General features: G+C 46.5%; 1 protein-coding gene across 2 annotated transcripts; it reads right to left on the bottom strand.

Moving 5' to 3' along the window:
• Positions 1-18,021: 18,021 nt before the first annotated feature.
• AVPR1A (arginine vasopressin receptor 1A) lies at positions 18,022-31,380 on the bottom strand. 2 transcript variants are annotated; one of them, XM_039522696.1, is made up of 2 exons: positions 30,271-31,380; positions 18,022-21,032 (listed from the first exon to the last, which is right to left on the bottom strand). In XM_039522696.1, the coding sequence occupies exons 1-2, from the start codon at positions 31,307-31,309 to the stop codon at positions 20,746-20,748; spliced, it is 1,326 nt and encodes a 441-aa protein (XP_039378630.1). In that variant the 5' UTR covers positions 31,310-31,380; the 3' UTR covers positions 18,022-20,745. The 2 variants fall into 2 exon arrangements, with proteins under 2 accessions (XP_039378630.1, XP_039378638.1); XM_039522704.1 differs by lacking the exon at positions 18,022-21,032 and adding an exon at positions 25,447-25,751.
• Between the last annotated feature and the right edge of the window lie 29,568 nt (positions 31,381-60,948).

Raw genomic sequence — 60,948 nt, 5'->3', positions numbered from 1 at the left:
GTCTCAGAGTCCGGGTCAATTAGCTTAGGCTCATGGGGCTCAGGCGGCAGGGGGGGAAACAGCAAGGTCTCAAAGCCTGAGCCAGCAATGCCCCTCTGCCATATACATTGGCCAAACCGGACGGTCTCTACGCAAAAGAATAAATGGACACAAATCTGACATCATAGATTATGTATCATAGATTATTAGGGTTGGAAGGGACCTCAGGAGATCATCTAGTCATAACATTCAAAAACCAGTGGGAGAACACTTTAACCACTCAGTGACAGACTCAAAGATGGCAATTTTACAACCAAAAAAACTTCAAAAACAGACTCCAAAGAGAGACCGCTGAACTTGAATTAATATGCAAATTAGATACAATTAGCTTAGGTTTGAACAGAGACTGGGAATGGTTGGACCATTGCACTAATTTGATCTATTTCCCCATTTTAAGTATCCTCACACCTTCTATGGGTCATCTCGATTATCACTTGAAAAGTTTTTTTTCTCCTGCAGATGATAGCTCATCTCAGTTGATTGGCCTCTTACAGTTGGTATGGCTACTTCCATCTTTCCATGTTCTCTGTATGTATAAATATCTTCTTGCTCTATGTTCCAGTCTATGCATCCGATGAAGTGGGCTGTAGCCCACGAAAGCTTATGCTCAAATAAATTTGTTAGTCTCTAAGGTGCTACAAGTACTCCTGTTCTTTTTGAAGATCTACACTGCAATTTTTAACCCTGCAGCCTCAGCCCCACAAGCCCAAGTCAGCTAACATAGGCCAGCTGCAGCCATGCCACCGGTCTTTTATTGCAGTGTAAACATACTCATAGTTATGTTTTGTAAAAATTAGCTTAAATAGTTTGAGCCGATGTTTCTCAAACTGCGGTCTGTGGACCCTTGGGGGGTCTGCAAGGGTACTCCAGGGGGTCCACAGGCCCCACTAATCAACTCCTCCCCCTCTGTCCCTCAACTCCTTCCCCTCCCTCCCCGTGCCTCCTGCATGCCAGGGAACAGCTGTTCAGCTGAGAGGCACGGGGAAGGAGGCGGAGAAGTGGGGACAGGGTGTGCTCAGGGGAGGGGGCGGAATCATGTCGGGGCCACCAGCCCCACTGATCAACTTCTCCCCCTCCGTCCCAGTGCCTCCTGCATGCTGGGGAACAGCTGTTCTGTGGCATGCAGGAGGTTCTGGGAGGTAGGGGGAGGAGCAGGGATGGGGTGCATTTAGGGGAGGGGACAGGAAGAGGTGGGTAGGGGTGGAGCGGGGGCAGGAAGAGGTGGGGTTGGGCCTTGGGGAAAGGGGCGGAATGAGGGCAGGGCATGGGGCTGAGTGGGGGACATGGGGGTCTGCAGAAATTTTAAAGTAAAAATGGGGGTCCTTGGGTTGCTAACGTTTGAGAACTGCTGGTTTAAGCTATTCCGAGCATCAAATTAGTGACTCTTGGTGATTAACACATATTTTTGTAATACTATATATATATTCTCAAACAAGAATTATTCCGGGCACATACAGTAAGGCTCCTTAGTGTTTTTATCTGGAAGGGAAAAAAAATTGAACACACAGAGGTGTCTATATACAGCTGTTATTCTGCAACAGAACTGCCATTCAGAGATACACATAAAGATCAAGGGCAACATGTGGCTTGTACAATTTCCTGTAGGACCAGAAGAGCTTCTTCATGACTATTCTGGTGTACTGGATAAATGTGTAATTCTGTTTGTTACTGCATGTACCCACTAAGATGGACATGTCCTTAGTCCTGTTATATTTACCAAATGCCTCACCTAAAGTGACACTTCTCAAGGACCATGCAAGTTCTCATTTTACTGGTATCTGTTTGCAAAGGCCCTGTAATTCTTTATATACTTCATTGTTTTTCCAGAACTAAAGCACCCTAGGAGAAAAAGGCATTTCAGTGTCAAGCTGCCAAGGAGTTTTTATAAAGAACAATAAGCAAACAGACAAAACTAAAACTCTGAATAAGGGCTAGTCTACACTTACCAGCCGGGTCGACGCGGTGAGTTCGACTTCTCGGAGTTTGAACTATCGCGTCTAATGTGGACGCGATAGTTCGAACTCCGGAAGCGCCGCGGTCGACTCCGGTACTCCACCACTGCAAACGGTGGTGGCAGAGTCGACCTTGGAGCCGCAGACTTCGATTCCGCGGCGTCTGGACGGGTGAGTAGTTCGAACTAGGGTACTTCGAATTCAGCTACACTATTCACGTAGCTGAATTTGCATACCCTAGTTCGACCCCGCTTCTTAGTGTGGACCAGCCCTAAGACATTAACAATGTCACTTAAAATATGTATTTGTAGCTTCTAGAATATTTTCACCAGTATACCAGAATTCCTCCCTGAAAAGAAGACTGATCTTTTGATTCAGACACTACACTGGGACTTCCGTAGGCAAGACACAAGAACAAATGGATATAAACTGGACACTAGGAAGTTTAGACTTGAAATTAGACGAAGGTTTCTAACCATTAGAGGAGTGAAGTTCTGGAACAGCCTTCCAAGGGGAGTAGTGGGGGCAAAAGACATATCTGGCTTTAAGACTAAGCTTGATAAGTTTATGGAGGGGATGGTATGATGGGATAGCCTAATTTTGGCAATTAATCAAAGATCAATTGCCAAATTATCAGCAGGTAAGTATGCTCAGTGTCTGGGATGGGATGTTAGATGGGATGGGATCTGAGTTACTACAGAGAATTCTTTCCTGGGTGCTGGCTGGTGAGTCTTGCCCACATGCTCAGGATTTAACTGATCACCATATTTGGGGTCAGGAAGGAATTTTCCTCCAGGGCAGATTGGCAGAGGCCCTGGAGGTTTTTTGCCTTCCTCTGCAGCATGGGGCACGGGTCACTTGCTGGAGGATTCTCTGCAGCTTGAGGTCTTCAAACCACAATTTGAGGACTTCAATAACTCAGACATAGGTTAGGGGTTTGTTATAGAAGTGGATGGGTGAGATTGTATGGCCTGCATTGTGCAGGAGGTCAGACTAGATGATCATAATGATCCCTTCTGACCTTAAAGTCTATGAGTCAAGTCACTTGATCTCCCTGTGCCTGGGTTCCCCATCTGTAAATAATACTACTTCCCTATCTCCCTCACAGTGATGATGTGAGGATAAATACACTAATGTCTGAAAGAAAATCAGATACTACATCTGATCTCCTCCTCCATCACACCTATAGCCATTGGGATGCCTTGTGTTTCTTTCATACCCTAGTCATCCCATACGTGCTCTTCTTTTGACCTTGCCCCCCTTAAGATGAGATCATTACAATCATTTTCCTGGGTGATGATGACTGTTTGGAACTCTCTCTAGAAGCTATCATGCCACTGCTGCTCTTTCATTGATGAAAGGGTTCCCTCTTGAGATGGAACCTGTCCTTGACTAATACTAATCACAATGCCAGCTGAAAGCTGTGATGCTGTTTTGTTTTATACCTATTTGGTTTGAAATTGCCTAAATTATATCTGTTTTCAGGTTAATTATGCTAATAAGGGACACTTCTGAGTTGAGATCTTGTGTGTATAAGTTGTCACCAGCCAACTCAGGTAACAAACAGGGGTCATAATAAAAGAACCATCCAGGCATTTTTTCTATATGTGAGTGAATGCTACTATAATAAGTCTCATCTCAGTTTAGTATGTAAGCAGAGTCAGGATGAGCTGACACCTGACACCTGGTGGTGAATTATGGGGAGTGTGGAAAGGAATTTCAGGTATTTGCATTGGCACACCCACCCTGCCTAGCATAGCCCACGGCAGCCTGGGATGGTTATTTTGACAGCTCTGAGATCCCCAATTTCTTTGTTATTGGGGCAGGAGGAATAAAGTGTTGTCACCCTAATTATGTGAATGAGGAACTACGAGACTGCCTTATGACAGAGATGTCTCAACATCAATTAAATAGCACTTGCTAGACAAGGGACTTGGGTGCCAAAACTCCATGAATTGAGAGAGGTTGGGGATTGGGGGGTGTGTGTGTGGGGTATGGGCTGCTTTTGAGGGCCTTGAATGCTAATTGCACATTCTCTTCTCTCCACTGTTGAAGAGCAGAGCTAATTTTGATTCTATTAGGAGTCTATCTAGAAGCTGCTGAGCTGAATTCACGTTGGGCTAATGGTGCACCAGCACCGGGGCTCCCCTACTACGAGCTGAAATCACTAAAAGAGCTAAGCTTACTGAGCTGAGATCACTGAGTGCTGTGTTAACTAGTGGGGGAGCCTGAAGATCTATCACTAAGCGGCTGGCAGAGCGGAGCTGTTTGCAGCATGTTGGAGCAGCCCACGGAACAGTGAGTGGAGCGGTTTGCGGGGACGGCTGGAAGAGCAGCACAGCTGGTGGAGTGGAGCCGGTCGTGGTGAAGGCTGCAGCAGAACTCCATGGAGAGGCGGAGCAGTTGGCCCTGGCCCACGTAAGGTGCCCCTTAACACCCTGTGTGTGCCCCCCCATTTCCACCCAGGCTGGGGGGGGGGGGGGTAAAACTCTGCAGATAAACTTTTGAACTCTGGGGTGGCACTGACCAGAGACTTTTGGGTTGTTGGACTTAAGACCCTAAGGGGGAAAGGACATTGCCAAACGTACTTGGAGGTGGGTTTTTTTTGCTTATGGTTTGTGTTATAATCCTGTTTGTGGTGCTTCTCCAATGTGATGCCGCATTGTTTCCCTCCTTTATTAAAAGGATTTTGCTACATTCAGACTCCGTGCTTGCGAGTGGGGAAGTATTGCCTCCTAGAGGCGCCCGGGGGGGGTGGTGGTATGTAATTGTCCCAGGTCACTGGGTGGGGGCTCAAGCCGGTTTTGCATTGTGTTATTGAAACGGAACCCCTGGATACTGAACCCGGCCCTTGTTGCTGCCAACTCAGAGGGGCAGAAGGGTTACAAGTATAATATTGGCCTAAGATACATGACACCCTAATGTGTATAGACAACTGGGGTGTTGAGAGATTCTCACGCCCACCCACCCACCAAACAGGGATAGCATTAGTAAAGGAAGTACTGAGTTTGGAACAGAAGCTTGTTTGGACAAAATTTTCTGCTCCATAAAGTCATCTCTATCCCATAATTTTCACATCTATTTTAAAAATCCCCAGAATTTGCCTGGGACTTATTGCTGTCAGCCATCTCTGACAGAAGAATGGAGCCTGCACAACTCCACACTACTGTTATGAGCGTTGTAAACACAGGCCACATGATCCTATTTAGTTGGGGATTGGTCCTGCTTTGAGCAGGGGGTTGGACTAGATGACCGCCTGAGGTCCCTTCGAACCCTGATATTCTATGATTCTATGATCCTCTGGTATTTGCAGATACAGAGTCACTAGAAGAGCTGCGGGGAATATGACAATTTTCTGGAAGGAAGATTGCTGTGAGACATAGCAAGAACCAGTTTAAGGTTGTTGGCATTCACGGCACAGCTGCAAATGGTGGAGCACTGCTTCTGGTACTGAGAAACTAGCACTGACTGGTGGGATCACATTGTAATGCAAGCTTGAGATGACTTGCAGTGCCTGCAGAATTTTTGGATGTGCAAGGTCACATTCCTGGATCTGTGCGCCGAACTCACCCCAGCCCTCCAGCACAGGGCACCAAACTGAGAGCTGCACTGACACTGGAGAAGCAAGTGGCAATCACAGTATGGAAACTTGGGATGCCGGATTGCTACTTGTCAGGGGAAATCATTCTGGAGTTGGAAAATCTACAGTGAAGGCTGTTGTCATGCAAGTGTACCGGGCTACTAATTGTCTCCTGCTATGCAGGACTGTGACTCTGGGCAATGTGCAGGCATAGTGGATAGATTTGCAGCAGTGGGGTTCTTGAACTGCGATGGAGCAATATTCAGCACTCATATCCTTACTTTGGTACCAGACCACATTGCCACAGCGTACACCAACAGAAAATGTTTGGATCACTGGGGACACTTCACTGACGTCACTGTTGACTAATCAGAAAAGGTGCATGATGCACGCATCTTTACGAACACAGGACTGTTCAGAAAGCTACAAGCAGGGACTTTCTTTCCCAACTGGCAGATTACCATTGTTCTCTGTGATCTCTGGGTAGTGGAGTTCATAATTGTGACCAGAGCTGTCAATGTTGGGCATTGCAGGACAGCTGCTGGAGGACTTTTAGGGTAAACACAGGTAATGCAATGTCTACGTTCATGATGTGTGACCTGAGTATATGGACCATGGCTCAACACCGCTCTGGAAGGTGGCGTTACTATGTTGGTGTAATGGGGAGTTTACATTAGTGGGACACAAATGTAAGTGTAGACCCAGGCACAACTAGATTGATGCAAGGTATTGTAGAAGAAACAATGAACCCATACTCACCTCCTAGCTCCTGTGGATTTTTTTTTTAAAAGGCTGCTAGTTCCCCTTTAAATCCCCATGGATTATTATTTGCTTGTCTTTTATTTTAGTTCTATGTCATACTCTGAAGTTTAAAATTATTACAATATAATGTTTAATCATATTCTTACCTTCTTCATGGAACTGAAAGATTTTTTTAAATTTTACCAGAGTTCACGCTGTCAAGTGGCCATTCTTTGGTAAGGAAAGGGGGCAGGAACAAACAGATCTGCATCTTAGGAAACAACAGCATGAAACATCTTTCATCATGAGACACCATGACTCCAACCTCACAGCAGGGATTAACTTTATCTAGGGGTAACCCTCAGGTAAATGCATTTCAAATGAGGACTGGACTATAAAGTGAGGGGCCAAAACATTCCCAAGAGATCTTTCCCTACCCATCTCTCTCTCTTTCACCTAAGAAGACAAAAGAAGCAGCCATTTGACTTTGGGAAAGATCCTGCCTGGTCAGCCCTGTTGCTGGGAGCATGTGATAAGAATTTTATCTTGAACCAAGTCTAGCTTGTTAAGCTTTAGCTCTAGAAAGTGTTCCATCTTTATTTCTCTTGTAACCGTTTCAGACTTTAATGCCTTACACTTGTGCTCACTTAGAACATCTCTCTTTGTAGCTAAACAAACTTTATTCATTAATCTTATTGGGATGCTTTTATTCTTTAATAAAAATGAATCCAGTTTTGTGCTTAAACTGAATTGTTTGGATAACTCCAGCTAAAGTAGCAAATTCTTGGCTATTGATCCCTTTGGAGGGGCAATGGACCTAAAGTATCTCAACTGACCAGGAGAGTCAGAACCCATGTTTTGGGGGGAAATTTGGGAAGGAGAGTGTGTTGGGGTCGCCCTGCATGTGGTAACCATGGCTGGTGAAAGCCAGAGTGTGACGGATGTGTGGCTGGCAGGCTGCAGCTATACACAAACACTCAGGGTGTGACCTGCATGCTGAAAGGCTGTTGTGAGTGGCCCAGGTGGGGGCTACAGCAGCAAAGCACTGGGAGACACTCCACATTGCAGGGCCAGGGTGATGCAGCCCCTCACTGGTCAGTATTGCACCCGGAATGTCAGAACATAGGACATACAATAAATTGAGCAAGTGCGAAAGTCAAATTGCTCCAACATTGAAAAGTAAGTGTGCCACAACAGTTAGTTATAGTATTACTCATTACATACATTTCCAACCCATTTAGGATTATGAATCTCTTCTAATTTATTTAAGTAGACAATGCTGACTTGCCTGATTCTCAGTCATTCACAGGGAAACTTATCTTCCATGTCCACAGGTAATAAAACATGTAATTTGTCTCTGTTGTTAAATCTGGAAGTATATGAATGTATATTTTTAAGCATTAAATTGGAAAATTATATAAAAAAGAAAAAATGCTAACATTCTATTGATGTCAGTCTGCTTTGAGAATGTAGCAAAACCAGTTCAAAGTTCCCAGCTTGTATGAAACGCATTTAGTCCACCTTGCAGTTCAGGGCTGTTTCTTAATTTACATTTTCTAGTGTCTTGTCCAGTCTCATTTTATATGTCCTAAGAAATGGGGCTTCTTCCACTTGTCTTGGGAGATTATTCCATATCTTGACAGCTGTCACCGGAGGTTTTTCCTGATTGTCAGTTAATTTCTCCTTCCCATTACTTCTAGCTATACTCTCATCCTAAATAATTCCTCTTCATCCCTGGGGCCAAAGCATGGAGCCCTTATGTAGTTCCTCTCCAGGTTACACTCTCAATAGGAGTTTTACCTGAGTCAGGAGTTTTTACAAACTGCGAGTCTGATTCTTCCATCCTTACTCATATTGAGTAACAGCTCACTCTGCCAGTAGTCCCAAAATCAACTGGACTACTACTGGAGCAAGGCAATCCCACAATGTGGTTAAGGTTGGCAGAGTCAGGCCCTGAGTCAGGATTTCAGGATTTGGCCATTGGTGTTTAGATGTACCTTTCAAATCCGTGAAGTATGAAGGGGATATCAAATATCTGATAAAGATCAAGGGGTTGCTTTCTACTGGGAACATCTGGCAACTTTCACATTAAAAGTCTGTGACATGCGTTATCTCTGTGGGAACCAGAAGAATAGTACCAGGGGAATAAAAAAAAACTTGCAAAACCACAACTATTATATGGGAACTGATGTCTCCCACAATAGAGCTTTGGCAATTCCTGTGTCAAATGTTTCTTTTTCTCAGAAAGAGAGGACCATGTCACTCTAATCGATTTCCATTTGAATTTATTTGGAGTTATGCATTTTGAGCATGAGCTGAAACACATTTTTATTTTCCCCATTCCACCAGAATTCCTCCCTGAAAAGAAGAATGTCTGATTCAGGCACTACATACTAACATGGTACATTCAAACACAAGGAGCATGGCTGGAAGCAGTACATGGCTGGTAGGCCTAATGCTGAGGCAGTTCAGCGCACCACAGAATAGTATCTGGAAGTAGTGTAAACAGTGATTCTAGCCCCCTAATACAAAATGGTGAAAGGACTATCTACATCCCTTTGAGCCTTTAAGATATAGACCCAGTATGATTACTTTTGGAGGCCTCCTTTTCTCTCCTTTCCCTGGAGGCCTGCAATGGGGGAACTCACAGCCAGAACACTCCCTTGGGCCAGGACTACGTGTTGCAGGGGCTATTCTACTCTAGCACCACCTATTGTCTGCCATTCTGGTTCTGCAACAGTCTGCAGCTTCCATGGCCCATCACCCTGGCCAAGTCACCTTTCAAGTTCAGTCTCTTTTGGAGTATCCAAGTCCAGCTCTAACCACTCAGGCCCTAACCTGTTTTTTCCCACATGGCCTCTTCAAAGTCCTCTCACCCAGCCCTGCCTTGATCCACAGCAAGTCTTTCCAAAGTCAAACAGAACTCAATGGAATCACACTCTTCGTTTCAGATTAATGGTCCCAGAGCTTCTCCCTGGGGTCTGTCAGTAAAACTAATATCAAACCAAACAGTGCTGGAGCATCTTTTGCCCTTCTCTGGGCTTGAGCCTCTCATCCCACTAGACCAGGGGTAGGCAACCTATGGCACTGGTGCCGCCTTCAGCACACAAGTTGATTTTCAGTGGTACTTACACTGCTCGGGTCCTGGCCACCAGTCCGGGGGCCTCTGCATTTTAATTTAATTTTAAATGAAGCTTCTTAAACATTTTAAAAACTTTATTTACTTTACATACAACAAGAGTTTAGTTCTATATTATAGACTTATAGAAAGAGACCTTCTAAAAACGTTAAAATGTATCACTGGCATGCGAAACCTTAAATTAGAGTGAATAAATGAAGATTCGGCACAGCACTTCTGAAAGGTTGCCGACCCCTGCTCTAGACTCCTCTTCAGGAACACTGGCCTCAAGGACTGCCACACTGGAGCCTTTCCAGCCACAACTCAGCTCGACTGCTCTCCTCTTCAGGCACCCCTCGCTGCTGGACTTTCCTTCTTTTAAATCCAACACCTGGTTCAGGTGTAGTGGGCAGGGCTAATTGCATAATGCTGGCTAGCCTGAGGCCTCCTGGCTTTGGCCTCTTTGTCTCTCAGCGCCTTCATTTCTGACTATATGAAACCTAGATTCCCTTAATCCTTTGACAGTGACTCCACAGTAGCTCTCTCTTTCAGTGTCCTCTTCTCTTACTATCCACCCCAACCTCTGGACAGTCCCAAGGAACTAGGGTAGGATGACAGGCTTCTCTCCTGCCTGTTCTACTTCCAGCCCCTCCCTCTTCTCCCTTTCCATTCCTTCCCTTCTTTTATATGTGAGATATCTTGAGTTTAGTAAGGCTTCTGACCCAATCCCACATGACATTCTCATTAACAAACTAGAGAAATGTGGTCTAGATGAAATTACTATAGAAGTGGGTACACAACAGGTTGGAAGTCCATACTCACAGAGAAGTTATCAAGGGTTTGCTGTCAAACTGGAAATGAGTCTAATGGGGTCTCACTGGGATCAGTCCTGAACCTGGTACTATTCAATATTTTCATTCATGACTTGCATAATGGAGTAGAGAGTAGGCTTATAAAATGTGTAGGTGACACCAACCTGGGAGGGGTTGCAAGCACTTTGAAAGCCAGGATTAAAATTCAAAATGACCTTACCATATTAGAGAATTGGTCTGAAATCAACAAGATGAAATTCAATAAAGACAAGTACGAATTATTTTACTTAGGAAGGAAAAATCAAATGCACAGCTACAAAATGGGGAATAATTGGCTAGGCAGTCATACTGCTGAAAAGACTCTGGGGGTTATAGTGGAACACAAATTGAGTATGAGTCAACAGTGTGATGCAGTTGTGAAAAAGGCTAATATGCTGGGGTGTCTTAACAAGAGTGTTGTATGTAAGACATAGGAGGTAATGTCCCTGCTCTATTTGGCACTGGTGAGGCCTCAGTGGCATACTGTGTCCGGTTCTCGATGCCATATTTTAGGAAAGATATGGACAAATCAGAGAGAGTCCAGAGGAAAGCAACACAAATGATAAAAGGTTTAGAAAATTAGACCTATGAGGAAAGGTATAAAAAACTAGGCATGTTTAGTCTTGAGAAAAGAAGACTGAGGGAGGACCTAATAACAGTCTTCAAATATGTTATGGGTTATTATAAAGAGGATGGCGATCAATTGTTCTGCATGTCCACTGAAGGCAGGGCAAGAAGTAATGGGCTTAATCTGCAGCAAGGAAGAGTTAGTTAGATATTTTTTCCTAATATTTAACCTATAAAGATTGTTAAACTCTGGATTCATAGATGCCGGCCTACTCTGGGTCTGGGGGGGTGCTCAATCCCCTGCTCCGCCCCAGGCCTTGCCCCCCACCCAACCCCTTCTCCGAGGTCCCCACCCCGCCTCTTCCCCCCTGCCCTGCCTCTTCCCGACCTCTTCCTGCCCAGTTCTGCCCCCTCCCCTGAGCATGCCCCATCCCCACTCCTCCCCCTTCATCCCAGTGCCTCCTGCATGCCGTGAAACAGCTGATTCCGGCAGGCAGTAGGCACTGGGGTGGAGTGGGAGTAGTTGATCGGTGGGAGCCAACAGCAGGCAGCAAGCGCTGGGAGGAAGAGGGGCAGCTGGCTGCCTGTGGGTGTTAAGCACCAGTGGCACCTATGCATGGGCTGAGGCCAACTAGCAGCAGAAGGGGGCCTCAGGGTGGGGCCATGTGGGACTGTTTGAGGAGGCACAGCCTTCCCTAGCCTATTATACACACTGCCTGTGTATGTCTTTCTATTGAAAATGTTTAGAGAACAAAAAAGTAATATATCATCATTAGTTAGAAATATATACTAGAATATCTAGCTCGTTCAACCATGTTAATGAATGATGTGCAGATATATAAATTATATTGAAATGAAATTATCCCACTCAAAAAATGGCTCCTAAAATGTTTTGACCTCAATTCATTAACCCTGGGTGTTCCAAGAAATTTTATTAGAAAAGGACATTACAGGCTGTAATGAAATATAGGTCCTAGGAAAGATCAGAGCTGGAGAATGCCATAAGCCCTGCGTTAACCCTGAGGATATATCCTGCAATAGTCCTAGCCAAAGTTCAAATTGAAGCAGTTGAGAGCCAGATTCCGATTTTTGCTAAAATGATGTAAATCCAACTGGGTGAACTTCAAAGGAGTTTCTTTGAATTTAGGCTCCTGGAACTGCGATCAGAATTAATTCTTGACTGAGTCTTGAATCCTGGCCAAGTCCATCACTGGCAAATATGACATGGAAAGCAGCGGGAAATGAAAGTACTGTATAAGATTGCAACAGTATAGTAACTTGTTGGAACACTGCAAACTCCACTGGAAATTCTGTCAAATATGTTCTATATGAATTTTAGCTCAGGGAAAACAGATATAGCAGGACTGGGATTACATTCTCTTTAACGTTTTTACTTTGATTTTTTTTTTATTGTTGGTGCTGTACTGTTGTCATTATTAAAAGAGCTGGTCAGAAAAAAAATCCTACAGAAAGTTTAGACAAAAGTGAAAAAAAAATTGTTCAAGTTTTCCATGTCAAATGTAGACTTTTTGAGGAATAACTGAAAAGTTTTCAGGTTTTGGCCAAAATGCTTTAGTTGAAAAACCAAAAAGTTGGGGCTTTCAGCTTTCTGATGAAAATGTGAAACTTTTTCTTTTTTGTCATTTCATCAAAAACCCCAATTTTGCATCAAAAATCAGTTTTTGTGGGAACATTTTTGACCAAACATACTATTAAAGTACTTAATGTTCTTATTACCCAGTGGCCTACTCTTCTGAATCGCCAGAAACCAAGCATTGTGAGCATTCTGTGCAAGGTGTTATAAATTGATCTTATTCCCACAATCTTACTGTAGAATTAGATATGTAGGAATGGGTTCTCTAGAGTTTCTGTTTCAAGTGCTGCACATGGCAGATATCTAGAGATTCCAAACATGCCACTCTTGCTTTCTTTGTGCTTTCTTATATCCCCAGACAACATCACAGAGCACTTTAGGTCCAATCCTGAGGTATTTATCAGTACTTATTTGGGAAATCTTTCCTTTGAATCTATGGTATCTCTGTTCTAGATAGTTATATGACCTTCATCACTGTAGCCTCTGAGTACCTACTAGTGTATGGGAGTTTTGCCTCCTAAAGGCTGAAAGTCACAGTCCTGCTCCAAATCCACTTTTAGGCACAGAGGTAATGAAGCTTGTGTAAGTACTGAAAAGATCAACATTCGCAGAAGAGAGAGCAGAGACACATATGCATGGGTTTAGATATGTTCAGAGCATATCTGTTGGATTAGGCCCCACAGGCGAGAGAGCTGTGGGAATCCCTAGTTTGTGAATCTGCTGGGGTTTAGGTGTGAGTTACGCACCAAATTGCTGGGCACTGTCAGAACTGGAGCCGCGGTGCCCATTCGAAATTCAGGCACCTCAGGAACATTAACGGAAGAAACTTAGGTGCTTAGGGACTTTAGCTGCCTCCAAGATTAGGTAGTAGCTGAGCAGGGGGATTGTGAATAACAGTGGTGCCTAAATGTTGGACTTAGGCACTTAGAGTGGCAGCTGGGCACCTGCATCCCTCTTGGTGTCTAATGTGAAATGAGTTGGTAGTCTCATCTCAGTTTCTAACGGACTAAAAAACACCATAAAAATCAGTGCTTTTGATGACAATCACATAAGAAAAGCCAAGGACAAAATGTACTTAAGCACTAACTTATCCTTTCAGACTCCCTGGTGATCCAGACTGAGGCACATTGACAGAGTAATGTGGAAAAACTGCCCGAGCTGTACCTGTTCTGTAGCTAGAGAACTTCATTCTTCATGGCCATTGAGCCAGCACTTTGCATAGTTTTTTGGGAATGTATTAGTTAAAATATTCAAGATTGGAGCTATAACTTGTTAGAGTTTTATCTGTAGTCTTACGTTCTTTTTGCATCTGCATAAGAAACGTTACTAAGTCTGCTTGTTTTTCTGACTTTTAGTTAATTAACAATAACTTATTAATTGATAAGCTTCATGTCTGTTATTTTAAGAAAACACCCATGGGGATATCACAGCACTTCTGGTGCTTGACTCTCTAAAAAAAAAAAAATCTGTTTCCTGGGGAACCACCATTATTAATAAAATACATATCTAAATCCCTTCTTACTTTCTCCTGAAAATCAGGCACAGCTTAGTTTAGAAAATAAGATAAGACTATATATAAAAAAGGCCAATGTACCTGCTCCTTTTCTTTATCTTCTTTTCTCTATACATCTCTGTTTTCCTTCACTGCCATACACATACGCCTTGAAGCAGCAAAGCACTCAAAACATGTAATTGAAGACAATGGGATTGCTCAGGTATCTAGAAAGCTGTGCACATGCTTCAGTGCTTTACTGGATCAGCACCTTAATTCTTCCCTGCACTGATATATACTTTTTGCTTCATTGGCTTTTTGTGATACCTAGGACCCTCTCTTGCACCCACTGAAGTAAATGGAAGTACAATCAGGTGATTATTCTATAATTTTACCCATTATAAGGAGAGAGTTGCTTAAATGCGGCTTACTCCTAATCATTCTGAGTTGATTGTTCTCTTTTTTTGTGATCTTAGACAAATAATGCTTTGGGTGAATCATTAATAGCAATTTTCTTCATAATTCTTCAAACTTGAATTACCAGAAAGACTTAATTTGCTTGTGATTGGGACATAACCTAAACCTTTTACAGATAGTATTGGATGACTCTTCCCTTTTGTAATGTGTTACACTACCTCCAGGTCAATGAGTGCATTTGCTCTTAAATTGCATTAATTCCATGTTTATTCTCTCAAGAGTCTTCTATAGCTAATATTAGTATATCCTGAACGATAAGGGAGCATTTGAATTGCATGCACACAAGTTCCTCACTATAATAATGATTGCTTAAATTTAAAAGGCTGCTGACTCTTTTGGCTCCTTACTTCATCAGCTGCTCCCCGTTGCAACAATGATTATTGCTTCAGAACAGAAGTCTTCCAACACTATTTTTGCCAATGAGAGGGGTGTTAAATCCTGGGATTCGGTCAAATCCAGGCATCTCTCTGGAGAAACACATTAGAATAGAAAAGATTGGCATGCTATTTCCAGGGCATTGAGACATGGGGGTCTTTTTTAAATACAAGGAAAATACCCCATATTTACAAACTGGCAGATTGTACTGAAATCACTCTATGTTAGTGTTATTCTGTTGCTATTAGCCTTTATAATAATGAGCATTTTTTTCTCTTTCCACTTGGTTTAATTTTTCAGTAGATTTAAACTTGGATAAGGTCATGGAGGATAAGTGTATTAATGGCTATTAGCCAAGATGGTCAGGGATGCAACCCTATGCTCCTGGTGTCCCTAGATCTCCAAATGCCAAAAGCTGTGACTAGATGGCAGTAGATGGATCATTCGATAAATTGCCCCATTCTGCTCATTTCCTCTGAGGCATCCAGCACTGGTTGCTGTCAAAGACAGAATACTGGACTAGATGGACCATTGGTCTGACACAGTACGGCTGTTCTTATTTGTAATGAAAACCTTCTAATTTATACCTAACTGTATAAAAAAACTGACTGGGAAGTGCCCTCTTTGCCTGTGCATTTCAGTCAAATGTTGGGTGCTTTAGCAAATTAGGCTATACTATTATGATAGAGAGAAAGCTGAGCCAGAAAAAAAATTGCTTGAGATTGTGATCTGTATTTTGTATCACTGATACTTAACCCTTACACAGCACTTTTAATCCATAGATCTCGCAACAGTGTACAAAAGAAAGTATCACGATCCCAATTTACAGATGGGAAAACTGAGGCACACAGAGCGGTGAAGTGATTTGCTTAAGGTCAAATAGTCATTGTCAGCTGGAAATATAATCCAGGCTTCCTATCTCCCAATCAGAACCCTAGACACGCTGATTTAGATTTCTTTGGGAGGAGGGTTGTGAAACTGTTGTCTGTGTATATGTGCTGTATAGTGTTATAAAGCCTAACCGCCTTCTTGTGTACCAGAATCTGGTGAGGGAGACTCGTACTAATTACTGAGCTGCATTAACTCTCCTTCTGTGTCTTCCAGACTCATTAGAGAGGACAAGCAGGGCAGTCATTAAGTGGAAGACCAGTGAGAACATGGCTCCTGAGACAAACTAATGTTAACATGCTGTCACTCTTTTGTTTACACATATCTGTTGGATGTGTAATGTTTTCTAGATCCATTATGTGGCTCAGCTGTATTGGCTTATTAATTTAGATTGAAAGTTCCTTGGGTCAAAGCCCAGGTCTTCCTTTATGATTTGCTCAGTGCTGAGCAAATAAATAAACCAGCATAAAGACCTAAGTCATGTGCACAGCAATGTACATCACTCGTATCAAAGAGTAACACAGAGTAAAAGGTTCAAGAGAGTTTGGAAAAGAAATGTGCTCTAATAGGTGGTTAAGAGACAAAAGTAGAAGCCAAAATTCCTGGGTTCTTTTTCCCAGCACTGCCAATGTTATCTTGTTTAACCTAAGGTAGAAGTGTTTCAAATAATTTCACAGGACTGAACATCTAAAAAAATTACCAGATAAAGGAGGAGAATGTTATCTTCAATAGCATTGTGTCTTTTTGAAGTATCTGAGCACAATCTATTTAATAAATAACGCTAATAACCCTGCAGCCCTTATTCAGGGAAACTCCTATTGAAGGCAATGTGAGTACTAAATCCTGAGTCCTGCTTATGCACCTGTTAATACTGTTAGCCCCTTACAGCAAGTATTATACTTCCACACCAGCACAATTGATGTGTGGAATGATTTAATGTATGGTGGAAGGAAGGTAAAAGGGCTCTGAATGTGACCTATGAGCAGGTGGTACAGGACTGCTCAGGGGAAGAGTTAGGATTTTTGTGCAGATTACCTCCCCAGTGCCCCTGAAAAACATTCCTCAGACCTTGCCCTTCTCTTCTTTCCCATGCACAGGGAGAGTGAGGCTCCCATATACATCTGCTACTTTGGGGCTGGAAATGGAAGGGCTTATTGAGAGGCTGTTTTCTTCCCTCTCTGAATGCTAGAAAGTAAAATGAGTTAGACCCTATTCCACCCATAGATGACAGCTCCATTACTTGCCTTGGGCTACACTGCCAGTCAGTCTCCGCAGAATACTAATGGACAGGAATGAACCCACCTTCTTATTGGGATGCTGAGGAAAAATTCTGCATGCTCAATACCTCCTCAGCATCATCATTCAGGCCCCTGATGCGGTAGAGGACAAGACTGGTCATCTGACTGCAAAAATCTTACGCAATCACCCTGAAAAAGTGGAAGGAGGCTCCAGGATTTCATTAGTCCTCTCCAGCTGTGAAGCCCAGCCAAGGACAATTCCAGTGAGCTCTCTGCTATGGAAACAAGTAAGGCCAGGATTTGTCTCCGAGTCAGTGCTGCAGGATTGGGTCTAAATTGGATTTTGCATATGTGAGCACTGCAGAATGTAGTCCTCGCTTGGTAGTAAAGAAAAAACATCTTCCAAGTATGTACACTATTTACGCACAAATTAGGAAGTGACTAGTGGGGGATGGGGAAAGAGGGGAGCTTCTTGCCAACATATCTGTTTCTTATCAAGAAATCAGATCCAAGTTCTTGCTGATTCTTGCATCATGCCATAGTCCAGTGGTGCTGTCTAAACTTTTTAAAACTGCTGCAATCCCATTATCACCACATGAACAGTAGAGTGCAGGGACACCAGTCTGGTCTCACTTCAGATTAAAGGCTCCTGCTCCCACTGAAATCAATGGCAAGACTCCAAATAGAGCAGAAGTTAGTGCTATGTCACACTTGAGTGATGATATTTTTAATATTTAATGGCAAGCAAACTGCATATTCTTTGTATTATTATGATATACATCCCACATACATTATACATAATATGAGGTCATTTAAAATATGTTAAGTCCTGAACACCTTATGTACCCGTAACATTAAAAATCAATGCCGAGTTTGCATGACCCTGCAGTCAGAGTTTGCCTGACCCTGACTCTGCAGACCCTGGTATTTATTAATGGTCTTCTATATTTGTTTTTGAAAAAAAAACCCACTATATAATGCTTTTCAAACAAATCCAGAAGTTTATTGGAGCAAGTTTATACATTTTAAATGAGCAATTATTTCATCATTAGTTGAAAACAGGAAGAAGAAGAAATTGTTCATTAGCACATGAAAATCTTACCCTACCATTAACTTCAACCAACTATAAAGAAGCACTTTTGTATCTGTACAGAACACGTTAATTTTCACTTTGAAAAAAAAAATGTATTTAAGCAAAAGAAGAAACTCAAAGTAATAATTACAAAACGTTTGGAATCTCAAATACTGTCCTATGCAGTTTAACCAAATCAGTCACAAGAACTACATAGCACTTATGAAATACAGCTGCATGGGAAATCACCAAAATTTAGGCATAGATTTTGTTGCATACTTGGAAAACAACTAAAAGACTCTAACATTTTGAGCCATAATTTGTTTATATTTCATTGCCCAACTTCTTTCATTAAGATTACTTCAGAATTTTTACTTGTCTTGTCTATTTTAATGTATATTATTATAGAAAAATTCAGGCTAATAACCTTTGATAAAAATACTATAAGCACACCTAGTTGCATAGATGTCATGTACAAAGATAGTAATATTAACAAAAACATAAAATTAGTCAAAGAATAGCATCTTCATATAAGACATGCAACCTAAATATGTATCTGATGCTTATGCAGTATACACTGTGTGTATATACCCATTTTACACACACACAGTCCCCCAATACATACATCTATAGATTTGGACTAAATTTTATCAACAGGTTCACATATATTTACTCATACTTATATGTTTTATGTACATTTGTGTTAAAACTTTGGTCCTTTAGAGTTTTAAATGCACATAAAACCCGCCATAAAAAGTACAGTGTACCATTTTAATGCTCTATGCTTTTTTCCCTGTATTTTTGTTCCTGAAGAAATAGCTATCATTTTCTATGGGGCTAGCAATGCATGAAATCACTCTTTTCTCTGTCAGGACATAGTCTGCCTTCATTCTTTGCACAAAACTATTACTGAAATGGATGGGAGCTCTATTAGTACTATGGAGGCAGAATATAGCCTAATTAGAATGCAGTTCCAATTATTTCTACTATTTCCCCATTGGATTCTTAGAGGGATATTGGGCCCAATATTGCTCTGAATGAAAAGCATATTTATGGTTGACATGCCCAATATTTAACTAGCCAAACAATAACTAGGGTTCCAATCTTGTTAAATCCCAAATCCGCTTTATAGTGACCTACCAACAAGAAACAGAGGGAGTTGTTTCTGATCATAGGTATAAGCATGCATGTGATACAAGTATATTTATAAATATACCACTGCTCTTCCATTCTGCTTGACTTTTCATTCTCAAGAGCATGCTAGACATTCAAATAGGAGTCCTGCATATCACCAGCAAAATTACTGAAAACTTCCATACCTGATGTGCTCAAAAGAATGGAGCAGACAGGTAGAACTGTGTGACAGTGTGATAGGTGTGCCTGCAAAACCAAACTAAAATGATAGGTCTCATTTTAGGCTCACTAGCCTCAATGTTGTCCTTTTAAGAGATTCCTAGGACAGCAAAATTTGTTCAAGGAGCTTCAAAACCAAGCTTTCAGGACAATGTGTACTCAGATGCTGTAGGAATAACACACAGCAAAGCATAAGCTGTAGTGGGATACTGGCACATTTTAAGAGTAGTTATGATTATGAATTATGGTTAGATGTCAGCACACTTCAGTTGGCAACCATGATGCTCTTAAAGTCTATATAGTCACATGAATGCCCCTTCACATCTTTGCATTCAGTGAACAATTCATTTAGGATTGTCAAAAAACTGCAATCCTTGCATGTTCTCAGAACAATTGTAAGATTAGCTCTGAAATTCACATCTTGGAATGCTTGCCCCTGAAGCTGCTAGGCAATAGTGTCATTCCATTGAACTCAGTGCGACTGTTTGCATAAGTAAGGACTAATTGTGGATTGCAAGGATTGGGCCCTAGCTGTCCTACCAAGAAAACAAAACAAGAGCAGTTTCTACTCTTAAACCAGATTTGACTTGTAATGTTTTTGTCATTCTGTCTCTGCTTTTTAATTAAAAGGCAGGTGCTTGATCCAGCATCTAACGAAAAAAATCCATCAATATCTATGGGAGCAGGAGTAAGCCCCAAAAATCCAGTCATGAAGTCCATACCTAGACACCATCAATGGAAGATTTGCCAGCATAAAGACTGCACAACTGGGCCCTCAATGAGAAATGTTGGCCAGGTTCAGTTCATTTCATGGTGGTGTTGAATGGTAAAGCAATAAATGGTTAAATTTCCAATAACTTATGTGCCTGGTTAACCAAGCTATTCAGAATGTTTGCTGCCCAGTAAGACTGGAATTTCTTCTAGCAATTTCCCACTGTGTTTAGGGTCAAATTATGAACTGTTTTACGCCTTGTGATTTTCCAGGAACTTCAATGGAGGATCAGTGCAAAATATAGCCATTGTATTAATAAGCCATGGAGTTACTCTAGTTTACAGTAGGTGAGGATCTCTACTACCAGTCCTCTATTGTTTTGAAGAAGTGTCTCAATTAAAATTACAACCATGCAAACAAAGCTTTAATTATTTTATAAACGAAAAATGAATAAAGTTAACTTTAGAAAAATAATGGTCATTAGTACTCTTTCCAGAGCAACTGCCCACATTCCACTGCTTTGTATGTCATTAATACTTTTCATAAAATAATTTAGAGCAGTGCAAAATAGTTTACTTAGCAATATGGTACATTTCATGATGACTAGTGCCTTGACAAGCTTAAAGTGCCACACTGTGATACTCACAAGTGCTGTTATTGCACTTGAAGAAGACCTGTCTCTTCTGTGTAACTGGCTCAGGTTGGAATGGGGATGAATTTGGTAGACTTTAATGATTTGGGTGAATCCCTCCACGTGTCCAAACTATTTGTTGGGCTTCTGTTGTTGGTAAAAGAAGTCTGTCTTCTGCTAACGCTGTCAGAATCTTCTTTACTCAGCTTTTGTTTTATTTTTTGACAGCAAGGGACGCTCTGTATAAAGTCTTGCAGGAGGTGTCCACTAAAGAACATGTAGATCCAGGGATTGCAACAACTGTTCAGACTGGCCAACAGAGCAGTGACTGTAATGACAGTGTTTTCAGAATCTATTAAAAAAAAGTATACTGTTTTAGTAGCAGAAGTAAAGGAACATTGCCAACATACAGTTAATTTTTTCATTAACCATTTGATTAACCACTGGTCTGGCTGGGCACTCTCTATTGGCAGCCATTCAGATTGTTGTGGGGGAATTCAGCCTCTGGATCCCCAGGTGTTATAAACCCAAGCACTGTCCCAGTCTTGGGGTCCCCAGGCACATTGTTAGAACGAAGACCCTCTGTCTTACACTCTATCTGGAGAGCTGGGATCTCATGACACCCTGCCCAGCCCCTGTAACCAGTATGAACTCCTCAGGCTCCTCCCTCTCTTACACACACCTCTCCCACAATCTCACCAAAGGAGAGAGACTTCTAGTTTACCTCTCCAAGGGGCCATCATGTGGAAAGTATTACATATAACACAGACATACAGTCCAGAGTTCTACAGTGCTGCTGCTCTTCATTTACTCACATGAGAAGGGGGAGGGATAGCTCAGTGGTTTGAGCATTGGCCTGCTAAACCTAGGGTTGTGAGTTCAATCCTTGAGGAGGCCACTTAGGGATCTGGGGCAAAAATTGGTCCTGCTAGTGAAGGCAGGGGGCTGGACTCAATGACCTTTTGAGGTCCCTTCCAGTTCTAGGAGATTGGTATATCTCCTATTACTTAGAAATACACAGATCCATACAAAAATAATAAACTACATGCATTTCCCTTCCTCAGTTTCCTCACCACTCCAGATCATTCTTTGGGCTGGAGTCAGGGACTGTCCAGCATTCTTCTGTTACTTGCATACTGAAACATGGAGTATTCTCCCCTCAACTAGGCCTCTGACCTAGGCTGTCCATGCCCTTCCTTCCTCCCCATAAGTCTTTATTTAAATCCCTAACTGGTCACCTGGCTTCCTTTGCTCTGCACCTGGTAAATTATCAGTTGAATAGGGTCTTTGAGTTCTATGAAACCTCCTCGTACCTGGTCTAGGAGGAAGTGACACAGCACTTCTAGCCCATAGTGGATACAACAAAGCTGATAGAGCGATTTTCATAGTAACCACTTCATATCAACCAGAATTCAGCAATTGTGCAGACAGATCCTCCAAATCATCCTAAGGACACAATCAGGAAGTCCTTAGTCAGGTAAAACTCCAACTGAAGTCAACTGGACTTTTATCTGAGTAAAGATTAAGGACTTCTGGTTTTGAATCTAAGAACCCAATACAGCAAAACACTTCAGCACATGTTAACCTGTAAGTGTCAGCAGTCCCATTGACACTGAGGCTATGCATACCCTACCACTTATGTTGGTAATACTCATGTGGCTCAAGGGTGTGAATTAGCCACCTCCCTGCATAAATTACACTGACCTAAGTGCCGGGATGGGACAGCTTCTCCTGTTGGTATGCCTACTGCTGCTTGTTGGTAGTGGATTAATTCCCATCATTTTAAAGTGAGTACGCTAGAGAGTTTACAGTGGCACAGCTGCAGCTCTCTAGTGTAGCCATAGCCTCAGTGAGCACTTTGCTGGACCAGAGCCTTAAATCCCAAACCTGAAGTCCGAATTCGATTAGGTAAGAGTGAAATTGATGTCAGTGGCAAAACACTAGCTTCAGCAAGGCCAGGATTTCACCCTAAGTTTTTTCTTCCAAAATGTATATAGGCCCTGATCCAAAGCCCATTGAAGTCAATAGAAAGACTTTGAATCAGATCCATAATGCTAGAGATCAAAGAAAGATGCTGTTTTTTTCCTTCAAGTAAACTTTGTTATAGAAAAAGCTTCATCCTCCTACTTCTACTAGTTTAATTAAATTGTCAGACTCTTTCAAGTACTTAGTATGTTCAATTAAAAGTGGCTTCACTTTATGAATATTAAGTCTCCACAGCAATATAATCACTGTGTTGTATAGTTCTACAAGGTTTTTAGAATGTCTCTTCATATTAATCTCTCTGTTTAACACAGTGAAATACCCTGACAGGCTTTTTTCCTGTCTCCTTTTGAAATCAAAATTATATTAGTCTGCCTCAAACCTTCAATTCTATTTTTATTCAATCAACTATGTTATGCATTGTGATTTTGGGCTCAACTCCACATTTCATGAGTAATCAAAGTTCCCACTATTGTCAATGAGAGTTTGAAGTACAAAAGAGTGAAGTACAAAAGTACAATATAGTATCATCATCTAAAGTTTGTGGCTCCCAGCTTTCAACTTTACCTATATATGTATGCGTACTTTATAATGAATGAAAATTACTTCCAGAATTTTATCCATAACAAGGGCAAAATGAATTCACTGGGCTATTTCTGGAATAGACTTTTTAATTTAAAAACAAAACAAAGCACACCTGGAGTTTTGAATTTTGGGGAAACATTTTACTAAAATATGTTTGTTCAAATTAATTCAGCAAATATTTTAATCACAACCATTTACCTTTTATTAAATCAGAAAGCAAATGTGACCGTTTCCTTCCAGAAGAGCTAATTGTTTACAAACAGCAAATTTATAATCTCTAAAAGCTTTTGTAAAACATTTGAGCTTAGCACTTTTTTTAGGCTGATGATACTTGATATTTTCCTTGGTTGTGTACAGAGAGCTGAAGTGTCAGACACACTGTGAAAACCTGGGAAGTGCAAAATTCTCTTCTTTTTCTATGTTTTTTGAAAGGTAGAAGTATTACAAGTCAAACATTTAAGTTATCACAGAACTTTCAAGCAGGCACACAAGATGGTTGGCAGCCTCCCTGGTTACTCTAGGGCAGTGGTTCTCAAACTTTTTGTATTGGTGACCCCTTTCGAACACCAAGCCTCTGAGTGCGACCCCCCTTAGAAATTAAAAACACATTTTTTACATTTAACACTATGTTAAATACTAAATTTTAACCCTATTGTTTAAAATGAATTTAGCATTTCTCACTGCTTTTAAATTAAGACTAAAACACATTTTATCAAAATTAATTATAAGCGGAAAAGTTATTTTTAAGTAAAATTTTATTTTAATACTTGACAGCAATTAATGACCTGAAGCAGCCAAAAAAAAAATCAAAAAAAAAAATCAGTGAGATGGATGATGGTGTTATTTGACACAAAGGGCGCATCTGATGTCGTCCTTCACATCAAGCCTGTTTCGAGATTTCGTCTTTATTGTGAGAAGGCTGGAGAATCCACTCTCGCATTCGTAGGTAGTGGGAAATGGCAGAAGGACTCTCAGGGCCATTTCAGACACCAGTGGGTATTCACTTGCAACTGAGCATCAGAACTGATTTGGAGGCAACTATGTGAATTTTGCTTTCACTTCACCATCATTGATCATGTCAACAAACTATTCCTGAATATCGTCAGTAGGTAACTGCTCAGCTGTCACAATGAAAGAGTTCTTCACCATGGAATGAAGTGCTTCTAATAGCGCTGGGTAGTGTGAAAACTCTTCATGAAGGGCTCTCAAATGTTCACTGATCGCTGACTTGAGAGCACCATCAATGTTAACTTTCTCCTCTCGCTGAATGAGGAAAGTGTCGCAACATGCCATATCTGTCTGTGTCCAGCTTATTGCACCACAGATCCAACTTCATCTGGAAGGCTTTGATTTTATTAGTCAGGTCTATTAATGTTGAATGTTTTCCCTGAAGTGACAGATTGAGATCAGTAAGGCCACCAAAGATATCAACTAGGTATGCCAAGCAGAGAAGCCATTTCTTGTCACTGAACATTTTGTTCAGCTCTTGTTTCTGTTTTCGCAGGAAAAACTCTGCCATCTCTTCACAAAGTATAAAAATGTTCTTTAATGCGCGTCCCCTAGAAAGCCATCAGCTTTGAGTGTGTAAAAGTAGACCTTCATATTCACCACCCATTTCATTGGAGCTCTCGAAAGAGATGACTATTCAGAGCATAAGCTTTAATGTAGTTCACTGCTCGTATAACAACATCTACCACAGCATTAAGGCATATTGGCAATGTCTTTGCAGCTAGGACTTGACGGTGGATTCCACAATGAGTTACAATCACATTAGGTGAGACACACTGTACCTTCTGCTGAAAGCCAGACTGTGCACCCATTATTGTAGGAGCACCATCAGTACAGGTACCATAAAGATTTTTCCACTCAATGCCATTGCTTTCGAAAAAAGCATTCACCTTATTGAAAATGGCCTGTGGTTGTTTCAAGTTGTTCACAGAATAAGAACTCACCCTTAATATCCCCGGCATTAACATCCTGTACAAATGCTATCAGTTGCGCGCAGTGAGTAACATCAGTAGTTTCATCAAGTTGCAGGCTGAACATACTGAAAGCAGAATGTTTAATTTCGTGCACAACTTGTTTTTTGATATCTTCAGTTATCTCACATATTCTGCGTTTCACAGTATCATTAGACATGGAAAGCATATTCCGTTTTTTGGCAGTATCATTGCCAACCATAAGTGCCACAATATCTTTGCATGCTGGCAGAGTAAGCTCCTCACCTACTGTATGCGGCGATTTGGTAGAGGCAATTCGTAGTGACACAACATAAGAGGCCTCCACAGCTGAGGACATTTGCTGTCGGAAACTTCCATCAGCATCAAGCCTGGCTTTCTTTGTTGCTGCTTCTCTGCGTTTGAAAAAACCCGCATTTTGATTTTTATGCTCAGGATGTCTAGTTTCAAGATGTCACTGCAGTTTGCATGGTTTCATTGATTCAGCAGACAAAACTTCACAGCAAACGATCCATTGCGGTTTTTCAATACCAGAAGTGATGATACTGGTAAAACCAAGTTTAATGTAAGACTCGAGAAACTTTTGTTTTTTAGCAGTACACATGGCCATTATTTTCAGGAGAAAGTTTGCACTTGTGTGTCTGACTGTTAATTAATAAAGTACTTGTTCAGCTGCTAAAGAATCAAGCCCTCTAATGTTGTCTCAGTACCAGGGCCAGCCATAGGAAAAATGGCACCCTGGGCAAACTTCTATTTGGTGCCCTTTCTTTGGAGGTGGAGCAGAGCTAGAGGTAGAGTGCAGTTGGTGGTGAAGCTGGGCTGGAAGAGCTTGGGGCTCTGAGGTCCGCATATGGTGGTGATGGTGGCTCACAACCAAGTGCCTGGCCAGGCTCACAGTAGGTGGCGGGGCTTGGGGCTGACAACCCTGTGTGTGGCAGGGCTGGGGGTAAACAACCTTGTGCCCGGCTGAGCTTCCAGCTGATAACCCTCAACATGGCCAGGCCCCGCCAGACAACCCCAGTAGAGGGGTCGGGGCTCACAGCGTCCTGGATGCCCCAGCTCAGGGCTCACAGCCGCTCTCCTGGTTGGGGTTGGGGATCACAACACCACGCCTGGCCGGGGTTGGGGCTTGCAGCCCCACAGCAGGGCCAGATTAATCTTTTGTGGGCCCCCATGGAGGCAATGGAACATGGCGCAGGGAAGTCAGTCCCTGGAGTGAGGGGCTGGCCAGGGGCAATGGGGCATGGTACAGCAGGGGCAGCCCCGCTCCGCCCCCGTCCCAGCACAGTGCTAGCGGGCAGGACAGCTGATGCTCGGGAGCACAGAGCAGTCCATTCCCCTGGGGCCCCATCCAGCCCTACCCACCTGGCGCTGGTGCCACCTGTGGCGGAGGTGGCGTTTCCTTGCATGGAGGGGGGCGGGTAGCCACCAACTTCCCCAGCCCACCACTTCCACAGAGCGACAGGGAGAAGTGTGCCCCGCCCCCAGAGAGCCTGAAACGGATGGTCACTGGCCCAGACTGGCAGTGGCTGAAGGCCCCTCTCTGCAGAGAGGAGCCCTCAGCTGGCTGCTGGCCGAGAAGAGCAAGCAGTGGACGGGAGGAAGGGGTCATGGCACAGGTGCTGACTTTTGGTTTTGCTGGTGGGTGCCCCTTTGCCCACCTTTCTCTCTCTCTGCTCCCCTTTCTCCTGGTGGCTGTCTAGCGGCCGCTCCCCGCCACGCACTCAAAGAAGCTCTGTCTCCCCCCAGCCCCACCCCCTGCGGCCAGCCCAGAAACTGCCTGCCCTGACACAGAGAGAAATTTAATTCAACAGCCCAACAGAGAAACGTCCCATTCATTCATCCTGCTGTGTGGCTGCTGTGTCACTCCAGCTCCTCCCCGTCCCCACTGTGGCAGCCCACCCCTGCTTTGAAGCTCGCTCGCTGACTCCCTCACACCACAGTGCAACTTTTGTGGGAGGGGAGCCCCTGGTGGGACCATGGCCAAAGGTGGGTGGAGTGGGGGGTTTGCTTCCTCCTCCGGGCTGCTGCAGCCCAGCATCCTGATGCAAGACGATCTCAGAGGTGTCCCAAGGTGAAGCAAGGCAGCATCTCCTGACTTGAAGCTGATTCGGGGGGTGGTAGGAATTCCCTGGGAGCTGAAGGGGGGCGGGGTGTGGATCCAGGAGAAGGAAATCAATCCTTCCTGATATGGGGAGGAGGGGATGCTGATCTGGGGTGCGGGGGATAAACTTCCTCTCTGGGAGGAAAAGCCACTCAGGCAGGCTTGATCTAGGTAGGAGGGAGAGGGAAGAGTTGGAAACAGCTTTGAGCTGGGCAACCGTTACTTTGCCAGGCATGAGAGCCAGCCCTGGAGAAGAGCCCGCAGGGAGGATGCGTATAGAAGTACTGGTGGTGTGTTGCCCCCTCCTGTCCCTCCATGCACGGGGAAAGGGATGCGGAGGCCTGGGACCTGGGTCAGAACCGTAGGGGGTGGGAGCTCCCAGAGCCTGCATGGGAAGGGTCCGTCCAGGCACTGGCAGGGGCCAGGCTGGGGGAGGCGGCTCATCTGCACCTGGGGCTGCAGTGAAGCCCCTCTCACCTTTGGCTGTGGCTGGGCACACCTGACTGGCTGCAGGGAGCACAGGGAGGGGGCAAGCTGCTGGCCCCAGCCCAAGTTCACTCATCACACACAAGGGCAAACTTTTCTTAAAGGAGCTATGTCCTTTGGTTTGTCCCCCTGCCCAGCACTAAGGGGGTCCGCAGCTGATTTCTCCTGGTTGGAGAGGGGCACAGGTCCTGGGGGAGACACTGGAGTGGGCTGAGAATGGCTGGCTCAAGTCCTCAAGAAACCCCCCAGCCCGTACTCCCCCCAGCAGCCCCCAACGGCCAACCAAGAAGCTGCCCGCCCATCTCCCCCCAGCCCCAGCCGAGAAGCTGCCCACACCCCATCTCCCCCACCAGGGGCGGCTCTAGCCATTTCGCCGCCCCAAGCACGGCGGCACGCCACGGGGGGTGCTCTGCCGGTCGCCGGTCCCGTGGCTCTGGTGGACATCCCGCAGACGTGCCTGCGGATGCTCCACCGAAGCCGCGGGACCAGTGGACCCTCCACAGGGACACCTGCGGGAGGTCCACCGGAGCCGCCTGCTGCCCTCCCGGCGACCGGCAGAGCGCCCCCCGCGGCATGCTGCCCCAAGCACGCGCCCCTGTCCCCCACCCCTCCGTGCTAGCACAGAAGCTGCCGTGCCCTGGCTGCCTGTCCCCCTAGCTCAGCTCCCTCTGCCCTGAAAGTTAAAAGGACTCACACTTACCTGCAGTGGGAGGTGGGACCCTGCTAGGAACTTCAGCAAATGCAGGGAAAACAGATAATAGGCAGAGACTTTGTGCGAAAACAGCTGATTGGCTGCAGCCAGCCAAAGAGCTGATGAGGGCTGCTGCCTATGCCAAATAGCTGATTGGCAGCTGATCTCTTGTGGGTCATGGGGAGGGGAGGGGAGGTGCCCTGGGCTGGCCAGCTGAGTGGAGTGAACGGTGGGGGAGAGGAGCCAGCTGCTCTCAAAAGTGAGCAGGGCCACACCAGGACCCCTTTTGAGTTTGGGCGTAGCACCATTGTAAATCCAGTACTGCCCCGCAGCCCCGCTCCTGGCCAGGGTTGGGGTCTGGGCTCACAGCCCTGCAGCCCCATGGAGGGTCAGAGTCAGGGCTCGCAGCCCCATGTGGGGGTCAGTGTCGGGGCTCGCAGTCCCGCTCCTGGCCAGGGTTGGGGTCACAGCTTACAGCCCCACACAGTTGCTGTCGGGGCTTGCAGTTCACAGCTGCGCACCAGGGTCAGGGCTCGCAACTCCCCACATGACCAAGTTGCAACCTCCCGAGCAGGGTCAGCTTTATTAACTGCGGAGCCCAATTTGAATACCCGGCGGCAGTCCGGGGCTTCGGTGGCACTTTGGCAGCGGGGGGGCGGGGTCCTTTGGTGCTGCAGAAGACCCAGAGCGGACCCCCCCACTGCCAAAATACCGAAGACCCCCGGAGTGGACCCCCCCACCACCACCGAAATACCGCCGAAGACCCCCGGAGCAGACCCCCCCCCACCGAAATGGCGCTGAAGACCCCGGGAGCAGACTGCTACAGGGTGAATAAAAAAAGGCGCCTAAGGTGCGGGGCCCGATTCCAGGGAACTGGGCGAATCGGCCTACAGCCAGCCCTGCTCCCAAGGGTTTGCAACCCCATTTGAGAACCAGTGGTTTAGAACAATCACTTAAAACAAAAACAAACAAACAAACAAAAACCAGAAACCCCTAGTTACTTCGTAATAGAATGAAGCTTAAGAGGATTTGCTCATGTCAATTGAACATTGTGTTTTGATCTAACCCAAACAAAACAGCAAGGCATTGCACCCAGTCCTGCAGTTCTTATCCATGGAACACACTCACGGAAGTCAGGGGTATTTGTCCATGTACTGTAGGATTTAGCCCCTCAAGGTTATTTAGCTGTGGAATACTGTAGAATCTTCCCTAGATCTCTAAAGGGCCAGATTCTGCTCTTATTGACTTCAGTGAGAGCAGGATCAGGCTCTAGGTTTATACCCCTCCCAGACACAAACTTTAGAAACTTTTTTAGGCACATGATGATTTTTATTCAACATGTTTCCTTAAAGAAATAGTTGAGGTGGAGACAAATCATGCCATCAGTTTTTCAGCAGAACTCCACATTTGTTTTACAGGGGAGAGTTGCTTAAAAATCAAAAGCCCCTTTATCCAAATTGTTCCTCAAGAACAACTGAAACAGCGGGGTTTCCTTGTCAGAGCTGGCACTGTCATAATAGCAACTATCAAAGGCAAACTATTAACTGTAAAAAAGGCAGGGTTTGCTGCTCTGAGTGAAACTAAGGTGATTTCCCCATTATCATCTAAAGAGCTAATCCTTGGTCTGGATCTCCCCTCTGCTCCCCCCAACACACCAGAAGGCAGGGGAAGTACTTTACGTCTCTCTCTCTCTCTCTCATAATCTGTTCTGAGTTACTCCGGTGTGAGTGCGGAGTCACTCCGGATGGCAGCAAGGTAAACCAGAGCACCTCCCTTCACCTACCGATCCAGGAGAACTGCGGGTCCCAGACGGACCACATCTGGACGGTGAAGAAGGGCGCCCAGCAGACGATGTACGCCGAGACGATCACGAAGGTCATCTTGACGGTGCGGATCTTGGCCCGGGAGATGGTCTTGACGCTGCTGACACACGGCGTGGGCAGAAGCCCCCTGCGGAAGGCGCCGCCGGGGGACCCCGCCGCTGCCGCCGCCGCCGCCGCCCCCTGCTTGCGGCGGGCCCCGCCGCCCCCTTCCCCGCGCCGGCGGGTCTTGCCGCGGATGTTCCGCCAGAGGTGGCCGCAGATGAAGCCGTAGCAGGTGGCCAGGACCAGCACGGGCGCCACGAAGATGCCGGCGGTGATCCAGGTGACGTAGGCGCGGGGCCCCCAGGGCTGCACGAAGTGCGCCCAGCAGTCGTAGACCTGCGAGCCGCGCTCCACCTCGCTGAGGGAGAAGATGAAGTACTGCGGCGTGCTGAGCAGCAGGCTGAGCGCCCAGGCGGCCGCCACCATGGCGTGCGGCCGGCGGGCGGGCTGGCGCAGGGTCTGCAGCGGGTGGCACACGGCCACGTAGCGGTCGGCCGTCATGGCCACCAGCAGGTAGGCCGAGGCGAACATGCCGAAGACCTGCAGGTGCTTCACCACGCGGCACAGCCCGTCGGGCCCGTGGAAGCGGTAGGTCACCTCCCAGCACAGCTGCGGCAGCACCTGGAAGAAGGCCACGGCCAGGTCGGCCAGGCTGAGGTGGCGGATGAAGAGGTGCACGCGGGAGGCCTTGCGGGCCGTGCGGCGCAGCGCCAGCAGCACGAGGCCGTTGCCCACCAGCGCCGCCGCGAAGGTCAGCGCCAGCACGGCGATCTCCAGCTTGGCCAGCTCCTCGTCCCGCCCGTATGGGTCCCAGCCGGCCGCGCGGCTCGCGTTGGGGGCGTCGGAGCAGTTCGCCGGGCTGGGACTGGGGCTGCTCCCCGCCGCCGGCCGCCACTGGCTGCCGTTCCCGCCCGGGGGCGCTGCCCACGAGGGCCCGGGGCTGGCGGCCGAGCGCATGGTGCCGCCTGGCGGGACTCTGCCCTCGCACTCCCCGCTCGCGCCGCTGCCGCGCTGCCCTGGCTCGCGCCGCCTCGGCTGCCCCCAGGTTCTCTGCGAGCGAGCGCCAGGGGCCGGTGCCTTTATCCCGCGGGGCGGGGAGGGGCGCGCCGGTCTCAGAGGCTGCTCAGCGCCAGCCGCCCCCTCCCCCGCTTCCCTTTGCAGCAGCGCGGCTGCCGCTGGGCGGCTGCCCCGGGGTGCAGGAGCTGAGCTCTCTACCCCCAGTCCCGTCCCCCATAAGTACCTTCCCCCAGCCCCGCCCGTCCCCGTTACCGTGCGCCCCGTGGTTGTGGACCAGGTTCTCTCCCCCGTCGGTCACTCCCTGGGGTCGCTTTTTTCTCTGCCCAAGGAGAAGGAGGGGAGCAGCCCCCTGCAGGGGGATGGGCTCTGTCTGTCAATGCAAGGAGGGAAAGGCGGGGGGCGATCGGCGCCTTCACTCCTTAGTCTGGGGAACGCCCTTTGCCTGCCCCTCGGTCCCCAAAAGGTGTGTTACTGCGCTGGGGAAGAGCTGCTGAGCGGGGCAGCAAGAGGGAAAGGATCAGAGGCAGCAGGGGGAAGAGCGGAGAGAGACCGTAGCATACAGGTGTGAGGCAGCAGAAGGAGCAGGGCACGGGGCGGGCAGAGACAAGGGCAGGAGAAGGGGTAGAGGCAGGCGGGAGCGTGGCGGGGCAGTGGTGACATCTGGCCGGGGTGTAAGAATAAGAGGAGACATGGGAGTAGGAGGAACCGGGCACAAGAACAGCGTCGGAGCGACGGGAGAATGATCTGCAGGCTGTAGGAATGCAACCGCTCTGCCTCTCCACTGTGGATGGAGCCTCGTTTTTGTCCGGGGTTGTATCGTTGCTTGGAAGATTCTTCTAGGCAGGGGCGGCTCTAGTAATTTCGCCGCCCCAAGCAGGGCGGCACACTGCGGGGGGCGCTCTGGCGGTCGCCGGTCCCGCGGCTCCAGTGGACCTCCTGCACGCCTGCGGATGCTCCACCGGAGCCGCGGGACCAGCGGACCCTCCACAGGCACGTCTGCGGGAGCCGCCTGCCGCCCTCCCGCTGGACGCCGACCCAAGCGGGCGCTTGGCGCGGTCTGGAGCCGGCCCTGTCTAAAGTACTGTGACTGCAAACATTTCCATAGTTGATCACTTTAACTTTCATCATTTCTTAAATATAGAAACTAACAGATAAAGGTTTTCCATTTTTTTGGTTTCATAGATTATTCTGGATTTAGGGCAAAAGTCTGGCCCCATTGTAATACATAGGAATTTTATCATTGATTTCAGTGGGACCAGGATTTGGTCCTTATAACCTAGAAACAGCTTTCATTCTGTCATAGGAAGTAATACTTGAGATTTAAAGCTAGATCTTGCTCCAATTCAGTTCACTGGTACAATATCCACATTGTTTTCCATAGAAAATCCTGGATCAGGCCCTATCTGACTGGAACAAAACTGTGTTTCTTTGGCTGATTTTTAACTAAAACAACTTTAAGAGAAAAAAAATCTGCTTTATAAAAAAGGGTTTAAAGAATAAAATTTATATTTTTAATTAAAAAATGCCATTTTGAGATTCTGGTTTTAGAGGACTCTTCCAGATTGACTGTAGATGAAAGACTCATGAATTAGAACTTCAGGATATACTAAATTACTTCCTGGACTTGATCCTGCACTTTGTAACCTTATTTGAGGCTTGCTATCATAAAGCGCTCACAGCAGAGCTTTAGAGCTTGGTCCATTGATTTCAATGTCAGAACTCCCATTAATTGCAGTGGCAGAAGGAACACGCCCTTACTTCACATCTTTGACTCTGTCCCACTGTGTTAGGGATTTTGGGAGGTCTTGTCTAGCGGAGGAGGGATGCTACCATGAGTTTTGCCTGTATAAAGACTGCAGAATCAGGCCCGGACTACACTGAAAAATGTTGACCAGCTCTAATTTATGATTACAAGATTTTTCATTAAAAAATGGCCTTTATTCAAAAAATGATTTTTTTTCCATTTGTGTTTCTTTACTATACAGAAATAAAACCTATTCACCGTATTTTACATTTTCTAAATAAATACTTGGTGGGTAATTATAATTTAACTAAACAGTATGTGGGAAAAGCAAATTCAGGCAGGCAGGGCCAAGGCTTAGGAAGTAAAAGAAGGCCCAGACCAACAGCCAGCAAAATAAGGTTCAGCTGCTTAAGGAAGGGGAAGAAAGAAGGAGCTGACAGCTGGCCTGGGTTGCTAGAGACCTGGAAAGGGCACAGAGGACAGAAAAGGGGCAGCTGAGGACCTGAGAGCAGGGAAGAGGAAGGAGGGCCCACAGGGAGGGGGGGCAGCAGAGCTGAGGAGGGAGGAGAGAGAGGAGGGGGGAAGAAGGTTGGAAGGAGGGGCCCTGAGAAGGGGGGCTGGCTGGAAGTGAGAGCCTTGCTGAGAAGGGCTGGGAAGGGGCTTGTTGTCTTGATGGGGGGGGGCAAGAGTGAGGGTGCCTGGCAACAAAAGGCTGGGAAGTGGTGTGGGAAGTGGTGGTGGGGGTGGGTGAGGCTAAATGGCAAGTCAGAATAAATGGGCAAAGTGAAAAAAAAAAAAAAAGCAGAAAAAAAAAAAATGTGCAGTGGGCACCAAAAAAAAAAAGGCCTAAAATGGAGGATGGGCTGAAGTGCGAAGGCTCAGCTCAGAGCCAGCCCAAGCCAACAATGTGCACCACAGCGCTGCACAGGGAGCCAGGATGAGGCAAGGCTGAGCCAGCAAGCCTGTTGACAAGGCGAGCTTGAGCAAGTAGCTAGGCGCCTGACCGAGGTAGACTGGAGGCCGATGGGGAAGAGGCTACAGCAGACTCTTGCCGGGGAGGGACCAGAGGCCGGCTGGGAGAGGCGGCCGAAGGGTGCGGGCGGGCCACAGGGGCAGTGGCGGAGGGCTCGAGGAGCAGCGGCCTCTGGAGGGCTGAGGCCCAGAAGCCCTGGCCACATCTGCGAAGGGGCAAGCTATGGGGAGGGAAGCGGGCGCACGGGAGCAGCCCTGCGGAGAGACATCCTGCGCCAGGGGCCCAGGCCTAGCCCTCACGCCAGTACCAGAGTGCCGAGCGAGGCCCAAGCCGATCTGAAGTCAGGCCCCAGAGGCGTGGAAGTGGCTGCCCCTGGAGGCGCCCAGGTATTATGACTAGAGATGGTTGGAAATGGTATGGGGAGTGCTCGGGAGAACTAGGGGTATCTCACAGAGGTGTCTCTGGACCATCCACATGAGCAGGCTCACATCGGTCTGGCCAGCACTGCCGAGATCGGCGGAGGACCCCGATAGAGCCCCAGGACTCGTGGAGGAGGGAGCCGCACCAGGGGCCAGCCCCTGAACCCCCAGGGGGGCGGGGAGGGCGCGCCGGGATGGGGGGAGGCAGGAGGTGAAGGGGAAGGAAGCAGTCCGGGGAAGGGGGGGGGGTGGGGGAAGAAGGGCTCGGAAAAATGCCCAGCAGCCAGGAAGAAGGATGTTAAGAGGCTGGGGGAAGCCCCATGCATAGCCCACCAAAAATAGGGGGCTTGATGTTATGCCCCTAGAACTGGGATACATGCATGTCGACCCGGGGGAAGGGGGGGGACCCTATGCTAAGATAGGGTCTGACGGGGGACTCAGTAGGGATAGATACCCATTAGACGGATAGCTGGTCTGGATGCCAATCGGCTCTGCTCCAGGCAGTGCCAGGACACCCAGCCTGTGAGCTCAGGCCAAGCCGGCATCCCTACAGACCCAGCTCTGCCAGGGCACGGTCCTCAAACCCAGGCTGTGCGAGTACACCGACTTCCCCCGGCGGGGGATGTCGGGTACTACTCCCTCTCCTCCCTACCCTGTCCTCGAGACTCCTGACGGGAGATTTGGATGGATGGACCCCGGACGGAGGGGAGCGGGATTCCGGACCCTAGGGCCCCAAGAGGGGGAGAGCATGGGGGCCCCCTGGCCGCCCCCCGGGAAAGAGGGCAGGGTTGGGGGAGGAACCCCGGGAAGGCGGGAACTGGAGGAACCTCGGAGAAAGCCACGGAAAAGAGAGGGAGAGCGGGGAGAGGACGACCAGCTGACAAGGGGAGGGGAAAGCCGCGGGAAGGGGCGGGGGCCAGGGGCCCGAAGAAGGGCCAGGCCAGCCCGGGGCAGGCCAGTTATTGGGCGGGGAGGGAGGAGGCCCCCTCAGGGGAGGGGGAGGATGAGGGCAAAATTCCCCCTATTGGGCCGTGGGAGGGGAATGATGGTCAGGATCAATGGGGAGGATCAGGTGGAACATTTGAAAAGGGTCCCGGAGGATGAAGAGTAAGACCATGGAGGGGGAGAGGAAAGAAAAAGACCAGAAGAGTTAAAGAAACGGACCAGTAAGAAGGATTAGATCGTCTGGCGGTAATGGATAGTCATCAAAGTGAGCGTCCCCCGGGTCTCGGGCCACCATGAAGCATAGGCCAGCGGAAGGATGGACAGGACCCTCCCTCGGGTTCTAGAGAGCCCTGGCCTGTCCTAGCCTCGTTTTTTTAGGGGCATGATTGTTCCTCCTGTGCATTATTCCCCTGCCTGACCATACTATACTTCGCCTCTCCGACCACTTACGGGCCCATCTCCCCGCCTAGGCCGTATTGAGATCATCGGGGTATTGAGTATGGTCAGCCCGGGGCCATCGGTACATCTACCGGGGCCGGATTGGTGAGGCCCCCTAGCGAAGTATCCCTGTAGCCCCCCGACCAGACCCCTCCCTCCAAGTCCACTGAATAGTCAGATCCAGATATTCTAGACCAGACCAATTCAGAGAAGGAGAGGATAGGAGGGAGAGACTTCAGGACAACTGACAGACTGTTGTGACCGACTGCCCATACGGTGACTTGCCCATACCACCCTACCACGTCCACTACCAAGACCCCCCAGACCGATGGCCAACTCCCCGTTGAAAAAACTGAAGACAAAGCGTGAAACAAACGGAGAGTGAGCCCTGGGAAGTTCTCAAAGCTATCAGCTGTGCTCCTACCATCTTGCCAGATTCCCGCGGAAGCCCCGGCAAGCTCAGGCCTCCTCGAGCTGCTATATGGTCATACTGGACCTGGCTAGGGAGAACTGGGACATACTGGACCTGGCTAAAGAAGACTGGGAGGAAGTAGCCAAACCCGGAGAAACCAGATGTGGAACATGCCAGAATGAAATGAACCATCGCGCCGAATCGAGAGGGCCCCTACGGAAACACTAGGACCCAAGGACAAAGGGCAAGGGGATGGTGACAAGGAAGTCAACCTAAGAGAGGGGTGAGAAGGCGGTAGATGACCAGATGGCCCCCCTGGGAGAGGGTGAGCAGGTGGGGAAGGCAGTGGAGCCCAGGCAGCATGCTGATAGTCTGAGAAGCCCCAGCAACAGCAGCACATATCTCTGCTGACCCTGGGAGGATAGAAAGAACCCTGACAAGTGGAAACCCTTGCCAGATAGAAGACGATCACCCCAACCAGGCGGCCTGGAGCCTGGGCGTGAAGCCCAACGAGGCGGCCACCCTGTCCTGCCCGAACAACGCGTAAGGCGGTCAAAGCCGTCAGAGCCCACAGAAAGGGTAATCGGTGAGATCTTCAGTCACAGAGATCATCTTCACCAAGCAACAAAAGAGACCCGGAAGATGGAGCAAAGGGAAAGGACCGGAGAGGTCAGAAGAAAGAAGAGGAAAGGGGGAATTGAAGAGTCAGTCCAGGTGGGCCAGAAGTTGGTGGGCCAGCCAGTAGTTCCCGTGTGTATGAGTGGTTGCAACGACTTCCGCACAGGAGGCAGGATATCCGCGACCACTTTGACAGGACTGACCTTGAGATCGATCTGCTGGCCACGATGACCAGTTGGACAGAACTGATGGACAGACCAGACCTATTCTGCAGGGCTGGCACCAGGACCTGACGGCGACAAGGGAGAAGACGGCCTTTGCAAAGGCCGACAAGGATAAGATTACACATTCTTCCCCCGCTATTTGGGTATCAAGGGGCTACAGCTCTTACATGGCATGATGCGGCCCCATCCGGCCATTGGGGATGAGCCGCTGCCCCCATTGATGATGTCATCATATGCATCCCTTGATGATGTCATCATATATATCCTAGAGAGGAGGTAGAGGCGGAGAAAAGGTCCCAGGAGCGAATTCCCTTAGCTCAAGCCAGATACTGGTTGGCTGGAAAGTGGGGTTCGGGTTGTGCGTGGGGGCGTAACAAGCTGGATAGTGGGAGGCGTGGCCCGGCCCCAACTCAAAAAGCAGCCACGCCAAGTGCCTGGGCCTCACACTGCGGAAACTTCCTGCATTCCTGGGACTCCTGGGGGCATGCCCAGCGGACACCACCAGGGGGGCCCTTGCTGCGGACCAGCGGAACCTGGGGCCGGCCCGGATGGATTTGTGGACTGTCTGCTGCCAGAGCCTGCTTTGGTGGATCTACGAACAGCCCCTGCCTGCCCCTGTCCTAGATCCCCCAGACTGGGGGCGGAGTTCATCATTCAGCTTCCAGACGAAGGCCTCGGCCGCCCTCTTTTCCCTAATGAATCAGAGATCGGACTCCCCCGCCCTCTACCCTCAGAAGAAAAGCTCTAGAGAAGAGAAGCGAAAGACAAATGATGGTGAAGAATGTTTGGCGGGTAAATGGGCGTAAAATGGGCCTAGTTTTGGATTTGCCTTTGCCCCTAGGCACGGAATGTGCCAGGGTGCAATGGATGAACCACCGCAGAACAAGGACAAGAGCACTTGGAGATGGTTCGCCCTTTCCTCCTTCTTCTTCCCACGTTCGGCACCGGTTCGGACATGGATGGGACTCACGGATGGCCTGTCAACAATTGTTTTTTTTCCCACCCCGTGGCCCCCCGGCCCAGTGTTGGGGGAGGGGGCCAGGCCAGGCCAATTAGCTACCTGGGCTACCTGGAGAGGAGTTAGAGCGCTTAAAAAAAAAAGCAAGTAAAGGTGGGGCTGGGCAGGGGAAATCAGCAAGCAGGGGCTGGCCCCAGCCAGCGACACCAGACCTTTTTAAACCCTCCTGAAGGAAGGAAGGGGAAGGGGGGGAGAAGAAGAGAAGCAGGGGCAGCTGGGCAGCAGGAGGGACAGCTGAGCTCTGAGACTTGCTACAGGACGGAGGGCATTCTCCCCAAGGGGGGGGGGAAGAAACAAGAGCTAGGGGGCTGGCTGAAAAGGAATCAGCCCGGCCTTGTGAGATTGGGAAGGGTTTTTTTCCCCTTGTGCCCTAGCCTGTGCCTCTGAGGCTGGGAAGGACTGAGCTAACAAACAGAGGGGCAGGTGTTTTGCCACAAGTAATATTGAGGGCAAAATTTGGCCATCAGAATGGAGTTAAAGTAGAGTAACCCCGTTCAAGGTAACGGAGTTATATAACAAATAGTAATAACTAGTATGAAACTGGTATTAAGTGAGATGAAAATCAGGCCCAAAGACTATAATTAATAGTGATAGCATGAGCCAGAGTCAGTTCAAGTAAGTTATATAATGGGGATGGCCAAACTTACTGACCCTCTGAGCTGCATACAATAATCTTCAGACTTTCGAGAGCTGCAAGACACGCACAACCTTTACACATGTATTTTAAAAAACATCCTACTTACTATATCATGGCTAATTACTGCTAGAGCTAGATGCCTCATGGGTCTCCATCCTGGTTGGAAGTCTTTGGAAATCTGGTTGATACATTGTCAAGGCAGTACAGAGGAGCGCAGTCAGAAGTTGATTTGTAAGGACTGCACAATGTTTCGATTTTATTAACTTCATCACAAAGTACAGTGATTCACAGCAGTATGTTGTGCCAAAAATTTAAATGAGTCGCATACTAGTCTTCTTGAGTTGAGGATACTTCATTACTGGAACTTCTTCCAGAGCTCAGTTGTAGACTGAGATTTATGCATCGTCTTTAGAGTCTGGTCTTTCTGGAGTTCCAATAGTTCCATTTGAAATCTCTTGACACTATGTCTCTTTGCAGAAACTTTAACTTGTTCTGCCTATTAGTGTTTTCTTTGAAGAAAAGGAAAAGTCCTATCTACAACTGAAAGATGAGCAATGAATGCAGAATCTGATGTTTTTCCCTGATATTATGCAGCATCTGCAAACTCAACTTGGCACTCCAAGGGAAGGATATGATTATTTCTGACCTTACTCAAAAGCTGTGAGCTCTGTGAGCCGCATGTGACTTGTCAAAGAGCCGCTTGCAGCTTGCAAGCTGCGTTTTGGCGAGGCCTGTTATATACTAATTGAAAGGGGTGGCACATCCGGCTCTTTGGTGGCAGGTCCCTCAGTCCTTCTCGGAGGGAAGGACCTGCCGCCAAAGAATCAAGCGGCAGCGGTAGAGCTGCCGCCGAAGTGCTGCTGATCGTGACTTTTTTTTTTTTTTTTGGTGCTTGGGGCGGCAAAAACCCTGGAGCCAGCCCTGCCTTTGCAGCGGCCGGCTGCCACGGGGAGGTTGCCCTGGGGCACAGGGGCTGAGCTCTCTACCCACTTTCCTGTCCCCCTTAGGTACCTTCCTCCAGCCCCTCCTGTCCCTGTTCATTACCATGTGCCCCACAGTTGTGGACCAGGTTCTCTCCCCTGCCGGTCACTCCCTGGGGTCGTTTTTTTCTCTGCCCAAGGAGAATGAGGGGAGCAGCACCCTGCAGGGGGAAGGAGGGGAAGGCGGGGGGCGATTGGCACCTTCACTTCTTAGTCTGGGGAACGTCCTTTGCCTGCCCCTCGGTCCCCAAAAGGTGTTTTACTGCACTGGGGAAGAGTTGCTGAGCGGGGCAGCAAGAGGGAAAGGATCAGAGCAGGCAGGGAGAAGAGCGGAGAGAGACCGTGGCATACAGGTGTGGGGCAGCAGAAAGAGCAGAACAAGGGGTGGGCAGAAGCAAGGGCAGGAAAATGGGTAGAGGAAGGCTGGAGTGTGGCGGGGCAGTGGCGACACCTCGCCGGAGTGTAAGAATAAGAGGAGACATGGGAGTGGGAGAGAAAGGAACTGGGCACAAGAACAGCATCGGAGGGACGGGAGAATGATCTGATGGCTGTAGGAATGCAACCCCCACTGGGACTGCAAGGGTTAATTCCTGTCTTTGGGCCAAGGAGGCCACACCCCCTCGACCATGCTGGGCATGCTCCAGCTGAAGGCCAGGTGTAAAAGGGAGCAACCCCGTTCATTTGGGGTTGACTGCTGGAGAAGAAGGAGATGTGTTGCAGACTCCTGCTGAAGGACTGCCAACATTTCACAACACGGAGGCCAGCCAGATGGCAGCAACCCATGAACCCCAGGCTCTGGACGCTACAGAGGGAAGAGAGACCAGGGGAACCACAAGACCACAAGCTGCAGAGATGTGGGTAGGAAGTAACCCAGGGAGGCTTTGTGGGGAGATGTTTGGAGACTTGGAGATTAGCTCGTCATGTTTTGGCTGGATCTCCTTCGAGCTGGTGATGGGCAACCCCGCCACCAATAGGGCTGTGGGTTGGGACCCGGTGGAAAGGGAGGGCCTGGGTGCTCCTACCACCCAACCAGCCCTACTGCCTCTGGCCCCTAGGCCGCACAGCCCTGACTGCCCGGGGCCGCTCTACTGCCTCTGGCCCCTAGGCCGCACAGCCCTGACTGCCAGGGCCGCTCTACTGCCTCTGGCCGCTAGGCCGCACAGCCCTGATAGAGAGGGCAGGTAGATTGACTTTGGCTGTTAGGCCACATTACTTCGAGAGCCAGAGGGATTGCGCAGACTTGCCTGCGGGCCTATAATGACCCATGCCTCATCCCAAAAGGGGATGAGGGGTGCATGACTGTGACACCCCCTATTTAGACAGTGCTGTGTCAACAGGAGAGCTTCTCGGGAAGGTGGATTAACTATGCAGACGGAAAAGCTTTGCCATCTGCGCAGTAGTGTCTTCACTACAGTGCTACAGCAGCGCAGCTGCATGGGTGCAGCTGTGCCGCTGTTGCACTGTACATGATGACAAGCCCTCAATCTGTTTATGTTACTAAGGAATTGTCTGAGTTAGTCAAAGTTGTAGCATCTTCAGTTCTTGAAGACTACGGTGATTAACATTTTACAAACTTTTTTTTTTCAACAAAAAAGTTATTTTTTTGAAAATGAATTTGTCATGGAAAACTAACTTGCAAAATGTTTAATTTGTGAAATTGGTTTCATCTCAGATGCTATGGTGCTGAAGACCATTTAAGTACCTAGCTATTTTCTGAGACATGTCTGCATTAGATCAGTCTATATGTCTGGAGTGGTTGAACATAACCTCGGGCCCTATGTGTGTTAGTAGTGGAAAAAGCTATCCTTTGTTGCCTAAACAGAAATAAAAACAGAACCACCACCAATACAGAGCAGCAATATGTACTCAGGATTCCAATAAATGTTACTGCTAAACATTTATGTAATAAAATACTGAAAAATTACCCAAGCTACAGGCAGTAGAGTAAGCTGGAAAACCAACAGGGCAGCACACAAATTCCAGCTCTGGAAAGAAAAAATAATGAAAATACAGAGCTAGGACCTGTATTCAAACAAACCACCAGTGATTAGTACTTGCGATGAAATTTACAAATAACAGTTGCTTAGCTGTAAAAAGCAAGTGTTGGCATATGGAGTCTAACACTACCATTCAGCTCTAGTGTTTGTTTATTTACTGAAACTATGTCAAGTTCCATAGCAGAATGTTTGTGTACATATGTATAGCGTGGATATACAACTGTGCCTGTGTCATACCCTCCTGGCAAAATGGAAATGTGTGTCTGGACTATGAAATTGAAAATGGTATCAGTCAGAGGAGAATGAACAGCCAGATTGTTGTTAGAATGGCTAGTGATGCTGCCAGTTTTATTCCATTTGCTTTGTTATACAAGTCTCTGAGGCCTGACTGATAGTGATCTAGGCCTTTGGAAGCCAAAATAGAAAGTGACTATTTTAACTCCAACATAGAAATGTTGCTATAAAGCTTCCTCATTCTTGCTGCAGTTTGTAAAAATGAAGTAGTAGTGAATAAGGCATCAGCGGCATTTTGAACTTGGCATGTCCATACCCAGGGGAAGAAATCTAGAGATAAAGCTTTTCTTGTTGTTTTCCCCATCATGCTGCATCATGCTGACTTTCATACATAACAAATGCTGTGTGAGAAAGACAGAACCTGACAGTAGTCTGAGCCACTGGTCTCTGGTATCTCTAATCTGGTGGATTAAAACCACAAGGGCACTGACTCCCCAGCAGCTGGCATTGGCAGCAAAGGTAAAGTTTAAATTTTATTGGATTTCTTGTTGTTTAAAAATTCACCTTGAAGTGCAATACATCAGTAAAATGATATGATTTTTATGGTTGTGTTCATAGCTTTGAAATACACTAAATATAAATTATGTGCTTTTATAGATAGCACATCACTATTCTTGCTATAAGCAGAAAGTTTGCAGTTTTATCTCTAAATATTGTTTTTCAGAATAAGTTAAAGTCTGTCTTTAATGTTCTCTAGTGCAGTGGTTCTCAAACTAGGGCCGCCGCTTGTTCAGGGAAAGCCCCTGGCAGGCCAGGCTGGTTTCTTTACCCACCGTGTCTGCATGTTCAGCCGATCTCGGCTCCCACTGGCTGCAGTTCGCCGCTCCAGGCCAATGGGGGCTGCAGGAAGGGCAGCCAGCACGTCCTTCAGCCCGCACCACTTCTTGCAGCCCCAATTGGCCTGGAGCGGCGAACCGCAGCCATTGGGAGCTTTGATCAACCGAAGCTGCAGATGCGGCAGGTAAACAAACCGGCCCGGCCCGCCAGGGTCTTTCCCTGAACAAGCGGCGGCCCTAGTTTGAGAACCACTGCCCTAGTGTGACTTCAACCAGCTTTTCAATTATTTCCATCAAGAACATAATAAAAGCCATATACTTGAGAGCCACAGCAGCTGTAATAAAGTACCTATATCTATAAGCCATAGTTAATATCACTGCATTAACACATCTCATGCCTTTTCATTCCAGTACTATGTGTTATTGATTCATCTGGAAGCAGCTTGATTTTGATGTTCCTGGTCCCCATAGGACCTATGCTGACTGATATCCAGTAAACCAAACTAAAAGAAAATCAAAATAATAATAGACTAAAGGATTTGGGGGCTAAAGTATTTAGTAAAGACATAAATGAAATGTTCATGCTTATTAATAAGATTTCCTCTTTGGCATCACTTACATAATGTGATGTGATTCTCTTACAAGAAATAATAAATATTATGTAGTGAAATACTTTATTATTGCTATCTTGTTTGCTTTAAATTATAAAAATATGGATAACCATCAACCATTTTTCAATAAGAGGTGTACTGCAACTGACAGTGAAGTTATGAATGATGATAAGAAACTGCTTTGTAACAACTGTGTTGAAGCTAATCATTATAAAAAATTGCCTTCTATATAGGAGATATGCCAAGAGCTGAGGCGTTACTATAGCTAAGGAATAAATTGGCAGTGTGTTCCTGTTTCTAGCTACTTTCTGCATCATAATTCTAACTGCAAAGATCATTATCCTTACTTGAGGGGTAGATGGAAAGGTCGTTCCATTTGAATGAGATGAGGAGTAAACACAAAGCAAAAGGTCCTTATCCCTTGGTCACATTTGGGAGCAAAGGTCATTATCCCCCTATAATCTGTTGTGGTGGAAGTTTTTGTTTATTTGTTGTAAGTTTTAATTAGTCATAGGAACAAGTTTTGTTCAGTACAAGAAGGTTTTGGAGGGTTGCACAAGTTCTTGAAAAGATATAGGGCTGGTTGCGAAAGACAGGAGGGTTATTGGCTGGTTGTGAAAGACAGGAGGGTTATTGGCTGGTTGTGAAGGAAAAACGGGCCATTGGCTGGTTGCGGTACAGATAATAGCAAGATGATCACAAAGGGGAAACTGAGGCACAATGACATTTCTGAAATAAGGTTGGGAAATAGTATGGAAGATTTTGTTATAAAAGTAAGACATGGTTGATGGAGGAAAAATGTGTTTAGTGGAAATGGAGCCTACCAGCAACTGTGTAAGCAATGGGAACAATGGACACAACCTAAGAAGAAGGGTTGTTGTCAGGAGAACCAAGCAAAAAGGAAAAGAAGTGAGCTGCTTTACAGGGATTGGCAGGCTGCAGCTGCAACCCTAGATGCAGAAATTGAGAAAGCATTAAAGGGAATAAGAGAATTAAGAAAATAAAAACAAAAGGAAGAAGAAATAGTTAATTTAAAAACAGAAGCTGATAAGGAAAGAGAAGTAAAGAACAAGGAGATAGCTAATTTCCAAGCAGAAACTGACTCATTGAGAGCCACCATTATGACTCAAACAGTACAGATCATGGAGTCACAGAAAGAACTAAATGAAATAAAAGAAGAGCAGAAGAAGTTAATAAAAGAAATTGAAGCATGGGAAAAGAAGGCAATAAACAGACAAGCTGCAAAGAAATTGGTGTAAAAAGATGTAAAAATGGAGAAAAATTAATCATGAAATATGCAGAAGAAAAAATCATGTGCTAAAAGAAGAACTGAAAGCGAACAAAGGAGCCCCAGCGACAATAAAATCTCTATGTGATGAAGAGGTGGAATCTGATGAAGAAGATATGGGTCCTCCTTGTTATGATGAGTATCCCAAGGAATCCATTCTGGAATTTTATAGTATACCAAGAGAAGAGTCGGAAGAATATCAAAGGCCACCTCCTGTAGCTCCAATTATTACCTCCACAGTGAGCAAAACTACTGCCAAAAGAAACAGAGGGGGTACAGAAGAGAGGGTAGAGGAGACCCTACACGCCTGAGCAAATTAGAGCTCTAAGAAAATCTATGGGTCACAGGAACACAGTGATTGGATGGCTAGTTAAGACAACAGAGATACCTGGATTAACAGGAAGTGATCTCTCTGCATTAATAAGAGTGCACGAATTCAGATGAATATGACATCCAGGGAGGAGGAGAAGGTAATACTGATTTAATAGGAAGAGAATTGGGATAAGAGAGACGATCACCAGATACACAAAGGGTAGAATTGTTGCAAAAATTACCAGCCCCTATAGATGTATCTACTCTAAGGTCATTTTTGGGTATGACAAATTTCTCCAGAGAACTTATAGAGAATTATGCAGAGAAAGCCAGCCTACAGTAGATCATCAGAGATCTACAACCCATCTTGGACAATGATCCCTCACTTTCACAGGCCTTGAGTGGCAGGCCAGTCCTCGCCCATAGACAACCTGCCAATCTGCCTCACCAGTAACTGCACACTGCACCATAGTAACTCTAACTCAGGAACCAATGCATGCAACAAACCTTGATGCCAACTCTGCCACATATCTACACCAGCAACACCATCACAGGACCTAACCAGATCAGCCACGCCATCACCGGTTCCTTCACCTGCACGTCCACCAATGTAATATACACCATCATATGCCAGCAATGCCCCTCTGCTATGTACATCGGCCAAACTGGACAGTCCCTACGGAAAAGGATAAATGGACACAAATCAGATATTAGGAATGGCAATATACAAAAACCTGTAGGAGAACACTTCAATCTCCCTGGACACACAATAGCAGATTTAAAGGCAACAGCAAAAAAACGTCCTGCAGCAAAAAAAAGTCGGGACCAGACTTCAAAGAGAAACTGCTGAGCTTCAGTTCATCTGCAAATTTGACACCATCAGCTCAGGATTAAACAAAGACTGTGAATGGCTAGCCAACTACAGAACCAGTTTCTCCTCCCTTGGTTTTCACACCTCCACTGCTAGAAGAGGGCCTCATCCTCCCTGATTGAACTAACCTCGTTATCTCTAGCCTGCTTCTGGCTTGCATATATATACCTGCCCCTGGAAATTTCCACTACATGCATCCAACGAAGTGGGTATTCACCCACAAAAGCTCATGCTCCAATACGTCTGTTAGTCTATAAGGTTCCACAGGACTCTTTGCTGCTTGTACAGATCCAGACTAACACAGCTACCCCTCTGATACTTAAGTGGGAAACTACTTTCTGGAGGATGGTTAATGCTCCATCAGATGGAAAGAAAACCCACATGCTCTGAAGGAACCTTGATTATTGTGCATCATACAACCTGCTGTAGTCCCTGCACCCAACCAGTCTTTCGTGAGATGGATGAAATGTGGAAATATGAAGGCTGTTCCATCATAGCCCAGTGGCATACAATCAGGACTGTAGGGGCTGAGGTTGGAATATACTGTCGTAACTTGTGCGCAGTTCTGTCCCTCTTGTGCTCCATGTATGCTGAACCAAAAGTTAAAAGTAAATCCAGTATCCCATTCCCTGGTTCCTTCTGGCACACCCCCAGTTATACCCTCCAAGTGACTTGCTCAGGGCCAGAGCCAAGCCCCCTCCTCTGAATGCAGGCAGTACAGAGCCGTCTCTGCTCAGTCCATGAATTCCCTCTCCATAGAGATGCAATTAGGGGCAGGGTGGAAGAGTTGTTGAATTTAATCTAGAATGGAAAAGAACATTAAATTTAATATAGAGACGACAACATATTTGAAGGGAAACTTTTTATGGCGTCACCTAAGTAGATATTGGTTTTGAAATGCTTGATTTGCAACAAATGTCATAAAAGATTTATTTCTGTTGCCTTTATCTCAGCTGGCAACTGGTTTCATCACTTTCTTTTTTAGGCTAGGTCATGACTGAAACTAAAGTGATGTTTGTTATTCACAGTGAAAGCTCGCAATAATATTTTCATGTATATTTATCAAATATGAGCTTGTTTTAAAATTCTCTTACTTGCTCTTAGAATGTTTTAAAGCTGCTTCCTTTCCACATGTGGCATAATTAAATCAAGGTTACTGATATTAATTCCTAATATTTGTCAGCTTCTAATTTCACAGACATAGTTGCCTGGCTTTTATGGCTTATAAAAGTGATATGAGGCAGTTTTACAAAAACATATGTCACCGTACAAAGGAGCATCGTAAAAAGAGAGTTTGTGGTACCATTGATCATTCTAATGATAAGTTAGCAGTTCTATGTACTGTGGCTCATCACTGTAGTATCTGAGCAACAAGAAAACCCTATGCTCAAGTTACTTGGGGCAGGAATGGGCCTGGTCACTGAGTCTGTGCATGTGTTCAAGGGAATGGCCCAAGATGCACCAGGACTATTGGTTGAAGTAGCACTAATACTACTTACATGCCTCTACCAGGGTTTGAGGATTAGAGAAGTCACGCTGCACTTTCCTAGAGGAGCCATCCTTTGGCCTTGCCCCTACTCTCACTCAAGCTCTTAATGCTGCCATGCCAGGAGCCCCTTTGGGGTGAGGGGCTCATGGCAGTCTGCAGAGCGAGCCTGGGAGGGCAGGGACCACTGCTGTGCAAACAGACTGGGGTTGAGGTAGCAGTGTTCCTGAGCCACAGCATGCGCATATCACAGCCCGCCACAAGGCTGCTGTTTTAAGATGGGGAACAGACAATGTCATGGGGAGCTCTTAATTCCTGATGCTTCAATGGTGAGACACTGGCCTCCCTCTTCAAATCCCCCTTAACCAAAATCCTATTTCCCCATAATTGCCATTAGCCTTCCTTGCCCTCACATAGTATTCATCCCTTCCCATGTGCCCCTGTCTCCCTGCAAATCCCTCCCAAGGTCCCCATCCCTGGCAGCAGGGAGAGGAGCATAGATGAGGGTGGGGAAGCAGAGAGGCACAGGGGGATGTGGTTAAGGCCTGTGTTGTGGGGTCTGGGGATCTGGACAGAGGAACAGGGTTGTGTAAGTGGGCTGGAGTTGGGGACAATGCAGTGCCTCCGTATTGAGGCATTGGCACAACAAAGGCTCCCCTGGTGCTGCTGCCTCAGCTCTCCAGTGTTCGAGATGAGAGTGGAGTTGTGGCAGTTGTGGGGTGATGGTAGTGGAGGAGTAGAAGGAGAACTAAAGCATGGAGTGTACACAACATATTGAATGTCTTAACTCTGCTTATTGCCTTGCTTTTGAAAGTTTGTGGACTCTGGAGTCTAACCTTAATCCATCTGTAATGGTTTTTGTGTGGAAACAATAAAGCCTAATAAGAAAAACCATGTCCAAAAATTCCAGGAACACTATTCACACAAAAACAGGACATAACATATATTCAGGAAAGAATGGAAAAAATTAAATACATTAAAATAAACTTGTCCTTAGCACTAAGTGCTTGAATAAATCAGCTCCTTCTTCACTTCTTACACACTTGCACCACATTAAGTGCGTCAGGAAGATTCCTGGTTCATCCAGCCCTTCCTTCCCAGGCCTTGTTTTAAGGGAATATCCCCCCTCTTATTGTATTCTGTTCAGTAGGATTGAGAAACTAGAACTCAACTCCTCCTTTCATGACAGGAAGCTCGCTCTGTCCTGACTTCTGAATTTCCAATCACAAGCCTGCCATGATCCCTTTCTTTAGTTGTGTCCTGGCTCCATTTCATTTCTCCCTCTCTCTCTCTCTCTCTCTCAAAAAGTTCACTGAAAGATGCCAGCACCTGCCTTCTGGTTTTATTAATGCGCCAGTCTCATTGATGAAAGTGTCATAGGTCTGAGAATCTTTGTTCTACCACACTACTACTTGTACAGTTTATCCTGTCATGTAGGCGTCTCCTTTGTTCTTCCTCTATTAGGCCTGGTCTACACTAGGAGTTTATGTCGAATTTAGCAGCGTTAATTCGAATTAACCCTGCACCCATCCACACAACGAAGCTATTTAGTTCGACTTAGAGGTCTCTTTAGTTTGATTTCTGTACTCCTCCCCGACGAGGGGAGTAGTGCTAAATACGACATGGCCATGTCGAATTAGGCTAGGTGTGGATGGAATTCGACACTAATAGCTCCGGGAGCTATCCCACAGTGCATCACTCTGTTGACGCTCTGGACAGCAGTCCGAGCTCTGACCAGCCTCACAGGAAAAGCCCTGGGAAAATTTGAATTCCTTTTCCTGTCTGGCCAGTTTGAATCTCATTTCCTGTTTGGACATGGGGGCGAACTCAGCAGCACTGGCAGCGATGCAGAGCTCTCCAGCAGAGGTGTCCATGCAATCTCAGAATAGAAAGAGGGCCCCAGCATGGACTGACCAGGAAGTCTTGGATCTGATCGCTGTGTGGGGCGATGAGTCTGTGCTTTCGGAGCTGCGCTCCAAAAAACGGAATGCAAAGACCTACGAGAAGGTCTCCAAAGCCATGGCAGACAGAGGATACAGCCGGGATACAACGCAGTGCCGTGTGAAAATCAAGGACCTGAGACAAGGCTACCAAAAAATCAAAGCGGCAAACGGACGCTCCAGATCCCAGCCCCAGACATGCCGCTTCTACGAGGCACTGCATGCCATTCTCGGTGGGTCTGCCACCACTGCCCCACCAGTGTGCGTGGACTCTGACGATGGGATAGTGTCGACGGCCGGTTCCTCGGAGATGTTCGTGGACGGGGAAGATGAGGAAGGAGATGAGGAGGACGAGGCAGTCGATAGCGCTTACAGCGCTGATTTCCCCGACAGCCAGGATCTCTTCATCACCTTCACGGAGATCCCCTACCAACCCTCCCCGGCCATTAACCCGGACCCTGAATCAGGGGAAGGATCAGTCGGTAAGTGCTTTAAACATGTAAACATTTATTTCTAACAGAACAGGAATATTAACTATGCGAAAAGAAGGTCAATATATATGGGGATAGAACAGAAATCCTCCTGGGAGATCTCCACGAAGCTCTCCTGGAGGTAATCGAAAAGCCTACGCATGAGGTTCCTGGGGAGAGCTGCCTTATTGGGTGCTCCGTGGTAGGACACTTTTCCGTGCCAGGCTATCATCAGGTACTCTGGGAGCATTGCCTCGACGAGCATGGCGGCATAGGCCCCTGGTTTGTGCTGGCTTTCACGCAGCATGCGTTCTCTATCTCTCTGTGATCCTCCTCAGGGTGATCTCGCTCGGCGACTCCTGCATTGAATTAGGGTAATTAGGGTAATGTTAATATTGGGAATGCTCCACTGTTCCTATGCATAACAATAAGCGGCAGTCTACAGCCACGTGGTGGAGGCTGCAGAGGGGAAGCATACAGGGATCTTTCCCGGGGACAGCCGCGAGGCGGTGGAACAGGGGCAGAGTGCATGCTTTCCGGATTGCCTGCAGCAGGAGGGCACTGCTATACATTACGTTTTAAGCAGCCAAAAGTCTACGGCTTACCAGGCCTGGCTGCTACACGGATTCTGCTGTCCTGCCCTGCTTGTCTGATCTCCAGTGCAAGACCCCAGGCAATGAAAGCGAAGGCCAAAAATTCGAACTTGTCCTGAGTGCGCATGAGATAGGTGCTGTGCATGGTCTTGTTCACAGAGACAGACTAGACTATGTTCACTGTTCGCAAAAATGTATCTTTGTAAGGAATTCACTCCCTTTTTCCCATCACACAGCTGCGACTGTCTCCCGACCTGCCCCAGCATCCCCCTCACAGAGGCTGGCGCAGATTAGGCGGCGAAAGAAAAGGACACGGGACGAGATGTTCGCTGAACTTATGGGCTGCTCCCGAGCCGAGGCAACCCAGCAGAGCCAGTGGAGGGAGAACCTCTCTCAGTACCAGCGCTCACACAGTGAACGGGAGGACAGGTGGCGTCAAGAAGACCAGCAGGCGACTCAAACACTGCTTGGGCTAATGAGGGAGCAAACGGACACGCTCCGGCGCCTTGTGGATGTTCTGCAGGACCGCAGGCAGGAGGACAGAGCCCCCCTGCAGTGTATCTGCAACCGCCCTCCCCCGCCACAAAGTCCCATACCCCCCTCACCCAAAGTAACAAGAAGGAGGGGCGCCAGGGGCCGTGAAAACTGTCACTCCACCCCTGCAGAGTGCTCATTACCAAAACGCTCTCATTCCCTAAATTTTGAGAAGTCCTTCCCTTCCTGACTCACCCAAGCCCCAATCCCAGTTTCATCCCCTAACTGTCTAGTTAATTATTAAAAATACTTTGCTGTTAATTACTGTTTCCGTCATGTTCTTGTACAGAAGACTGTGTTTGAAGGGTGGGGGAAAGGGGGTTGGTAATTGCATAGGACAGTCACCTTTACCAGGGTACAGACACGGGGGCAGGATCAGCAGCAGGTCACACACACAGTGCAGTCAGTAAGCACCCTCGTTGGTCTGGGAGGTGGTTTTCATGTTCTGTGTGGGTGGGGGGTACGTGACTTTGTGGCGGGGGAGGGCGGTTACAGATCTTATGCAGCGGTCCTTGTCCTGGACCACAGAGCCACGCAGCAGGGGAATCTGTAACCGTTTTCACCCTGCCACAAGGTCACATAGCCCCCGCACACAGAGTCCCGAAAAGGAGGAATGTCAGGCTCCGTTGAAACAACCAGACCAGCACTGCAGACTGCTCTAGGAGCAGGAGCCTGTCATTCCTCGAGTTTAGAAGCAGTCTTTACATCACTACACACCCTACCCAGCACAGTCTGCGTCCCAGTTTCAACCCTTTAACACAAAGTCATTAATAGAGACAACGTTGTTAATTAACAATGTTCCATGTATTTTATTTTTAAACGTGTGTTGGAAGGGAGGGAAACGGGGTGAACGGGGTATGTAACTGCAGAGGATAGTCAACAGTAACTGAGTAAAGAAACAGGGGCAGGTTCAGCTTCTCTGTAAAGAAACTGAACAGTCACAGGTCACGCTGCTTGCTGAGGAACCTAGTTTTGAAAGCCTCCCAGATGCACAGCGCTTCCTGCTGGGCTCTTCTAATTGCACGGCTGTCTGGCTGAGCGTAATCAGCAGCCAGGCGATTTGCCTCAACCTCCCATCCCGCCATAAAGGTCTCCCCCTTGCTCTCACAGAGATTGTGGAGCACACAGCAAGCTGCAATAACAATGGGGATATTGGTTTCGCTGAGATCCGAGCGAGTCAGTAAGCTTCGCCATCTCCCCTTGAGACATCCGAAAGCACACTCCACCACCATTCTGCACTTGCTCAGCCGGTAGTTGAAGAGTTCCTTGTCACTGTCCAAGGCGTCTGTATAGGACTTCATGAGCCAGAGCATTAGCGGGTAGGCTGGGTCCCCAAGGATCACTATAGGCATCTGCACATCCCCAACAGTTATTTTGTGGTCCGGGAAGAAACTACCTTCCTGCAGGCATCTAAACAGACCAGAGTTCCTGAAAACACACGCGTCATGAACCTTGCCCGGCCACCCAACGTTGATGTTGGTAAAACGTCCCCTATGGTCCACCAGTGCTTGCAGCACCATTGAAAAGTAGCCCTTTCTGTTAATATACTGGCTGGCCTGGTGGTCCGGTCCCAGGATAGGGATGTGAGTTCCATCTATAGCCCCACCGCAGTTTGGGAATCCCATCGCGGTGAAGCCATCTATGATGACCTGGACATTTCCCAGGGTCACTACCTTTGAGAGCAGGAGCTCAACGATTGCGTGGGCTACTTGCATCACAGCAACCCCCACGGTAGATTTGCCCACGCCAAAGTGGTTCGCTACTGACCGGTAGCTGTCTGGCGTTGCAAGTTTCCAGAGGGCTATGGCCACTCGCTTCTGCACACTCAGGGCTGCTCGCATCCAGATGTCCTTGCGCTTCAGGGCAGGGGACAGCAACTCACAGAGTTCAAGGAAAGTGCCCTTACGCATGCGAAAGTTTCGCAGCCACTGTGATTCATCCCAGACCTGCAGCACTATGCGATCCCACCAGTCCGTGCTTGTTTCCCGGGCCCAGAATCGCCATTCCACAGCATGAACATGACCCATTGCCACCATGATGTCCACGGCGCGGGGTCCCGTGCTTTGTGAGAGGTCTGTGCCACTCTCACACTTCATGTCCTCACCGCGCTGCCGGAGCCTCCTCGCCCGATTTCTCAGCATCTGACTGTGGAAGAGGTGGACGATAAGGTGCGAGGAGTTGACAATGGCCATAAGTGCAGCGATGATCGCAGCAGGCTTCATGCTCACAGTGCTGTGGCGTCCGCGCTGTCACTCACCAGAAAAGCGTGCGAACTGATTGCCCGCCGGCGGGAGTGACGGTTGAATGACGACAGTTACCCAAAACCACCCTCGACACATTTTTTTCCCCCAGCAGGCATTGGGGCTCTACCCAGAATTCCAATGGGCAGCGGGGACTGCGGGAACTGTGGGATAGCTGCCCACAGTGCACCGCTTCCAATGTCGACGCTTGCCCCGTTAGTGTGGACTCACAAAGTCGAATTACTGTCCTTAGTGTGGATACACACGTTCGACTTTGTAAGGTCAATTCCACAAATTCAACTTAAGTTAAATCGAACTACTCTGGTAGTGTAGACATACCCTTAGAAAACTAAGCATTTTAATGAAATGAAAAACCCTACAGAAATTTGGATTAAGGACAATTTTAGGGTATAGCCACCACATGTGTTATCACCTGTTATTAATGGGCAATGCACACATCTAGAGGTTAGTATGGACCAAATTCAGAGACAATGTGTCAGTGATACCACTCAGTGATTTTAAGCTGGTGTAAGGTAGTCAAACTGTATCTAGGGCCATGGCTACACTTGCAAATTTGCAGCGCTGCAGCAGGGTGTGAAAACACACCCTCTCCAGCGCTGCAAGTTGCGGCGCTGCAAAGCACCACTGTGGTCAAAGCCCCAGCGCTGGGAGCGCGGCTCCCAGCGCTGTACGTTATTCCCCACAGGGAGGTGGAGTACGGACAGCGCTGGGAGAGCTCTCTCCCAGCCCTGGCGCTTTCACTATTCTTAGCGCTTCAAAGCGCTGCCGCGGCAGCGCTTTGAAGTGCAAGTATAGCCATAGCCTAAGGGAGTTCAAGCTGTGTAACTTATATCAGAGGATCCTTAAGACACAGTACCATTTAAAATAGTTAACTTCAGGAAGTTTCCTCTGTCTTGTATATTTGCTTCCTATTTTATACTTTTGACTAATATAATCTTGTCATTTTTAACCTCAAGCTACATTGTGTACTTGATATTTTTGCACAGTCCCTCTGCTCTTCTCTCATCTCTGCACTGAATAACAAAATTTGAATGAACACCTGGTCATACATCTTTCCACCTTTGACAGTTTCCATGATTAGATGAAAGTTGTAATGCTTGAGGAAGAAGAATCCTAAAGCAATAAATTATGGGATGGAAGAGATGCCAATAAAGCAAATAAAAGGAAAAGCACTCCCATTAGCTAAGGTTAGATCTAAGCCATTCATGTCAGAGTGTACAATTTTGTACCCTGTAGATAAGCATAATTTTTAACAGCTCAGTGGTAACGTCTGTTGTTAGGTCACACACCACAGGTGGGAAGATTGAGTAAGGAAATAACTGAATCTGAAGCTGTTTGTTGGGACCACAGTAAACAAGAGTGTTATAAGTTTCGCACTGCTGCTAGCCCACACACAGATATGAACCCCATTAAGTGAAGCAGAGCAGCAGGAAACAAGCAACACTTACAGGGGATGGGGGCAGGGAAGTGGGAAAGAATTCAGAGCGGAGAACTCAAGAGGGAAAAACCTAGCATGCTGAACTTTTTGCATTTACAGGAGTCTTGCAAAATGATTTTTTTTAATACAAAGTATGAAAAGATGTTAAATTGAATGTGTCTGAAACCCGAAATAGGATTATTCTACAACTGATCCTAATGATTTTTACAACACCCTGCCTTCCTTGTTGGTAAGCATCTTTATCACTTGCTGTAAGATAAAATGTAATATTTCACTGCCTGTATTTTCATTGAGGCATCTCTAGCTACTGTCAGTTATTGTAATGTGAATAATGACATCTTATCTTGGAAAGTCAAGGGAATTACTAAGGGTGCGTCTACACTGCAAAGTTAGTCCATTAAGGCAGCGTACTCTGACCTAACTATGGAGGCGTACACACTGCTCCACCTGGTATGCTTACCTAATAAAACCCCACCTGGACAAGAGGCATAGACAGAACTTAGGGCAATGTAGCTAGAGCAACACCGTGTCAGTGTAGATTGTCTAGGAGGTGTCCCACACTGCCCACTGTGACCACTCTGGTCACTGTTTTGAACTCCGCTGCCCTGCAGCCAACTACACAGGTATACACCCCTCCCCTTTTAAAGCCCTGGGAAGTTTTGAAATTGCTTTTCCTATTGACTCAGCATGGAGAGCTCACATAGCAACCGCCCAGCTGAGCATGCCGGCTCCATGCAGCAAACACACTCCTGCTTGGAGTACCCAGAGGTGGTGGATCTCCCGGGTCTATGGGGAGAGGAGGCTGTGCAGTCACAGCTCCGCTCCAGCAGCAGGAAGCTCTGACAACTACACCCATATTGCTGGGGGCCTGGAGGAGAAGGGCTTATCAAAATCAAAGAGCTACAGCAGGCATGCGAGAAGCAAAGGAAGCAAATATTCACTCTGGTGCAGAGTCACAGACATGCCACTTTTACAAGAAGGGTGCTAGTGTCAGGGTGGTGGAATATGGGTGGGGAGGGGCTATTGGTGGAGCAGTCGGGGGAGAGTCAGGGAATTCATGCTGTAGGAAAAGAGGGCATGGTTTTAAGGAAGAATGAAAAGAAACAATTAAAACTTTCCCTGAACAAGTAAAAATAGATAACACTAGCATTCAATTTTTCATATACATATAAAATGCACCGGGTTAAATTACTGATGACGGGTGGGAAATTGGTACAGTTTTTGGTTGCCAACTGTAGATTATTCATTAAAGAAAATAGATTTACTTCTCAAGGAAGGTTTTTGTGTTAAAACAAAACCCAGTTTTCAAGACATCTTTATGTCTTTCCAGTGCACCTGTATTTATTTTTTCTCTGATATGATCTTTTGAATTGCCTGAATTCTGTATTGGAGTAGTACTGTTCTACTGAAATATATTTACATCAGAATTCATAAGAGTTAGTAGCTGCAGAGAAATCATAAGCAAAGGGGATCTAATCCTTTCCTCTCTGCACAGGTGCACAAGTCCTGATATAAAGAGAACTCTCTGTGGGGAGGTGGAGTGGGGGAGACAATCACAAGAGAGTTCTCTATACACCTCAGACTGCAGTGTGCTGCATGTGAGTTACAATACTCTGCAACAAATAGTAGGTAAAAATGTAAATCTCTGTGATGCTATGTATAATAAATGTGACCATTTATATCAATGGCAACAAATCAGATACAGAGCATGTCATGTAAGGTATCAATAGAAAAGTTATGACTTGCTAACTATGATTATCCTGTTTATATGCATGTTGTGACGTTGCACTCTATGTGTTTCTGGAAATATGCTTGTGAATGTAAATATGAAATAACTGGAATATGCTTTATGCTAGATATGCCATGTAACATATCTTTGCAAAGGTTATGATCTACTGAATATATTCATCCCATTTGTATGCATATATCATTTTTATATCTGAAGTTATGAGCTTTGGCTCTGTGCTTGTATTTTAAGTGATTACTGTAGGAAACACATAAGGGAGGTTTGGCCAAGATATTGTGAAGGGACTATTAAAGTAATTGCGAGAACTTAACTAACAATGGACTTTGGGAGACACCAATCCACATCTGAGCTTTCCTGGGAACATTCAAACTAACATGTAAACAATGGCATCAGCCTGCAAAAAGCGGAATCATTCATGGACATGTGACTTGCCCAGGTGGCTACAAACTCCATCTTGTTGCTGTGATTTTGCACAGAAGAACAAAGGGGTTTTCGCCCACGAAAGAGAATATAAAAGGCCCTGGAAGCCTCTCCATTTTTGTCTTCAGCTGGCTCAAGAGATGGCTTCTCCACCCGAAAGAGATGCCTGAAAGAAACTGGAACAAAGGACTGTAACTACAGGGGTGTGAATGATTGCTGGACCCAGGCCATAAACAACAACATCGGTCTGAAAAGGAGTGTATCTGAGAACATCTAGCATGAGAAGTTAGTATTTGTAACTAGATCCTTAGTGTATTAAGTTAACCTTGCGTATTTTGATTTATTTTACTTAGTAACTTACCTTGTTCTCTCTGTTATTACTTGGAACCACTTAAATTCTACATTTTATACTTAATAAAATAGCTTTTGTTTATTAATTAACCCAGAGTGAGTGATTAATACCTGGGGGAGCAAACAGCTGTGCAAATCTCTCTATCGGTGTTATAGAGGGTGGACAATTTATGAGTTTACCCTCTATAAGCTTTATACAGAGTAAAATATATTTATTTGGGGCTTGGATCCCATTTGGAGCTGGGTGTCTGGGTGCTGGAGACAGGAGCACTTGCTAAGCTGTTTTCAGTTAAGTCTCCAGCTTTGAGGGCATGGTCCGGACCCTGGGTCTGTGTTGCAGCAGGCTTGCATGTCTAGCTCAAAAAGGCAGTGTTCTGGAGGCCCAAACTGGCAAAGAAAACAGGCTCAGAGGTAGTCTCAGCACATCAGGTGACAGTCAAAAGGGGGTCTCTGGGACTGAACCCACCGCGCATGTATCATCTTTTTATTGGAAGTTATGAATATTGGCTATGTAGGTGTATCTTAAGCATAGTTGTATTCCTGGATAACACCTCTCAGATAGATTTACATCATGGCTGGTCAGCTATGTGTTGATGGCCCATTAAGGACACTCCACTTTCACAATGGGCCATTGAACAATCTCATCCAGCCCAGTAGGTTTTCCTGCATATGCTTCAGAAAGCAAGGAGCCAATGGCCACTCATTGTCATTCAGCAAAATACGTAGGGGCATGTGATATGGAAATGTGACTCTGGACTCCATGTTGGGTCAGTAACTTTTCATACACATGGGCTGTGGGCTTTGTTTAGGACAGTAAATTTCCATGCACATGGCAGAGGATATAAAAGACACCTGAGATATCTCCATTTTGCCTCATTCCTGCTCTAACTCTCTGGACTGTGGATTTACAATTAAAAGGAATATCTTGAACTGTGGACTGAGGACCTTCCAATCTTTTGGAAATTACCAAAGAGACTTTTGCAAGCCAGAAGTCTATTCCATCACTGCTACAAACCTGATATAAGGACTTTGCAATAATTTATATGTGTATGATCTATTACCCAATTTATAATTCTCTTCTTTTAAACCTTTAGTTAGTTTACTAAGGATTGGCTGACAGCATGATACATATTGACCTGGGGGTAAGTGTCTGATCCTTTGGGATTAGTAAGGACCTCACATATGGGGAATTGGGTTTTCAGTAGACCTGTTTGTCTGGATGGACGCCAAGGGCTGGAATGGCTAAAGAAAGCTTGTGTTTGGCTTCTGATTAACCCGTGTAGTACTGAAGAAGCTCCTGTTACTGGCTTGGTGGATCTAATTATAGAATAAGCCACCCATTTTGGGGGAGTGTCTGCCCTGATTCTTGTATGCCAGGACCTCCCTACACTTCCCCCTCCCCCATCCATGTATCTTCTGGGGCCACAATAGTACCCAAGACACTACCCCACAACACACAGTCAACGTGTGGAACTCCTAGCCAGAGGATGTTGTGAAGGCCAATACAATAACAGGGTTCAAAAAAGAACTAGATATGTGCATGGAGAATAGGTCCATCAGTGGCTATTAGCCAGGATGGGCAGGGATGGTGGCTCTAGCCTCTGTTTGCCAGAAGCTGGGAATGGGCAATAGTGGGTGGATTGCTTGATGATTACCTGTTGATTCCTTCTGGGGCACCTGGCATTGGCCACGGTTGGAAGACAGGATACTGGGCTGGATGGACTTTTGGTCTGACCCAGTATGGCTATTCTTATGAGATTAAACATGATAGTGTCTCATGCACCCAGCTGTTACTAGGGCAGTTGAAAAGCAGCTGGAAACCTCATAGGATGCCCATGGAATGATGGGATTGAGAAACCTGCATCATGTGAGACTGAACTTGCCCCCATGAGGCATTGAAAACCCTTCCCAAAACACCCTACAGCCAGTTGCACAGTGGGATAGCTACCCATGGTGCACTGCTTTCTGTGTCGATGCAAGAACTGCTAATGTGGACATGCTCCACTGGCACAAGGAGCATAGTGTGGACATGCACTAGTGGCTTAATTACAGTGGTGGCTGTACATCTATGTAACTTAAGTCATCTTAACTTTATAGTGTAGACATACCCCAACAGAGTGTAGCCAGAAAAGAATGGTTAGTGCACGTGTAAATTTAAGGTTTCAGAGTAGCAGCCGTGTTAGTCTGTATCTGCAAAAAGAACAGGAGTACTTCAGGTACAAATTTAAGTTTTTCAGCAGTACCACCAAAATCAAGCATTCAGAGTTTACATTATTGAGAAGCAAGAGAGGAGAGCCACAACAATTGCAGCAGAATTAGGGGATCTAAATCCACCTCTGTGCTTAAGTTTTACATGAGGTGAGGGTACAATGTGTCTTATCCTTCCTTAAAGTTGAGGAATAAATTGGTTTTGTCTGGGTGAGGACTGCAGGATTAGGCCAACTGCTAGTGTCTCACTTCAACTCCCTCTGACCTTTGTCTTTAGAATCACACAAGGGACACACAGTACCCACTAAGCAGTTCTCACGTCCTCATTTATACAGTCCAAATCCTTATAATTTTTATGTGCCTCCCTTCCTACACTAAAAAAGGCTAAATGATATGAATAAATGATGATGTATGAGGCTAAAGGATGTAGAAACAGAGTGGAGAGATAATAGTGGGGAAAGAAAGAACAGAATGAAGGACAGAGAGAGAGCGAGCGAGAGAGCACACACTGAAATTTTAAAAGGAGAAAAGGAAAGTCCAATTAAGCAATAAAAGCTATTTCTACTGTACAAAAACTTACAGAAAAACCTTCTTTTTAAAAGGCTTTGTGGAATGTTATAACGGTGAATGTTAGTGTTACATGAACAGAGCTGTGGCATTTATTATTGATAAGATACTATGCGTTTATATTAGAGACACACGAGATGGGTGAGGTAACATCTTTTATTGGACCAACTTCTGTTGGTGAGAGAGACAAGCTTTCGAGCTTACACAGAGCTCTTCTTCAGGTCTGCTCTGTGTAAGCTCGAAAGCTTGTCTCTCTCATCAACAGAAGTTGGTCCAATAAAAGATATTACCTTGTCTCTCTAATATCCTGGGATAAACAATCTACAACAACAATAACACTGCAAAAAACATTCATATGGCACTTTAACATGAAGTAAATCAAGAAACTAAAGCAAAATCCAGCTCTAGTGTTTATAGCCCTGGTGGAGAGTCCTATGGAATTTAATAGGGATGAAACCAATAAAGCTCTGTAGAAATTTTTCTAAATCCTTATACACTTCAATAGAAAAAAGCATTATTTTCTATAGTTTTTTAAACCACCACTTAGAGCAGCAATATAGTTCTCTATTAAATTCTAAAAGAAGGCTTTAAAAAAACCTTATAGACAAGATTGTCTCTCTTAATTAAAGTGTATAGACTTCTCCATGAGGAAATCTTAAAGCAAGAAGGGGAACAATACAGTGGACAGTCACAGTGGGTGCGTAGCGCACCTATTTAATGAATGAAACGGTCACTCAGTCTGACTGAAGGGCTACATTTTGTAGGGTCCTAATTCTGCTACCATCCACAATGACATCTATACACTTTAATTGCAAAGGATTCATTATAGATGAAATCTTAAAAGGCAAGTGAAGGACACCCATTATGTCTCTCACTGGTGACTGAGAGATATCAATTCATCTGAATATTAGAAACAGACTACAAATAAACTACAATTGACTTCAATAGGCTTTGGACCAAGCCCTAAGGGCCCAATACATCTGCCATTGAAGTCAATGCAAAGTCTC

This window comes from Mauremys reevesii, linkage group 1 (assembly GCF_016161935.1).
Source record: "Mauremys reevesii isolate NIE-2019 linkage group 1, ASM1616193v1, whole genome shotgun sequence".
Classification (NCBI taxonomy): domain Eukaryota; kingdom Metazoa; phylum Chordata; order Testudines; family Geoemydidae; genus Mauremys; species Mauremys reevesii.
Note: the sequence above shows the minus strand (reverse complement) of the source record. Positions and strands in the feature narration are given on the sequence as shown.

What these genes read in the sequence shown, in the direction of transcription:
- AVPR1A (XM_039522696.1), bottom strand. Translation starts at nt 31,309, where the DNA reads ATGCGCTCGGCCGCCAGCCCCGGGCCCTCGTGGGCAGCGCCCCCGGGC. An exon ending in CCCGCAGTTCTCCTGGATCG is followed by an intron (nt 21,033 to 30,270) that starts GTAGGTGAAGGG and finishes TTTTTTTAATAG; the next exon opens with ATTCTGAAAACACTGTCATT.